Source organism: Somniosus microcephalus, unplaced genomic scaffold (assembly GCF_052327205.1).
Source record: "Somniosus microcephalus isolate GS21.2 unplaced genomic scaffold, FLI_Smic_1.0 unresolved_chr1, whole genome shotgun sequence".
NCBI lineage: Eukaryota > Metazoa > Chordata > Chondrichthyes > Squaliformes > Somniosidae > Somniosus > Somniosus microcephalus.
In genome coordinates, this window is record NW_028225179.1 from 40,320,284 (window position 1) to 40,392,372 (window position 72,089).

A 72,089-nucleotide genomic window follows, 5' to 3' on the forward strand; every position below is an offset into this window, starting at 1 on the left:
GGCCCTAAGCCTGCCACTCGATTTAAAATGTTGCCCGGCACCAGATTCACAAAGGGACACAGACAGGGCCCCAAAGCCATAAGTAGTTTCACTTTCATTTTGTAAGCTTTTAAAAGGTAGACAGACAGGGACACACACAGGGCCCTAAAGCCTGCCACTCGATTTAAAATGTTGCCCAGCACCAGATTCACAAAGGGACACAGACAGGGCCCCAAAGCCTGGCACTCGATTTAAACCGCCTGCCCGAAAACAGCCCCGGCAACGCCGGGCTCCCCAGCTAGTATGAAATAAATGGGGGATCAGACAACTCTTCCTCTGACACTGGGGAACAAATAAGCCAACAGTTATACCACGATATTGTTTACTGTGATGCAGCAAATACAATATTCCAGCTTAAAAGTTTCAGTTTCAATTCTGTGCAAAAGAAACTGTGACTCCAACGTGTTTCCAATAGCCTGCCTTTTAATCTGACGTCACAATCGCCACCATTGCACCTCAAGGTGATTCATAACTAATAAGCAGAGAAGTCAAGCACTGAAAGGGTATTTGTAGAAAGGGTTGTGAGACTGTGGGATGCACTGGTCCAGCAAGCAGCAGATTTAAAACAAGGTTTAAAAACCGGCAGCCTGTGGGAGGAAGGGGGCAGAGAGGCAAGAGAGACACAGGAAAGATCAACTTGGAAACTATTGACCCCGAATCTACTTTAAATCCCCCCACTGTATTTAAACACATTTAATGTCAGATTCACAAATTGATGCATGTGAGCAATATAGGACATTTATCGCTGTCTCTGGTCTAAAATAACTGCTTTATTATTTGATCCCACCCGCTGCGTTTAGGCTCTACCCTGAATATTTATCTCCGACCTAGAATCAGTTTGTAATCTGGAGACAAGGTTTCTGCAGCCGGCGGGCAAGGAGCAGAGGCTGTGGCTGATCTGTGTCATGTGGGAGCAGAACACAATGTTTCTGCTGTTTATTTTCATTACCCTGCAGAATATTCCATACTGTTCTCAACATCTTACATACCGTTAAATATCGGAAGTTTTCTTTTATTGTAATGATCGCTGCGATTCTTCTGGACTTGCTGATTTTGCAGCAAATTAAATATCACGAAACCGTCATCGCCAACAATAAACAGGGTCAGCGATTTGAGAACTTAGTATCTTGGAGCCGACTTTTTCGCGGCTGCGATGGCCGAGTGGTTAAGGCGTTGGACTTGAAATCCTTCAAATAATTTATTTTCTTCAATCTGCTCCCTCTTGGAGGATTTTGGAATTTTCAATGCCGGTTTTAAGGAAACTAAAGGATTGCCGAGACAACTGGATCACTTAATTCAAGAAGGTTTGCTGACCGAATTCCAAAAGTTATCTGCAGATTGTCTGGAAGCTCCAGATAAGGAGGCCTCGACAGTCTCTGAGGTACCTTCCCATACACTCGCTGCTGTCCGGTAGCATCAGTCTGTGTAACCGTGGGAGAGAGAGAATGGAAAGTCACTGGAAGGCTTGTTTCTGTCAGCAGCAATGGTACAAGAGCAGCCATTCTAAAGTGAAAAGCAGAACACATTCCAGGAGACAGTCCAGGAGACAGACAAACGGAGTGGAGATCTGGAAGACTGACCAGAAAAAAAACAAGGAGGACAACAACTCATAATTCATCTCTCCCTCTCCCGAAGCAGAAGAATTGAACATTCTGAGTTTTGAGTTGCACCACTGAGGTTGTACAAGTCTCTCTCTGTAAAACTTGTATTATTATGTCAATAAAACGATTTGTTTGAAAAGTTTGAAGCTTCATTTCCCAAGGAATTTTCTGAATCGGGCTGCAATGGTTCCGAAGGCCGGCTCTGCTTTCGCAGAGCATGACTGTCGGGAGGTCTCGCAGGTCTAAATGTATCGACTGGTTTCAAAGCACCAACTCAGATTGGGGCGTATGGGACATGTGGCCCAGGAAGAGTGGTGGTAGCAGAGCACACTTAGCAGTTTAAGTGGCTGAAAGTGAATGTTAGATTAAGGAAATACCGCAGGAAAATTATAATGAAATTGAAGGGGGAAAGTAAAGGAGAGCTATTGATTGTGGAAGGAAGAAAAGTCTGCGTTATGTTTCGGTTTGGAGCCGAAGTTGCTGCGGCCAGAATGCAGATTATTAATCACTATACGAGCACGGCACCACACATCAACAACTGGAGCTCTGCAAAGTATCGCATGGCACTGCTTAGGAAACATGGATTTTTGATGAAGAGTCCAAAATCAGCACCGCCAGAAATACAGAAGCGGTGAAATTCAACGGAGGCCTCGCAGCCACTGGAGCCTTCATCCAGAATGGGAACTGGTGCAGGCACAGTTACATTTAAAAGAATTGTAGCCTTTTCACACGAGAAGAAACTCACCCCTGGAGATTCTATAAAAATAGGCCCCGCTGGGAATCGAACCCAGGATCTCCTGTTTACTAGACAGACGCTTTGACCAGCTAAGCCACGGGACCGAATGCTGGCACAATTTCTCGCCCCCACTCACTGATGTCTATCAGCTTCCGGTCACTGTCTTCTGGACTCTCAGGCCGTTTCTTATTTCTCCAGCTCTCTTGTCCATTCCGCCATATGTCCCATTGCTCTCTGTATCTCCTGCTTAATTTATCTCAGTGTCAATCTGTGAGGTGATTCTGAATGATTACCCTATGTTTGTGTCTTACCTATATATATAAATCGGTACTTCTGTCTGTCATTCTGTCTGTCATTCTGTCTGTCATTCTGTCATCGCCTGTGCGTCTGTCGGGCTATGCGCTCGAAAGTTACAGGGCGTACCTACGCGCGCGTTACCTCCAAAGAAAGCTTACGCTTCAGAGACGGTTTTAAGCGTATTTACTTTTCAGTCGGACGAAAAGTGTTCGCGCCTTATGCAAAAAACCTTCAGCAAAAAACCTTCAAAATTAAACTCATTATCTGCTAGCATTGATTGACTGACATCAAGGTTCCACCAATCCTGTTCCGTCACGATTGACCAATCCTACAGTACGGTCCCCTGATGGTTGGCCAATCGGTGTGTGTGTGGGCGGGACTATTCGTTTTCATCTCGGGGATGTGGCAGCCATTCTTTCACTAAGCTTCCAGCTCAAATGACTTCAGCTTACAGCTATAACGACTTTCAAAGTTAGTATCTCTTTTAAAAGTAACATAAGATTTACCAAAAACGTTTTATAAGTACTTTCACTTTCATTTTCCAACCTTTTAAAAGGTAGACATACAGGGACACAGACAGGGCCCTAAGCCTGCCACTCGATTTAAAATGTTGCCCGGCACCAGATTCACAAAGGGACACAGACAGGGCCCCAAAGCCATAAGTAGTTTCACTTTCATTTTGCAAGCTTTTAAAAGGTAGACAGACAGGGACACACACAGGGCCCTAAAGCCTGCCACTCGATTTAAAATGTTGCCCAGCACCAGATTCAAAAAGGGACACAGACAGGGCCCCAAAGCCTGGCACTCGATTTAAACCGCCTGCCCCAAAACAGCCCCGGCAACGCCGGGCTCCCCAGCTAGTATGAAATAAATGGGGGATCAGACAACTCTTCCTCTGACACTGGGGAACAAATAAGCCAACAGTTATACCACGATATTGTTTACTGTGATGCAGCAAATACAATATTCCAGCTTAAAAGTTTCAGTTTCAATTCTGTGCAAAAGAAACTGTGACTCCAACGTGTTTCCAATAGCCTGCCTTTTAATCTGACGTCACAATCGCCACCATTGCACCTCAAGGTGATTCATAACTAATAAGCAGAGAAGTCAAGCACTGAAAGGGTATTTGTAGAAAGGGTTGTGAGACTGTGGAATGCACTGGTCCAGCAAGCAGCAGATTTAAAACAAGGTTTAAAAACCGGCAGCCTGTGGGAGGAAGGGGGCAGAGAGGCAAGAGAGACCCAGGAAAGATCAACTTGGAAACTATTGACCCCGAATCTACTTTAAATCCCCCCACTGTATTTAAACCCATTTAATGTCAGATTCACAAATTGATGCATGTGAGCAATATAGGACATTTATCGCTGTCTCTGGTCTAAAATAACTGCTTTATTATTTGATCCCACCCGCTGCGTTTAGGCTCTACCCTGAATATTTATCTCCGACCTAGAATCAGTTTGTAATCTGGAGACAAGGTTTCTGCAGCCGGCGGGCAGGGAGCAGAGGCTGTGGCTGATCTGTGTCATGTGGGAGCAGAACACAATGTTTCTGCTGTTTATTTTCATTACCCTGCAGAATATTCCATACTGTTCTCAACATCTTACATACCGTTAAATATCGGAAGTTTTCTTTTGTTGTAATGATCGCTGCGATTCTTCTGGACTTGCTGAATTTGCAGCAAATTAAATATCACGAAACCGTCATCGCCAACAATAAACAGGGTCAGCGATTTGAGAACTTAGTATTTTGGAGCCGATATTTTCGCGACTGCGATGGCCGAGTGGTTAAGGCGTTGGACTTGAAATCCAACGGGGTTTCCCCGCGCAGGTTCAAGCCCTGCTCGCAGCGGGCTATCTCATTATGATAATTAACTACTTCAAATAATTTATTTTCTTCAATCTGCTCCCTCTTGGAGGATTTTGGAATTTTCAATGCCGGTTTTAAGGAAACTAAAGGATTGCCGAGACAACTGGATCACTTACTTCAAGAAGGTTTGCTGACCGAATTCCAAAAGTTATCTGCAGATTGTCTGGAAGCTCCAGATAAGGAGGCCTCGACAGTCTCTGAGGTAACTTCCCATACACTCGCTGCTGTCCGGTAGCATCAGTCTGTGTAACCGTGGGAGAGAGAGAATGGAAAGTCACTGGAAGGCTTGTTTCTGTCAGCAGCAATGGTACAAGAGCAGCCATTCTAAAGTGAAAAGCAGAACACATTCCAGGAGACAGTCCAGGAGACAGACAAACGGAGTGGAGATCTGGAAGACTGACCAGAAAAAATACAAGGAGGACACCAACTCATAATTCATCTCTCCCTCTCCCGAAGCAGAAGAATTGAACATTCTGAGTTTTGAGTTGCACCACTGAGGTTGTACAAGTCTCTCTCTGTAAAACTTGTATTATTATGTCAATAAAACGATTTGTTTGAAAAGTTTGAAGCTTCATTTCCCAAGGAATTTTCTGAATCGGGCTGCATTGGTTCCGAAGGCCGGCTCTGCTTTCGCAGAGCTTGACTGTCGGGAGGTCTCGCAGGTCTAAATGTATCGACTGGTTTCAAAGCACCAACTCAGATTGGGGCGTATGGGACATGTGGCCCAGGAAGAGTGGTGGTAGCAGAGCACACTTAGCAGTTTAAGTGGCTGAAAGTGAATGTTAGATTAAGGAAATACCGCAGGAAAATTATAATGAAATTGAAGGGGGAAAGTAAAGGAGAGCTATTGATTGTGAAAGGAAGAAAAGTCTGCGTTATGTTTCGGTTTGGAGCCGAAGTTGCTGCGGCCAGAATGCAGATTATTAATCACTATACGAGCACGGCACCACACATCAACAACTGGAGCTCTGCAAAGTATCGCATGGCACTGCTTAGGAAACATGGATTTTTGATGAAGAGTCCAAAATCAGCACCGCCAGAAATACAGAAGCGGTGAAATTCAACGGAGGCCTCGCAGCCACTGGAGCCTTCATCCAGAATGGGAACTGGTGCAGGCACAGTTACATTTAAAAGAATTGTAGCCTTTTCACACGAGAAGAAACTCACCCCTGGAGATTCTATAAAAATAGGCCCCGCTGGGAATCGAACCCAGGATCTTCTGTTTACTAGACAGACATTTTGACCAGCTAAGCCACGGGACCAAACGCTGGCACAATTTCTCGCCCCCACTCACTGATGTCTATCAGCTTCCGGTCACTGTCTTCTGGACTCTCAGGCCGTTTCTTATTTCTCCAGCTCTCTTGTCCATTCCGCCATATGTCCCATTGCTCTCTGTATCTCCCGCTTAATTTATCTCAGTGTCAATCTGTGAGGTGATTCTGAATGATTACCCTATATTTGTGTCTTATCTATATATATAAATCGGTACTTCTGTCTGTCATTCTGTCTGTCATTCTGTCTGTCATTCTGTCATCGCCTGTGCGTCTGTCGGGCTATGCGCTCGAAAGTTACAGGGCGTACCTACGCACGCGTTACCTCCAAAGAAAGCTTACGCTTCAGAGACGGTTTTAAGCGTATTTACTTTTCAGTCGGACGAAAAGTGTTCGCCCCTTATGCAAAAAACCTTCAGCAAAAAACCTTCAAAATTAAACTCATTATCTGCTAGCATTGATTGACTGACATCAAGGTTCCACCAATCGTGTTCCGTCACGATTGCCCAATCCTACAGTACGGTCCCCTGATGGTTGGCCAATCGGTGTGTGTGTGGGTGGGACTATTCGTTTTCATCTCGGGGATGTGGCAGCCATTCTTTCACTAAGCTTCCAGCTCAAATGACTTCAGCTTCCAGCTATAACGACTTTCAAAGTTAGTATCTCTTTTAAAAGTAACATAAGATTTACCAAAAACGTTTTATAAGTACTTTCACTTTCATTTTCCAACCTTTTAAAAGGTAGACATACAGGGACACAGACAGGGCCCTAAGCCTGCCACTCGATTTAAAATGTTGCCCGGCACCAGATTCACAAAGGGACACAGACAGGGCCCCAAAGCCATAAGTAGTTTCACTTTCATTTTGCAAGCTTTTAAAAGGTAGACAGACAGGGACACACACAGGGCCCTAAAGCCTGCCACTCGATTTAAAATGTTGCCCAGCACCAGATTCACAAAGGGACACAGACAGGGCCCCAAAGCCTGGCACTCGATTTAAACCGCCTGCCCCAAAACAGCCCCGGCAACGCCGGGCTCCCCAGCTAGTATGAAATAAATGGGGGGATCAGACAACTCTTCCTCTGACACTGGGGAACAAATAAGCCAACAGTTATACCACGATATTGTTTACTGTGATGCAGCAAATACAATATTCCAGCTTAAAAGTTTCAGTTTCAATTCTGTGCAAAAGAAACTGTGACTCCAACGTGTTTCCAATAGCCTGCCTTTTAATCTGACGTCACAATCGCCACCATTGCACCTCAAGGTGATTCATAACTAATAAGCAGAGAAGTCAAGCACTGAAAGGGTATTTGTAGAAAGGGTTGTGAGACTGTGGAATGCACTGGTCCAGCAAGCAGCAGATTTAAAACAAGGTTTAAAAACCGGCAGCCTGTGGGAGGAAGGGGGCAGAGAGGCAAGAGAGACCCAGGAAAGATCAACTTGGAAACTATTGACCCCGAATCTACTTTAAATCCCCCCACTGTATTTAAACCCATTTAATGTCAGATTCACAAATTGATGCATGTGAGCAATATAGGACATTTATCGCTGTCTCTGGTCTAAAATAACTGCTTTATTATTTGATCCCACCCGCTGCGTTTAGGCTCTACCCTGAATATTTATCTCCGACCTAGAATCAGTTTGTAATCTGGAGACAAGGTTTCTGCAGCCGGCGGGCAGGGAGCAGAGGCTGTGGCTGATCTGTGTCATGTGGGAGCAGAACACAATGTTTCTGCTGTTTATTTTCAGTACCCTGCAGAATATTCCATACTGTTCTCAACATCTTACATACCGTTAAATATCGGAAGTTTTCTTTTGTTGTAATGATCGCTGCGATTCTTCTGGACTTGCTGAATTTGCAGCAAATTAAATATCACGAAACCGTCATCGTCAACAATAAACAGGGTCAGCGATTTGAGAACTTAGTATCTTGGAGCCGACATTTTCGCGGCTGCGATGGCCGAGTGGTTAAGGCGTTGGACTTGAAATCCAATGGGGTTTCCCCGCGCAGGTTCGAGCCCTGCTCGCAGCGGGCTATCTCATTATGATAATTAACTACTTCAAATAATTTATTTTCTTCAATCTGCTCCCTCTTGGAGGATTTTGGAATTTTCAATGCCGGTTTTAAGGATTACTAAAGGATTGCCGAGACAACTGGATCACTTACTTCAAGAAGGTTTGCTGACCGAATTCCAAAAGTTATCTGCAGATTGTCTGGAAGCTCCAGATAAGGAGGCCTCGACAGTCTCTGAGGTACCTTCCCATGCACTCGCTGCTGTCCGGTAGCATCAGTCTGTGTAACCGTGGGAGAGAGAGAATGGAAAGTCCATGGAAGGCTTGTTTCTGTCAGCAGCAATGGTACAAGAGCAGCCATTCTAAAGTGAAAAGCAGAACACATTCCAGGAGACAGTCCAGGAGACAGACAAACGGAGTGGAGATCTGGAAGACTGACCAGAAAAAAAACAAGGAGGACACCAACTCATAATTCATCTCTCCCTCTCCCGAAGCAGAAGAATTGAACATTCTGAGTTTTGAGTTGCACCACTGAGGTTGTACAAGTCTCTCTCTGTAAAACTTGTATTATTATGTCAATAAAACGATTTGTTTGAAAAGTTTGAAGCTTCATTTCCCAAGGAATTTTCTGAATCGGGCTGCATTGGTTCCGAAGGCCGGCTCTGCTTTCGCAGAGCTTGACTGTCGGGAGGTCCCGCAGTTCGAAATGTATCGACTGGTTTCAAAGCACCAACTCAGATTGGGGCGTATGGGACATGTGGCCCAGGAAGAGTGGTGGTAGCAGAGCACACTTAGCAGTTTAAGTGGCTGAAAGTGAATGTCAGATGAAGGAAATACCGCAGGAAAATTACAATGAAATTGAAGGGGGAAAGTAAAGGAGAGCTATTGATTGTGGAAGGAAGAAAAGTCTGCGTTATGTTTCGGTTTGGAGCCGAAGTTGCTGCGGCCAGAATGCAGATTATTAATCACTATACGAGCACGGCACCACACATCAACAACTGGAGCTCTGCAAAGTATCGCATGGCACTGCTTAGGAAACATGGATTTTTGGTGAAGAGTCCAAAATCAGCACCGCCAGAAATACAGAAGCGGTGAAATTCAACGCAGGCCTCGCAGCCACTGGAGCCTTCATCCAGAATGGGAACTGGTGCAGGCACAGTCACAGTTAAAAGAATTGTAGCCTTTTCACACGAGAAGAAACTCACCCCTGGAGATTCTATAAAAATTGGCCGCGCTGGGAATCGAACTCAGGATCTACCCATTTACTGCACAGACGCTTTGACCAGCTAAGCCGCGGGACCGAATGCTGGCGCAATTTCTCGCCCCCACTCACTGATGTCTATCAGCTTCCGGTCACTGTCTTCTGGACTCTCAGGCCGTTTCTTATTTCTCCAGCTCTCCTGTCCATTCCGCCATATGTCCCATTGCTCTCTGTATCTCCCGCTTAATTTATCTCAGTGTCAATCTGTGAGGTGATTCTGAATGATTACCCTATGTTTGTGTCTTATATGAAATAAATGGGGGGATCAGACAACTCTTCCTCTGACACTGGGGAACAAATAAGCCAACAGTTATAACACGATATTGTTTACTGTGATGCAGCAAATACAATATTCCATCTCAAAAGTTTCAGTTTCAATTCTGTGCAAAAGAAACTGTGACTCCAACGTGTTTCCAATAGCCTGCCTTTTAATCTGACGTCACAAACGCCACCATTGCACCTCAAGGTGATTCATAACTAATAAACAGAGAAGTCAAGCACTGAAAGGGTATTTGTAGAAAGGGCTGTGAGACTGTGGAATGCACTGGCCCAGCAAGCAGCAGATTTAAAACAAGGTTTAAAAACCGGCAGCCTGTGGGAGGAAGGGGGCAGAGAGGCAAGAGAGACACAGGAAAGATCAACTTGGAAACTATTGGCCCCGAATCTACTTTAAATCCCCCCACTGTATTTCAACCCATTTAATGTCAGATTCACAAATTGATGAATGTGAGCAATATAGGACATTTATCGCTGTCTCTGGCCTAAAATAACTGCTTTATTATTTGATCCCACCCGGTGTGTTTAGGCCCTGCCCTGAATATTTATCTCCGACCTAGAATCAGTTTGTAATCTGGAGGCAAGGTTTCTGCAGCCGGCGGGCAGGGAGCAGAGGCTGTGGCTGATCTGTGTCATGTGGGAGCAGAACACAATGTTTCTGCTGTTTATTTTCATTACCCTGCAGAATATTCCATCCTCTTCTCAACATCTTACGTACCGTTAAATATCGGAAGTTTTCTTTTATTGTAATGATCGCTGCGATTCTTCTGGACTTGCTGAATTTGCAGCAAATTAAATATCACGAAACCGTCATCGCCAACAATAAACAGGGTCAGCGATTTGAGAATTTAATATCTTGGAACCGACGTTGCAGCGGCTGCGATGGCCGAGTGGTTAAGGCGTTGGACTTGATAATCCAATGGAGTTTCCACGCGCAGGTTCGAGCCCTGCTCGCAGCGGGTTTTCTCATTATGATAATTAATTACTTCGAATAAATTATTTTCTTCAATCTGCTCCCTCTGGGAGGATTTTGGAATTTTCAATGCCGGTTTTAAGGAAACTAAAGGATTGCCGAGACAACTGGATCACTTACTTCAAGAAGGTTTGCTGACCGAATTCCAAAAGTTTTCTGCAGATTGTCTGGAAACTCCAGATGAGGAGGCCTCGACAGTCTCTGAGGTACCTTCACATACACTCGGTGCTGTCCGGTAGCATCAGTCTGTGTAACCATGGGAGAGAGAGAATGGAAAGTCACTGGAAGGCTTGTTTCTGTCAGCAGCAATGGTCCAAGAGCAGCCATTCTAAAGTGAAAAGCAGAACACATTCCAGGAGACAGGCCAGGAGACAGACAAACGGAGTGGAGATCTGGAAGACTGACCAGAAAAAAAACAAGGAGGACACCAACTCATAATTCATCTCTCCCTCTCCCGAAGCAGAAGAATTGAACATTCTGAGTTCTGAGTTGCACCACTGAGGTTGTACAAGTCTCTCTCTGTAAAACTTGTATTATTATGTCAATAAAACGATTTGTTTGAAAAGTTTGAAGCTTCATTTCCCGAGGAATTTTCTTGTATCATCGGGCTGCATTGGTTCCGAAGGCCGGCCCTGCTTTCGCAGAGCTTGACTGTCGAGAGGTCCCGCAGGTCTAAATGTATCGACTGGTATCAAAGCACCGACTCAGATTGGGGCGTATGGGACATGTGGCCCAGGAAGAGCGGTGGCAGCAGAGCACACTTAGCAGTTTAAGTGGCTGAAAGTGAATGTTAGATTTAGGAAATACCGCAGGAAAATTACAATCAAGTTGAAGGGGGTAATTAAAGCAGGGCTATTAATTGTGGAAGGAAGAAAAGTCTGCGTTATGTTTCGGTTTGGAGCCGATGTTGCTGCGGCCAGAATGCAGAGCATTAATCACTGTACGAGCACGGCACCACACATCAACAACTGGAGCTCTACAAAGTATCGCATGGCACTGCTTGGGAAACATGGATTTTTGGTGAAGAGTCCAATATCAGCTCCGCCAGAAATACTGAAGCGGTGAAATTCGACCCAGACCTCGCAGCGACTGGAGCCTTCATCCAGAATGGGAACTGGTGCAGACACAGTTACATTTAAAAGAATTGTAGCCTTTTCACACGAGAAGAAACTCACCCCTGGAGATTCATTAAAGAAAGGCCCCGCTGGGAATCGAACCCAGGATCTCCTCTTCAAGTAGACAGACGCTTTGACCAGCTAAGACACGGGGTAGACTGCTGACACAACTTCTCGCCACCACTCACTGATGTCTATCAGTTTCCGGTCACTGTCTTCTGGACTCTCAGGCCGTTTCTTATTTCTCCAGCTCTCTTGTCCATTTCGCCATGTGTCCCATTGCTGTCTGTATCTCCCGCTTAATTTATCTCAGTGCCAATCGGTGAGGTGATTCTGACTGTTTGTGTCTTATATGAAATAAATGGGGGGATCAGACAACTCTTCCTCTGACACTGGGGAACAAATAAGCCAACAGTTATAACACGATTTTGTTTATTGTGCTGCAGCAAATACAATATTCCATCTTAAAAGTTTCAGTTTCAATTCTGTGCAAAAGAAACTGTGACTCCAACGTGTTTCCAAGAGGCTGCCTTTTAATCTGACGTCACAAATGCCACCATTGCACGTCAAGGTGATTCATAACTAATAAACAGAGATGTCAAGCACTGAAAGGGTATTTGTAGAAAGGGTTGTGAGACTGTGGAATGCATTGGCCGAGCAAGCAGCATATTTAAAACAAGATTTAAAAACCGGCAGCCTGTGGGAGGAAGGGGGCAGAGAGGCAAGAGAGACACAGGAAAGTTCAACTTGGAAACTATTGGCCTCGAATCTACTGTAAATACCCCCACTGTATTTAAACCCATTTAATGTCAGATTCACACATTGATGCATGTGAGCAATATAGGACATTTATCGCTGCCTCTGGTCTAAAATAAATGCTTTATTATTTGATCCCTCCCGCTGTGTTTAGGCTCTACCCTGAATATTGATCTCCGACCTAGAATCAGTTTGTAATCTGGAGACAATGTTTCTGCAGCCGGCGGGCAGGGAGCAGAGGCTGTGGCTGATCTGTGTCATGTGGGAGCAGAAGTACGACGCCAACGTTAAAAAGGGGCTCACGAGGGACCTTTCGCAAATTTCAATCTACAATCCCTCAAGCGAGATTCATACCCATTCACTGAAGTGTCACTCTGTCTGGAATACAGACCGAATCAACTGATTATCAAATGTATATTCAAATAGGTTTGTCATGTATTGTCCATTGCATTTTGACTGATTCAGGTAAGCAGAGTATTGGAGACAGCAGTTTTGCATTCCCAATACCAATGCTCTGTCACGCGTGCCCGCAGTTCCATTTCCATTCCAAACCGTCTTTTTACTGTCAATGATTTGCCCGGAATGTGCTTGGAGAAGTGTTAGAATCGCAGTACAGCCCTTCTCAATGTCGCTTCCTCTAAATTTCCGCTGATGATTTTCACCAGTGTAAGATTCATCAGCTTGAGCTACTGTTTAATTTGCTCTCGGCATTAACTGTGCTGATCCTTTAACTTGTCCCACTGCACGTCATCTCCAAATTTGTCGATTGTACCTCGAGGGCACTTTTCATACGTAAATCTGCAACATCTGCCAGAGAACGATTCAGGTTCAGCTGTTCCAAAACAATGAGTCGGTCATATTACCTACACGCTGCAGATGTAAACCTCTGCGCTCCTCTGCTTCAATGATATCTTGTTACGCAGCGATGGGCAGTTTACGCTCTCTGAGGCTGCAATTGCTGCTTTCCACCAGCAGAGGGCGCTTGGAGAGAGCGGGGCCGGACAGGCGGCCTGAATGTTGCTGCTGTCGCGGCCACACTCACTCTGGGAGCTGGGGAACAGCAAACAAACTCATGGGTTTGTTACCGCATCTGAAATGCAGCTCCTAACTGTTGCTATTGACCGAGGCATCGTTGCAGGATCCTGTAATGATCTCTCACACTGTCGGTATCTCTGTAGAGTTTAATTGTGTACAGAACTCTTGTCCATTTCGCCATGTGTCTCATTGCTATCTGTATCTACCGCTTTGTTTATATCTGTGTCAATCTGTGAGGTGATTCTGAATGATTACCCTGTGTTTGTGTCTTACATGAAATAAATGAGGAGATCAGACCATCCTTCCTCTGACACTGGGGAGCTAATGAGCCAGCCTTTATAACAAGATATGTTTTATTGTGATGCAGCAAATACAATAATCCATCTTGAAAGATTCCGGTTCAATTCTGTGCAAAAGAAACTGTGACCCCAACGTGTTTCCAAATCGCCGCCTTTTAATTTGACGTCAGAAACGCCACCATTGCACCTCAAGGTGCTTCATAACTAATAAACAGAGAAGTCAAGCAGTGAAACAGTGTTTGTAAAAAGGCTTGTGGGACTGTGGAATGCTCTGGCCCAGAGAAGCAGAAATAAAACAAGGTTTAAAAACCGTCAGCGTGTGGGAGGAAGGGGAGAGTGAAATAACGAGCCACAGGTAAGATCACCTTAGAAACCATTGGCTCAGAATCTGCTTTAAATCCCCCTACTGTATTGAAACACATTTAATGTCATATTCACACATTGATGCATTGAGATTTAACGCTGTCTCTGATCTAAAATATCTGCTTTATGTATGTGAAATTCTCATTGCCGAGATTAAACAATCAGTGCAAGGCTAGTGGTTCTTTGGTCTAGGGGTGTGGTTGTCATTTGGGGAATTCACATCAATTAAAATGCAAGAGGTACCGGGTCCAAATTCTGGACGCGCCCCAACATTTTAATAGAACCACTTTCCTCGGCCTGGAGACATTCCACAAATCTTCAAATAATAACTGCCAGAAAAACAGCTTGTGCTCAGTACATCGCAATAAAACAGCAATTTTATTCTTTAAAGCAGGAATTCCGTCCCAGAAGTGCTGAAACTGTGAGGTCAATGTGTAAGTCCGTTTGTTTCCAGAAGCCTGCTCCATATTTTCCACATTGTCAATCTGGGAGCTCGGCAGGACATGCGGTAAAGGGGACTTTATGAAAGGTTGTTTCTACCATTTGGAAACAGAAATACTGAACTAACGAGCCACAGGTAAGATCACCTTAGAAACCATTGGCTCCGAATCTGCTTTAAATCCCCCTACTGTATTTTGTATCAGTCTTTACAGTAGAGGACACTAAAAATATCCCAACACTGGACAAACAGGGGGCAATGGGTGGGGGGGAGGAGCTAAACACGATTAAAATCACAAAGGAGATGGTACTCAGTAAAATAATGGGACTTAAGGCGGATAAATCCCCCGGACCTGATGGCCTACATCCTAGGGTCTTGAGAGAAGTGGCGGTAGGGATTGTGGATGTATCGGTGATTATTTTCCAGATCTCCCTGGACTCAGGAAAGGTCCCAGCAGATTAGAAAACTGCTAATGTAACACCCTTATTTAAGAAGGGAAGTAGACAAAAAGCTGGAAACTATAGACCAGTTAGCCTAACATCTGTGGTTGGCAAAATGTTGGAGTCCATTATTAAGGAAACAGTAACAGAGCATTTGCATAAACATAATTTAATAGGACATAGTCAGCATGGTTTTACGAAGCGGAAGTCATGTTTGAGCAATTTGCTCGAATTCTTTGAGGATGTAACATACAGGGTGGATAAAGGGGAACCAGTGGATGTAGTGTATTTGGACTTCCAAAAGGCACTTGACAAGGTTCCACACAAAAGATTACTGATCAAGATAAAAAAATCACGGGGTTGGGGGTAATATACTGGCATGGGTGGAAGATTTGCTATCTAACAGAAAACAAAGAGTTGGTATAAATGGTTCGTTCTCGGGCTCGCAATCAGTAACTAGTGGTGTTCCGCAGGGGTCAGTGCTGGGACCCAAACTCTTTACAATCTATATTAACGATTTGGAGGAAGGGACCGAGTGCAACATATCCAAGTTTGCCGACGATACAAAGATGGGAGGGAAAGCATTGAGTGAGGAGGGCATAAAAAACCTGCAAAAGGACGTAGACAGGCTAAGTGAGTTGGCAGAGATTTGGCAGATGCAACATAATGTTGGAAACTGTGAGGTTATGCACTTTGGCCGAAAAAATCAAAGAGCAAGTTATTATCTAAATGGAGAGAAACTGCAAAGTGCTACAGTACAAAGGGATCTGGGGGTCCTGGTGCATGAAACACAAAAAGTTAGTATGCAGGTGCAGCAGGTGATCAGGAAGGCCAATGAAATCTTGGCTTTTATTGCAAGGGGGATGGAGTATAAAAACAGGGAAGTCTTGCTGCAGTTACACAGGGTATTGGTGAGGCCAGACCTGGAATACTGCGTGCAGTTTTGGTTTCCATATTTAAGAAAAGATATACTTGCTCTCGAGGCGGTTCAGAGAAGGTTCACTCGGTTGATTCCAGAGATGAGGAGGTTGATGTATGAGGAAAGGTTGAGTAGGTTGGGACTCTACTCATTGGAGTTCAGAAGAATGAGAGGCGATCTTATCGAAACATATAAGATTGTGAGGGGACTTGATCGGGTGGATGCGGTGAGGATGTTTCCACTGATGGGTGCGACTAGAACTAGGGGGCATAATCTTAGAATAAGTTGCTGCCCTTTCAAAACTGAGATGAGGAGAAGCTTCTTCACTCAGAGGGTAGTAAATCTATGGAATTTGCTATCCCAGAGAGCTGTGGAAGCTGCAACATTAAATAAATTTAAAATGGAGATAGACATTTTCCTAGCAGATAAGGGAATTAGGGGTTACGGGGAGAGGGCAGGGAAGTGGACGTGAGTCTACATTCAGATCAGCCATGACCCTATTGAATGGCAGAGCAGGCCCGAGGGGCCGTATGGCCTACTCCTGCTCCTATTTCTTATGTATTGAAACACATTTAATGTCATATTCACACACTGATGCATTAGAGCAATGAGATTTAACGCTGTATCTGATCTAAAATATCTGCTTTATGTATGTGAAATTCTCATTGCCGAGATTAAACAATCAGTGCCAGGCCTGCTTTTAACATGGTAAGTGGTGAATTAAATAAAATTAAAACTTTTTTCCTCAGGTTTATTATTTTTAAATACTTAAATGAAAGGTAAGTTTATTTTAAGCCGCGTTAAAAACAGTAATTATTTTTTTCAAAATTTAAATTTTTTTTTAAATAGTTATTTTATGTAATTTATAGTTATTTTAAAATTGTGATGTTTTCTAAAAAAATGTTGAAGTTTTAGTTAGGTTTTCGGGCAGATCTCTATTCATTGATTTGACAGGTCTTCCTGCCAAATCTGATAATAAAGATTCCGTGCTACGATTGGCTCTCCATTGCCCACGTGATCCCAGGGGACTCTTCGAACTAATGGCGCCACTGGGACATGCAAGCACTGCGCGCCAGCAGCTGGAGCAGGCCCAGGATCAGAATCCCACGCGGGCCCACAGCACAACGGCAGGCGCGCTAGGTAACTGCAGGTCGGGGGCTTCCACGCACGGGAAGCCTCCGACCCGAATTTCTGGCCCATAGTAGGCCCAGAGATTCGGGTCCCAACGCGTGAGTATGCACGGGGTACTCACGCGTAGATCCGATGGAAGGGCCGATATCTTGCATGCACCGCGCATGCGCGGGAAACCGGCACTTCCGATCCTCTGAACGAAGTGGTTCAGAGGTGGAACGCGCGCGCAGGGGAGGCGGCGCGTGCGCTTTGAACATAGTTTTTTTTTACAGGTTTTCACGCAAGGGTAAGCCTGTAGGATTTACACATTTGAAAAGCAGGCGTAAGGCCTGCTTTTTAAACGTAAGTGGTCAATTAATTGAAATGAAATTTTTTTTTCCAGAGGTTTATTATTTTTAAACACTTTAAAGTAAGGTAAGTTTATTTTTAGCCCCGTTTTTTTATAAAATTATTTTTTTTTAAATGTAAATTATTTTTAAAATAGTTATTTAATGTAATTTAAAGTTTATTTAAAAAGTGTGATGATTTGTTAAAATTTATTTGAAGGTTAACTACTGTTTTGGGGACCGGAGTATTCATAAGTTTGACAGGTCTTTCTGTCAATCTTATGAATGGGCTTTTCCCTCCTCGGATTGGCTGCCCATGGCTCACGTTATCCAAGGGGACGCATCGCACTAACTATGCCGCTGGAACACGCAAGCACAGCGCGCCGGGAGCTGGACCGGGCCACAGAGAGGAAATCCACGGAGCCCTAAAGCTCAACTGCCGGCGCGCATGGTAAGTGTAGGTCGGGGGCTTGCACCCACGGGAAGCCCCCGGCCCGAATTTCTGGGACACATAAAGACAAACAATTACAGTACTTTTAGCAATCAATCACCTGTGATGGATGTAAGTATATTTGTGTATGTCCATGTTAGATACAAATGTATTTGTGAGTTGCTATTGTGTTAGATGTAAATGCCTTTGCACCTCTGTTCATTACAAATATATTTAGACATATCTGTATTATTTATTAATGTATTGGGTGGGGGAATCAGTGTAAGTTATAAATCTATTTCTCAGCGCTACAATTGTCCAGGCCGGCCCCTTTCTACGGTCTTATTGCCCCCACGTGGGAGACGGCAGACCACCTGTTACATTCGGATTCAACTTTTGCTTTTATTGATAATTAGAAAATGTGAGGTTTAGAAAGTAATAACTCTGCATCCATCAGCCCCTCTGATACCTCTTTACCGTCCCTTATTCTGTCTGATAGGTCCTGAGTGCACCCTAACCGCTCTAGAAGCCCCTGAGCATCTCTCACCCTGTCTGGTAATTCCGCAATGTCCTTTAGAATGTCTGGTACATCCGGAGCGTCCCTTGCCCTGTCTGGTACATCAAGAGCGTCCCTTGCCCTCTCTGGTACATCGGGAGCGTCCCTTAATCTGTATGATACATCCGGAGCGTCCTTTACCCTGGCTGGTACATCCGGAACGTCCCTTACCCTATCTGATACATCCGGAGCGTCCCTTACACTGTCTGTTACATCAGGAGCATGCCTTACACTGTCTGATCTATCCGGAGCGTCCTTACTCTGTGTGATACATTCGCAGAGTCCTTTACCCTGTTTGGTACATCCGGAGCGTCCCTTACACTGTCTGGTAAATCTGGAGAGTCCCTTAAACTGTCTGGCACATTTGGAGCGTCCCTTACCCTGTCTGTTACAGCCGTAGCGTCCCTTACCCTGCCTGTTACATCCGGAGCGTCCCTTCCTCTCTTTGTTCCCTACTGAGCGTGCATTATGCATTTTGATAACCAGTTTGCAAAAATTGCATATTTCACATTTCACGCTTCATCCGCAGCCATGTACTGCTTCCCATCGCTCACGCTCCTCAACTGTCTAGGGAAAAGCGCCAACTACCAGCTAAAAAAAAAAACAGTTCTTCAGTTAATCTCCCCAGTTCACTTCATTCCCCAAGGAGTTTACTTGTAAAATCGGGCTGCTTTGGTTCCAAAGGCCGAACCTGCATTCCTACAGCTTGTCTGTCGAGCGGTCCCTCAGGTCTAAAGGTATCGACTTGAGTTTGGGGCGAATGGGACATGTGCCCCAGGAATAGCGGTGGGTGCAAAGCACACTTAGCGGTACGAGTAGGTGAAAGTGAATGTTAGATTAAGGTAATACCACAGGAAAGTTACAACGAAATTGAAGGAGGAAAGTAAAGGAGGGCTATTGATTGTGGAAGGAAGAAAAACCTGTATTATGACTCGGATTCGAAGCGAAGTTGCTGCGGCCACAACGCAGAGTACGAACAACTATACGATCACGGTGCCACATATCAGCAACTGTTTGCGGTTTCCTGCCCCATTGCAAAATGAGCCTGAATTTGATGTTAACTCTGTGTATCGTCATCATACCAGTTCCAGTCCTAACCTCATCTTTCTGCAGATTTATTAAAATCTATTTGATGGAAACTCTCTAACATATAATAAAATCGCCCATTTAAACGCTGTGAGTTAAAACAGGCGTTTTAATGTTGAGGGAAATATTTACAGGAACAGAACAACTCCTGCAGCAATAGAAATCGAGTCAGTGCCCAGCTCTGCTGTTCGGGGCAATCCTCGCCACCTCGTGTTTCATTTTCACATCGATGGGAAAACTGAGAGCGAACTCCAATCTACACGGGCTTTACACTGGTTAAGAGACAGACAACAAAGAGTAGGGATAAACGGGTCTTTTTCAGGATGGCAGGCTGTAACTAGTGTGGTCACTCAATGATCGTGCTTGGGCCCCAGCTATTCACAATCTATATCAATGATTTAGATGAGGGGACTAAATGTAACATTTCCAAATTTGCTCAAGATACAATGCTAGGTGGCAGTGTCAGTTGTGAAGAGGATGTGAAGAGGCTTCAAGGGAATCTGGACAGGCTCAGTGACTGGGCGAGAACATGGCAGATGGAATATGATGTGGATAAATGTGAAGTTATCCACTTTGGTAGAAAAAACAGGAAGGCAGAGTATTTCCTGAATGGTGAAAAATTGGGGAATGCAGATGCTCAAAGGAACATGGGTGTCCTTGTATATGAGTCACTGAAAGTGAATGCGTAGGTGCAGCAAGCCATTCGGTTGGCAAATGGTATGCTGGCCTTCATTACAAGAGGATTTGTGTATAGGAGTAAAGAAGTCTTACTCCAAGTATATAGGGCATTGGTGAGGCCACACCTGGAGTACTGGGTACAATTTTGGTCTCCTTTCCGAAGGAAGGATATACTTGCCATAGAGGGGGTGCAACGAAGGTTCACGAGATTGATTACTGGGATAGCGGGACTGTCCTATGAGAAGAGATTGAGTAAACTAAACCTCTATTCTCTTGAATTCAGAAGAATGAGAGGGGATCTCATTGAAGCATACAGAATTATTTCAGAGCTTGATAAAGTGGATGCTGGGTGGATGATTCCCGAGGCTGGGGAGTCTAGAACCAGTGGCCACCGTCTCAGGATAAAGGATAGGCCATTCAGGACTGAGATGAGAAGACTCTTTTTCACACAGAGGGTGGTGAATATTTGGAATTCTCTACCCCAGAGGGCTGTGGAGGCTCAGTCATTGGGTATATTCAAAATAGAAGTCGATAGATTTCTGACGAGTAAGGGCATCAAGGGATATGGCGATAGGGCCGGTGAATGGAGTTGAGGCAGAACATCAGCCCTGATCTCATTGAATGGCTGAGCAGGCTCGAAGGGCCGAATGGCCTACTCCTGCTCCAATTTCTTATGTTCTTATGTTCTTACACCGTTTGAAATATTAACTGAAAAAGCAAATGACGAGGGAGCTGGCAGAAAGGGTTAACTTTATCCTTTGGAAATGAATTTAATTTCAAACTTTTATCTATCTTAGACCAGCGCAGTTTACTCATTCGCACCAAGTCTGTACATTTTATTTCTGTAAAACTTTATTCCTGCTGCCGCTCTTCATAAAGAACACAGGGCCTTGCGCCACGGGCTTTCAAAGACATTTCAACTCTTTCCATGTATCCTATATTTGTTTCAATCACACATTTCAACAGAACTCTTAAGATTAAGACGGAACACTTCCGATCTAACTGCACCATAACAGCGGGCCAATAGTTCACAGTTAAACCCCCATTGGCAGCTTGGTAGCGCTGCCCGTCGCTCACGCACTGCAAGAGTTTTCGGAAAAGTGCCAACCAGCATCAAAACAAAACCCAGTTCTTCAGTTAACAAGATATCACAAGATTCTCCAATGAAATTTCGTGAACAATTCGGCCGCTGTTCTTCTAAAGTCCAGTCATGCTTTTGCAGCGCTTATCTGTCAAGCGGTCAAACAGATCTAAATGTATCGACTGGTTGTACACTGGTGCAAATGGAGCATGTGCCCCAATGAACAGCGGTGGTAGCAGAGAGAACTTAACCACGTAAGCACATGAAGTGAATGTTAGATTAAGGTAATACGGCAGGCAAGTGACAATGAAATGGAAGGAGTGAAGTAAAGACTTGCTACTGATTGTGGAAGAAGAAAAAGCTGGGAGAAGAGGCGGGTTTGAATTATGGAGTATCAGGCTCAGGCATGTGAGAGTGCGGGGTTTTAAATGAGTAAATAGGTTTTCACCTCCAAAAAAACATCTTTTTTCATGTGGTAAGATTTGATTTATCAGTCTGTTCCATTAGCAGGTGCCGCAGAGGACAGAAGATATAAAGCGAGCTGTGATGTGATTTAAATTTGAACCGAGGTTACTGCGGCCACAATGCAGGGCACTAACCATGATATGATCACAGCACCACACGTCAGCTTCGCGTATTTTTTCTGACCACAGCATAGTTGCACACGGCACGGATATTTTTGCTGTTAAATATGAATAAAATGTGCCGTATGTTTGCAGCGGTTGAGGTTTCTGTCCTGTTACTGTCATAGGAGCAGAGAAATAGGAGGAGGCCATTTAGGACCTCGAGCCTGCTCCGCTATTCAATTAGATCGTGGCAGATCTGTATCTGAACTCCATCTACCTGCGATGATTCCATAATCCTTCACATCCTCGCCGAACATAAGTTTATCGATCTCATTTTGAAATTGTCAATTGACCCCAGCCTGACCAGTTGTTTTGGGAATAGAATTCCAGATTTCCACTGCCCTCTGTGTGAAGAAGAGATTCCTTACATCATCCCTGAACGGGGGAGCTCTAACTTTACTGCTTCACCCCATTGTGCTGGACCCTCCTACCAGAGGAAATAGATTCCCTCTCTCTTGCACCTATGTGTTTGCAGTTCTGACCGAAGTCCACACTCCAGAACATTAACTGTCCTTCTGATGCTGTCCCTCTAATTTGGATTTTGAACGCATGCCTCTTTCTCTGATAATTCTTTGCGCCCTGCCCCTGCAATTTGATTTGTTGTAGATCACTGGCAGCAGGCGGCAGAAGCGACAGGAGCTGGTGGGGGGTTGAAAATCTTCATGTGTCACAAAGTCAGAATGTGTGAAGCGGTGTTTCAGAATATGACTATATATAGAATAAAATCTAAATGTTTAAGACACAACTGGATTTCAGGAACCCGTCTCACTCCAGATCATAAGGCCTCCTGTTGCTACTTTTACATCACATGTATGTCTCAATAAATGGAATCCCCTCACAATAAACACTCTCACCTTTCACAGTTTAGCGGACGAGATTCTCGGAGCGATGTGTGTGACCCTCTCATTTATGCGTTTGTACAAAGTTCGGGAAAAGACGGAGTTGGAAATAATTTACAGGGAAATCATTTAAACTTATCTTCAAGGCTCGCGTCACCCACAGAGAAGCACAAACTCACGGATTCAGAGTTGTAATATACAGTAGGCTCCATGGCGCATTGGATAGCGCCTTGGACGTCTAGTTAATTATTGGAATAAAACATTCAAAAGTGGTGGGTTCAAGTCCCATCAGAGTCGTTGTTTAGTCAGGTTTTTGGTGACGACATTTTGCAGCAACACCACAACTCGTTCACTGATGTCCTTCAAGAGATTCGCGTGCAAAGTTAAAGTACATGGGATTGGGGGTAATGTACTGACTTGGATAGAGAACTGGTTGGCAGACAGTAAGCAAAGATTTGGAAAAACCGGGTCTTTTTCCGTGTGACAGGCAATGACTAGTTGGGTACTGCAGGGATCGGTGCTCGGACCCCAGCTATTCACAATATATATTAATGATCTAGATGAGTGAACTAGATGTAATATCTCCAAGTTTGCAGACGACACAAAGCAAGGTGGGCATGTGTGTTCTGAGGAGGATGCAGAGAAACTCCAGTATGATTTGGACAGGTTGGGTGATTGGGCAGATGCATGGCAGCTGCAGTATAATGTGGATAAATGCGAGGTTATCCACTCTGGTGGAAAAAACAGAAAGACAGGTTATAATCTGAACGGCAATAGATTGGGACAAGGGGAAGTGCAGCGATATCTGGGTGCTTTGTGCAACAGTCGCTGAAGGTAAGCATGCAGGTGCAACAGGCCGTTAAGAAGGCAAATGGTATGTTGGCCTTGAGAGCGAGAGGTTTCGAGTACAGGAGCAAGGATGTCTTGCTGCAATTGTACAGGGCCTTGATGAGACCACAACTTGAGTATTGTGTGCAGTTTTGGTCACTTTATCTGAGGAAGGATCTTCTAGCCATGGAGCGAATGCAGCGAAGATTCACCAGACTGATACCTGGGAAGGCAGGAATGACGTACGAAGAGAGAGTGGGTCGACGAGGCTTATATTCGCTAGAATTTAGAAGAATGAGAGGGGATCTCATTGAAGCTTGTTAAATTCTAGCAGGACTAGACAGACTAGATGCAGGAATGATGTTTCCGATGGCGGGGGTCCAGAAACAGGGGTCATAGTCTAAGGATAAAGGGTAAGCCATTTAGGACTGAGATGAGGAGGAATTTCTTCACCCAGAGAATGGTGAACCTGTAGAATTCTGTACCACAGAAGGCAGTTGAGGACAATTCATCAAATATTTTCAAAGAGTTAGATATATTTCTTAAGGCCAAAGGGATTAAGGGATATGCGGAGAAAGCATGGACAAGGTACTGAATTTGGATGATCTGCCACGATCTCATTAAATGGCGGAACAGGCTCGAGGGGCCGAATGGCCAACTCCTGCTCCTATCTTCTATGTTTCTATATTTCAAGAATTGGGAATCGCCAATGAGGCCGCTTGAATTGTGATTAATTAACATGTCAGCTTCAATCTGCGCAACTCCTGGCAACATTTTCTTTACTCCACGTGTGTTGTGTGGACAAACCCTGTGCATTCTGTCCTCTGGAGCTCAAACATTCTCTGGAGAAAAGACAATCCGACCTTCTGGAACGGTACAAAGACATCATTTGAGCCTGGGAATCTCTCCCATATCAATCACTGAAACCCCCCGAGCGTGAATCAAACCCCAAGTCCAACGAGCCGCTGGAAACGAAGCCGTAAGATTTCGCTATCACCCACTGCTGATCAACCATCGTTTCAGAGCGCTTCTGTCCATCCAATCCGCTTTCTTACACAATGTTCAACAATATCAAGCGGTTCACTAAATATTCCAAGTCAACAATATTAGTCTCAATTCACCAGATTCGGTTGGAAAGTGCGAATTTTACTTTTCTGAATTACTTTTCTTGCCGTCTCAGTCATTATTTCTTTCTTTACTCTTTTCTGCTGGTGTTGCAGGTTCGGGGCAATTCCATCCGGGGAAATATTTTTTTCCAATGAATGACACAAAGCGCAATTTGCTGTGAGGCCGAAATAGCTCAGTTGGGAGAGCGTTAGACTGAAAAAGATCTGAAGGTTCCTGATTCATTCTCTGGTTTTGGCAGTTTTATGGTATTTCCTGTCACTTTCTTTGGTCTGAATCTCGAACTGAATGATTTACTCTGAAATTCTTTATCCGGAACTGAAGGGTTGGGTTTGAATCAATAAAGAAAAAAAGACTTGCATTTCTATTTTGCATTTCATGACCACCGGACCAATCAAAGCACTTTACAGAAGTGGAGTCACTGTTGTAATGTCGGAAACGCGACAGCCATTGCGCACAGCAAGCTCCCACAAGCAGCAATGGGGCAATGACCAGATCATCTGTTTTTGTTATGATGGTTGAGTGACATCTAGAGTGGAACATATTTATATCCTCTGTATTTAGTTTTTATTTCTCGATCTACTTCTGCCATTTTCTCTGGTTTTTTCTCTCTCGGTACCGGGTGAACATTTGATTTGATGCATTTGTCGTAAACTGATGCCTTTTGCACATCTCGGGCGGTCCGACACGCTCTGTCTGTCTGTTAATGCTTGTGACCATTAACGGGAACAGGCCGCCAGTTAAACGTTTATCAGCAAACCGAAGAAACACAAATAAACAAACAGATGTGTTACTCCACCCCAGTGCAAAGGTGCAATGGATGTTATTGAAAATAAATTCCCCTGACATTCTGTATTTTTTTGTAAAGGCGTTATTAACACCGCCTCTAACCAACTGAGCTGACGGACAGAAAGACTCACCTCGAATGGGTGCGAGCCCCAGGCTGGGCGGTTTGTGTTTCACTTCTCACACTGGGTGACAGAGTTACTGTACCAACAATGAATACATCACATCCCCTAAACATTGTTCCGATATAAAATAAAAATTGCCAAATAAAAACTGAATGCGTAACTGGGAAGTAACAGAAAAAGAGCACAATTCTGAAAAACACTGAGTTTCCCAGCTTGCAAACTGTTCCGTTTTATCAATTTAGGAGCGGTTTCTGTAACTGCGCATGATTTTGAACACGCAGCTTTCATGAACTGGCTTCAGACTGCGATACCATTGCGCCACAGTGAACGGAGTAAAGTTGGGATCTTTTGGAGTGAGATCAGTGCGGACTGTGGCTCAGGCTTTCCGAGTGCGAGAGGTGGAAGCAGCAACAGCCAGGCCGTCTCAACAACAGCGCAGGATCCCCGCCCTCTAATTCAGCGATTCACCCTGTCCCTGAACACGTCATCTGACTTGCCGATAATAAACGGAGCAAAGGTTTCCATCGTGTTGTGATTATCACGTTCACCTCTACACGCGAAATGTCTCTGGTTCGATCCCGGGTGGAAACATTATTTGGAACTTGCTCCAGAAGAACCTCCAGGAGCGAAAAATGAAGCCATTGTTTTCGGTCACCATCACGAACTCTGTTCCCTAGCCATTGACTCCATCCCTCTCCCAAATAATTTTTTGAGGCTGAACATCACTGTTCGCAACCTTGGTGTCATAATTGACCTTGAAATGAGCTTCTGACCACATATCCGCGGTATAACGATGGCCACCTACTTCCACCTCTGTAACATCGCCTGTATACACCCCTTGTTTTGCTCATGCGCTGCTGAAACCCTCATCCATGTCTTTGTTACCTCTAGACTTGACTATACCAACGCACTCCTGGCTAGCCTCCAAGATTCCACGCTACATAAACTTGAGATCATCCAAAACTCGGCTGCCCGTGTCCAAACTCGCTCCAAGTCCCGTTCGCCCATCACTCCTGTGCTCGCTGACCTACATTGGCTCCCGGTTAAGCAGTGCCTCGATTTCATAATTCTCATCCTTGTTTTCAAATCTCTCCAAGGCCTCGCCCCTCCCTATCTCTGTAATCTCCTCCAGCCCCACAACACCCGAGATATCTGCGCTCCTCTAATTCTGCCCTCTTGAGGATCCCTGATTATAATCGCTCAATCTTTGCTGGCTGAGCCTCCTGTTGCCGCCCTAAGCTCTGGAATTCCTTGCCTAAACCTTTCCGCCTCGCTACCCCACCTTCCTCCTTTAAGACGGTTCTTGAAACATATCTCTTTGACCAACTGCCCTAATTTACCCTTGTGTGGATCGGTTTCAAATTTTTTGACTTAAAACACTCCTATGCAACGCCTTGGGACGTTTTCCTACGTTAAAGGCGCTATGTAAATACAAGTTGTTGTTTTTATTGTTGTTGAGCGCCACCGAGAGCCCGATGTACTCTCCAGATAACGAAACCCCTCGGTCCTACTCTGAAATTGAGCTCAGATTTTGTCGGATGTTTGACGCCAATTATGTGTGTGATACTGTCCATCAGGGCCATGGTAATTGAACATCCTGTATGGACGATCTCGCTCCATCAATGTTGAAGTTCGGCAGTTAAATGAATCTATAATTGTGGATATGGGGTTTGGGCGATTCTCTGTACGCCACTTGCGTCGTTATAATCCTGAACAACGTGTTCAGGTGAATCGTTGTTTGTGTTCAAAATGATGTAGGAAACATGTACAGATAACCCGTGAGTTTACACATCTTCTCCTTTGTGTCAATGGCTTACTCACTGCGTTGAAATCGAATCTAATTCCTGTATATTTTTCTTTGTCTGATAGTTGCTGCTTTAACAGTTAAAACTGACCGCACCTTCCCTCCTGTCAATAAGCAATACTGAAGGGCTCCTTTAAAAGTCTCATGCTTTATTGCACCACCATGTTGTTTAATTGAGGAGCATTGGCTGGGGTTATATGCTAGAATGCAGCAGGAGTTACTCTCATGTATTCACGAGCTGGTGAATTTACCAAAGGCTGCACCAGATTCCTGGTGTCCTAAGCACTGAACATTTTTACCCAACTCCTAATATATAGTCTGTAAAATGAGAACGGATGAAAATACATCACGTGCAGAACACAATATCTTTTTAAAGTTTTGCCTATGACTCGTTAACCATGTGAGTATTTCGCTGAGTCGGAAACAGAAAGTTAGCGGTTGATTAATGGCGATTAAAACAAACTTTTCACACAGTTTATTGAGTTTTGTGTAATTAATAAAATAAACAGTTTTCTGAAAGTTAATTCCTCGACGTGGAATGGAACCATCGTCGCATGGATAAGAGATTTATAGATGAACAGTTGCTGTTCTGGGCTGTTCCTCTCATTATTTAGAGAGCAGCGGTTTCTGAAGTGTAACTTTCGTCTCAAGTACAACAGGTCCCCGGTTCAATCATCACTTGTAGGCAGAGAGCAATAAAATATATGAACAGCCGCGCAGTATTCTCCTTTTCTCTATACAGTTCTGTACACACTCAAACTCTACAGAGACACCGACAGTGTGGGAGATCATTACAGGATCCTGCAGCGCTGCCTCGGTCAATAGCAACAGTTCGGAGCCGCATTTGAGGCCCGGCAACAAACCCATTGTGTTGGTTTACTGTTCCCCAGCTCCTGGAGTGAGTGAGGCCGCGACAGCAGCAACGTTCAGGCCGCCTGTCCGTCCGGTTCCCTCCAAGCGCCCGCTTCAGTGATAGCTTGTTTCGCAGCGATGGGCAGTTTACGCTCTCTGAGGCTGCAATCGCTGCAATTTGGAAACCGCTGCTCTCTAAATAATTGTAGGCACAACTCAGAAGAGAACTGTCATCTATAAATGCTCTTATTCGTGCGACATGGGTTCCATTAACTTTTCGAAAACTGCTAATTTATTAATTAAGCAAAACTCATTAAACTGTGCAAAACGTTTCTGGTAATCGCCAGTAATCAACCGATAACTTTCTGTTTCGGACTGATCGAAATACACACATGGTTAACGACTCATAGGCAAAACTTTAAAAAAAAGTGTTGTGTTATGCATGTGATAAATTTACATCCGTTCTCATTTTATAGACTGCACTTTTAGGAGTTGAGTAAAAATGTTCTATGTTTATGACGCCAGGAATCTGGTGCAGCCTTTGGTAAATTCATCAGCTCGCGAACACATCAGAGTAACTCCTGCTGCACTCTGTCATATAACCCCAGCCAATGCTCCTCAATTAAACAACAGTAACCAGTGCCGCAGCCCCGCGCACTATTAAGCAATCTGAAAAGTTAAGTAAATGAGCATGGATAACTCCAACCCACAGTGCACGTCTCTAGTGGTGCAATCGTTTAGCGTGCCATATTTCTATGAGAGTAGAGGTTCTGGAAATGCCGGCGTTGTGATTTCGAGCCTCACTTGCAGCAGCCAATGCTTTTGCGGTGTGATATTTCTACCGGAGCTGATGGTACAATTGGTGTTTGCGGAAGCTTTCTCCTTATTAGCTGTTTCACGTAGGCACTTAGTTTCCTCAGGCCCACCGTGTTGCAATAACGGATGCGAGTTTTAAAGGAGCCCTTCAGTGTTACTTATTGACAGGACGAAAGTGGGGCCAGTTTTAACTCTTAAAGTAGCAACTATCAGGCAAAGTATAATGTGCAGCAAATATATTTGATTTCAACGCAGTGACTAAGAATTTGGCACAATCGAGAAGATGTGTAAACTCACGGGTTATCTGTACGAACATACTAATTAGGAGCAGGAGAAGGCCACTCGGCCCCTCGAGCCAGCTCCGCCATTCAATAAAATCATGGCTGATCATCGACATATACTCCACTTTCCTGCGTGATCCCCATATCCATTGATTCCCCTAGTGTCCAAAAACCTATCTATCTCAGCCTTGAATATACTCAAAGACTCAGCATTCACAGCCCTCTGCGGCAGAGAATTCCAAACATTCACAACCCTCTGAGTGAAGAAATTCTTAAGGAAGGTGTAAGAGAGAGAGAATCTATTTGCTCTGTTGGGAGGGTCCAACACAACGGGGCCTAACGGTAAAATTAGAGCTACCACGTTCAGGGATGATATAAGGAAGCTGTTCTTCACACAAGGGTAGTGGGAATCTGGAACTCCCTTCCTGAAACAGCTGTTCAGGCTGGGGTTCAATTGACAATTTCCAAATGAGATCGATAGATTTGTGTTCGGCGAGGATGTGAAGGTTTATGGAATCATTGCAAGTAGATGGAGTTCAGATACAGATCTGCCATGATCTAATTGAATTGCGGAGCAGGCTCGAGGGCCTGAATGGCCTTATGATGTTTCTATGTTCTTATGACAGTAACAGGACAGAAACATCAACAGCTGCAAACATACGTCGCATTTTATTCATAGTTAACAGCAAAAATATCCGTGCCGTGCGCAACTATGCTGTAGCCAGAAAAAATACGCGAAGCTGACGTGTGGCGCTGTGATCATTGATCATATCATCGTTAGTGCTCTGCATTGTGGCCGCAGTAACCTCGGTTCAAACTTAAATCATGTCACAGCTCGCTTTTTATCTTCTGTCCTCTGCGGCACCTGCCAATGGAACTGACTGAAAAATCAATCTTTATGACATGAAAAATTATGTTTTTTTGGCGGTGAAAACCTTTTTACTCCTTTAAAACCCCGCGCTCTGACAAGCCTGAGCTTGATGCCCCATAATTCAAACCCACCTCTTCTCCCAGGTTTTAACTCTTCCACAATCAGTTGCCATTCTTTACTTCCCTCCTTCCATTTCATTGTCACTTGCCTGCGGTATTACCTTAATCTAGCATTCACTTTCATGTGCTTACGTGGTTAAATTCTCTCTGCTACCACCGCGGTTCATGGGGGCACATGTCCCATTCGCACCAATGTACAACCAGTCGATACATTTAGATCTGTGTGACAGATCGACAGATAATCACTGTGAAAGCAGGACTGAACTTCAGATGGACAGCGGCCGGATTGTTCACGAAATTTCCTTGGAGAATCTTGTTAACTTAAGGACTGGGATTTATTTTAATGCTGGTTCGTGCTTTTCCCAAAACTGTTGTAGTGCGTGAGTGACAGGGAGCGCTACCTAGCTGCCAATGAGGGTTTAAATGTGAACAAGTGGCCCGCTGGTACAGTGCAGTTGGATCGGAAGTGCTTCGTCTTAATCTTAACAGTTCCTTTGAAGTGTGCGATTGAAACAAATAGAGGTTAAATGGAAAGAGCACTAGTGGGTGAAACCAGCAATTACAGGAGGTTGGCCATAATTGAAATGTTTTTGAATGCCCATGGCGCGGGACCCTCTGTTCTTTATGAAGAGCGGGGGCAGGAATACAGTTTAACAGAAATAAATTGTACAGACGTGTTACAAATCAGAAAACAGCACTGGTCTAAGATCGATAACAGTTTGAAATTAAATTCATTTCCAAAGGATAAAGTTAACCCTTTCTGCCAGCTCCCACTTCATTTGCTTTTTCTGTTTATCGTTCAAGCGGTGTAAGAACATAAGAACATAAGAAATTGGAGCAGATTAGGCCATTCAGCCCTTCGAGGATTGCCCCGAACAGCAGATTTGGGCACTGAATCTATTTCTATTGTTGCAGGAGTTGTTCTGTTCCTCTAATAGTTCCCTCACCAGGAAAACGCCTGTTTTAACTCACAGGCATTAAATGGGCGGTTTTTTTATAGGTTGGAGAGTTTCCATCAAAAAGATTTTAATAAATCTGCAAAAAGACGAGGTTAGGACTGGAACTGATAAGATTTCGATCACAGAGTTAACATCAAATTCAGGCTCATTGTCCAATGAAGCAGGAAACCGTGAACAAGAAGGATGTGAATGAAGCAATGAGGGAAGCAAGGGAGGAAGGAGGAAGGAGCTCTCGATTCGATCTTCTTTCGATTAGAGCTGGGTGAAATATTAGGCTGAAAAATTGGGAGAATTTTACCAAACAGGGAGAGAAAATATTGTCTAACTTGGGGAATGTAACATTTTCAGGCCACGTATCTTCCAACTGGATTAACAGTCCTGAGACGTTAATGTCTCACCAACCTCGAACTAACATTATTATACAAAAGGAGTCATCCAAAAATCCCTTTTATTTCAGTATTTCTCTTTCAAACGGTAGAAACAACCTTTAATAAAGTCTCTTTACCACATGTCCTGCCTGTGTTCCCAGATTGACAATGTGGAAAATGTGGAGCAGGCTTCTGGATACAAACGGACTTATATATTTATTTTACAGATTCGGCACTTCTGGGACTGAACTCCTGCTTTAAAGAATAAAATTGCCGTTTTCTTGCGATGTACTGAACAAAGGCTGATTTTCTGCCAGTTATTATTTGAAGACTTGTGGAATGTCTCCAGGCCGAGGAAAGTGGTTCTATTAAAATTTTGGAGCGCGTCCGGGATTTGGACCTGGTGCCTCTTGCATTTTAATTGTTGTGAATTCCCAAAACAAGAATCACACCCTTAGAGCAAAGAGCCACTAACCCTGCAATGCGTGTTTAATCTCGGCCATGATAATTTCACATACATAAAGCAGATATTTTAGATCAGAGACAGCGTTAAATCTCATATATTGCTCAAATGCATCAATGTGTGAATATGACATTAAATGTGTTTCAGTACAGTGGGGGGATTTAAAGCAGATTCGGGGCCAGTGCATTCCAAGGTAATCTTACCTGTGGTTGTCTTGCCTCCCTCCCACATGCTGCCGGTTTTTAGACCTTGTTTTATATCTGCTGCTTTGCTGGGCCAGTGCATTCAACAGTCTCACAACCCTTTCTACAAATACCCTTTCACTGCTTGACTTCTCTGTTCATTAGTTATGAATCACCTTGAGCTGCAATGGTGGTGTTTTTGACGTCAAATTAAAAGGCAGCCTATTGGAAACACGTTGGTTTCACAGTTTCTTTTGCACAGGAATGAACCTGAATCTTTCAAGATGGAATATTGTGTTTGATGCACCAAAATAAACAATATCTTGTTATAAATGTTGGCTCATTAGTTCCCCGGTGTCAGAGGAAGAATTGTCTGATCCCCACATTTATTTCATACTAGCAGGGGAGCCCGGCGTTGCCAGGGCAATTTGGGGTGCGCGGTGTCCGTGACCCTGTGTGTCCCCCCTCTCTGTCCCTCTCCCCCTCTCCTTGTGCTGTCCTCTCCCTGCATCCCTCCCTCCGCTCCCCCTGCGCCCCTCACCTCCCCCTCCCCCCACACCTCCCTCTCCCTCCCTCACATCCCCCTCCCTCCCCTCTCCCTGTCTAGCGCCTGAGGCCCAGTGCCATTCTGATAGCGGCCGTCCGGGGCCTAGCGCTTGAGGCGCGGCCGGGCTGTCGGGCCGAGACGGACCAGAGCTGAGTTCTCTCATGGATTGCGTGGCTGATGGGCGGCCGCTGCAGCGGGATTGGGAGCCACAATGTGGGGGTTCCTGTGGGGATGGAGCTCCCCTGCGGGTGGCGCGGTTGACGGTCGGCCGCTGCCGATGAACCGCCCGTTACGTGGAAACTCACCTGCCGCTGCCGGAGTCAGAATGTGGGGGTTTATTTGGCTGGTAGTGTCCCTGTGGGGATGAAAAAAATGGCGGCAAAGTTTAAGGAGATTGGAGCATTAGGTCCCGCCTGTGACGCACCGATTTGTCAAGCATCAGGTGAGTGAGCTGCAGGATTGGTCAAGTAGCACGTCACGCAACGCTAATGAGAGGTAGGATTGGTCAAGCGCTAATGAGTGGATTTTTGAGTAATTTTTAATGTTTTTTGTAGACTGTCCAAACAAAATTTGTGTGACTAAAAAGTAAATACAACCACAAGAGTCCACTAGCAATAAGCTTTCTTTTGATATAACATTTGTGTAGGTACGCTCTATAACTTTTGATTGTATAGCTGGACAGACAGAGAGACAGAGAGACAGAGAGAAAGACAGAGAGACATACTCTTAGATATATATATACTAGCTGCAGTGCCCGGCGGTGCCGAGGCTTTTTTGAGGGCATGTTGTTGTTGGAAGAGAGAGAGAGAGAGCGACTGGGGGTGGGGAAGAGAGAGCGCGACTGGGGGGCGCAAGAGAGAGACTGACTGGGGGGGAAGAGAGAGAGCGACTGGGGGGAAGAGAGAGCGATGGGGGGAAGAGAGAGAGCGACTGGGGGGAAGAGTGAGCAACTGGGGGGAAGAGAGAGAGAGCGACTGGGGGGACGAGAGAGAGCGACTGGGGGGAAGAGAGAGAGCGACTGGGGGGAAGGGGAGGGGGAGGGGAGGGAGGGGAGGGGGTAGGGGAGGGGAGGGGGAAGGGAGGGGCCAGGGGGAGGGGGAGGGGAGGGGAGGGGGGAGGTGGGAGGGGCAGGGGAGGGGAGGGGGAGGGAGGGGGGAGGGGAGGTGTGTGTGGGGGGTAGGGGAGGGGGTGTGTGGGGAGGAAGGAGGGGGAGGGGAGAAAGGGAGGGGTGAGAAAGGGAGGGGGGGAGCTAGCAGACCCTTTCCCCTCTGCCGGCGATGGCTCCGCGGAGCTCCATTCCACCCCACGTACTGACATGGCTCAGCCCGATCCCCGCCCTCCCAAGCCCCGGCCTCCGGAGCCATGCGGTCCCGCGCACCGGCCTCCCGAGCCCTGCGATCCCGCTCTTCCGAGCCCCACGCTCGGCCTCTCCCGAGCCCCGCCCCCCCCAGCTCCGCGCTTGCGCTTTCCCGAGCCCCACCCACCCGAGTCCCGCGCTCACTCTCTCCCGAGCCCCGCCCCCCCGAGCCTCACGCGCGAGCTCTCCCAAGCCCTGCCATCCTGAGCTCCGCCCTCCTAAACCCCTCCCCATGCCCGAGCCGGCTTCAAGACCAGAGAGAGAGATGCCGCCGCACAACCTATCGCGTGAGGCCCGGCCGGACTCAAGTCACGCTCCGGGCAGAAGTTGATGCATGCGCTGACTCCCGCCCCGTCCGCCTTTACTAAGATGGTGGCAGTGGCAGTGGCGACGCTTGGCTCAGGCCCGCCCCCTCCAGCCTTCACAAAGATTGCGGCGATCGCGGGCCTTTTGTTGATCGCGACGGGTGGTGACTAGCTCAGGCGTGGCTGGGCAACAGAGGCCCAGGCTTCGCGGCCTGGAAAAATGGTGAAAGGTAGGAAAATTATAGAGGTTAGAGAAAAGATTTACAAATTAATTAACTTTTTAAAAAAATAATTTGTGTTTTTTAAGCAACTTTTTTTTTGCTGGAAATGTAGATGTGAAAAGAAACACGCAGAAAGTGGGAAAAATAAATGAACAGTTTGGAATCAAGATGGCGGCCACTCACCTCATCTCAGAACGATAAGGTCAGCCCACACATGCACCGATTGGCCGACCGTCATGTCACCGAAGCGTAGGATTGGTCAATCATCCTGCCACTCGGCTCTGGCAGGGCCCGTCCGCACGCGCAACGAACCTGCCCCCGCCATGCAGCGATTGTTTGACCGTCGGGTCGCTCGACCATACGATTGGTCGACCTGAATGTCACTCTATGCTAATGAGCGGATAATGAGCGGAATTTTGAACGTTTTTTGGATACCGCGGGCGCAATTTTTGTCTCGCCGAAAAGTAAATACACTTCTGACCGCTCTGGAATCATAAGCTTTCTTTTGATGTAATGCACGTGTAGGTAGGCTCTATAACTTTAGAGTGTATAGCCGGACAGACAGGCAGACAGAAGGACAGACAGATAGACAGACAGACAGATCGATCCTTTTATATATGTAGATAATAAGACACAAACTCAGGTAATCATTCAGAATCACCCCACAGATTGACACTGAGATAAATTAAGTGGGAGATACAGACAACAATGGGACACATGGCGGAATAGACAAGAGAGCTGGAGAAATACAAAATGGACTGAGACTCCAGAAGACAGTGACCGGTAGCTGATAGAGGTCAGTGAGTGGAGGTGAATTTTTTTTCGGGATTTGGCCCCGTGGCTTAGCTGATCAAAGCGTCTGTCTAGTAAACAGGAGATCCTGGGTTCGACTTGCAGCGGGGCCTTTGTTTTATTGAATCCCTAGGGGTAAGTTTCTTCTCGTGTGAAAAGGCTAAAATTCTTTTTAATGTAACTGCAGCTGCACTGGTTCCCATTCTGGTTGAACGCTCCAATACCTGCGGGGCCTGGGTCGAATTCCACCACTGTCCTAATTTCTGGCGGTGCTGATTTTGGCCTCTTCACCAAAAATCCACCTTTTCTATGCAGTGCCGTGCGTTACTTTGTTGTAGTCAGAGCAGAGCTTCAGTAGTTGATGTGTGGTGCCGTGATCGTATAGTGGTTAGTACTCTGCGTTGTGGCCGCAGCAATCTCGGTCAGAATCCCAGTCACGGCACAGATTTTTCATCCTTCCACAATCAATAGCCTTCCTTTACATTCCTCCTTCAATTTCATTGTAAATTTCCTGCAGTATTACCTTAATCTAACATTCACTTTCACCTACTTAAAACGCGAAGTGTGCTCTGCTACCACCGCTGTTCCTGGGGCACATGTCCCATTCACCCCAATCTGAGTTGGTGCTTTCAAACCAGTCGATATACTTAGACCTGCGGGACCTCTCGACAGACAAGCTCTGCGAAAGCAGGGCCGGCATTTGGAACCAAAGCAGCCTGATTGTACAAGAAAATTCCTCGGGAAATGAAGTGCACTGGGGAGGCTAACTGAAAAATTGGGTTTGTTCACCTGGTAGTTGCCGCTTTTCCCTAAACAGTTGAGGGGCGTGAGCGATGGGAAGCGCTACATAGCTGCGGATGAAGGGTGAAATATGCAATTTTGACAAACTGGCTACCAAAAATGAAAACGGACGCTCAGTAGTTATCAAGGAGAGTGAGGGACGCTCCGGATGTAAAAGACAGGGTAAGGGACGCTCCGGATGTACCAGACAGTTGAAGGGACGCTCCGGATTTACCAGACAGAGTAAGGGACGCTCCGGATGTACCAGACGGTTTAAGGGACGAGCCGGATTTACCAAACAGGGTAAGGGACGGTCCTGTTGTACCAGACAGGGTAAGTGACACTCCGGATATATCAAACAGGGTAAGGGACGCTCCGGATGCATCAGACAGGGTAAGGGACGCTTCGGATGTATCGGATAAGGTAAGAGACACTCCCGATGTAACAGACAGGGTAATGTACGCTCCCGATGTACCAGACATTGTAAGGGAAGCTCCGGTTGTATCAGATAGGGAAAGGGATGCACCGGATGTACCAGACAGGGTAAGGGATACTCCGGATGTACTAAACAGGGTAAGGGATGCTCAAGAGGTTCTGGAGCGCGTAAGGGATGCTCAGGGCCAATCAGACAGAGTAAGGGACGCTCAAGAGGTATCAGAGAGTCTGATGGATGCAGATTTATTACTTTCTACAGCTCACATTTTCTAATTATCAATAAAAGCAAAAGTTGAATCCTAATGTAACAGATGGTCTGCCGTGTCCCACGTGGGGGCAATGAGAAGGTAGAATGGGGCCGGAGTGAACATTTACAGTGCTCAGAAATACATTTATAACTGGCATAAATTCCCCCACTCAATACATTTATAAATAATACAGATACATCTAAACATATTTGTAGCGATCAGAGGTGCAAAAGCATTTACAACTAATACAATAGCAACTCACCAATACATTTGTATCTAATATGGACACACACAAATATACTTACAACCATCACTACTGATTGTTTGTTAAAAAAAATACTTTAATTGTTTGTCTTTAAAGCCACAATATTTACATGGTAGTTTGCACTGACCTTCCTCCAAAGCCGCTGGAGACTGATGGAGAATGATTTGGGTTCTAAACGATCATTTCTTAGGCGGATTCGAGCAACTTTTGAGCGCAAGTCCAATATTAGAAGTCGACATTAAAAATGGCCTCACGCGGAACCATTCGCAAATGTCAATCTACAATCCCCAAAGCGAGATTCATACCCCTAGACTAAAGAGTCACTCTGTCTGGAATACAGCCCCAGTCAACTGGTTATCAAACGGAAAATCAAATGGATTTGTCATGTATTGTCCATTGCATTTTGTCTGAAAAGTGGGCCCGCAGTTCCATTCTGGTTCCAAGCCCTCTTTTTGCTGTCGATTACTTGCCCGGAATGTGCTTGGAGAAGTGTTGGAATCGAGGCACAGCCCTTCCCACTGTCGCTTCCTCTAAATCTCCGCCCAGGATTTTCACCAGTGCAAGGTCCATCAGCTTGAGCTACTGTTTAATTTGTTCTCGGCATTAACTGTGCTGATCCTTTAACTTGTTCCACTACACGGCATCTCCAAATTTGTCGATTGCACCTCGAGGGCACTTTTCATAGGTAAACCTGCAACATCTGCCAGAGAAAGATTCAATTTCAGCGTTTCCAACAACGAGTCGACCGATATCAACCTCGACATCCTCACCTACACGCTGCAGATGCAAATCTCTGCGCTCCTCTGCTTCAGTGACATTTTGTTTCGCAGCGATGGGCAGTTTACACTCTCTGAGGCTGCAATCGCTGTTTTCCGCCGGCAGTAGGCGCTTGGAGAGAGCGGGGCCGGACAGGCAGCCTGAAGTTCGCTGCTGTCGCGGCCTCACTCACTCCGGGAGCTGCGTAACAGCAAACAAACTCATGGGTTTGTTGCCGGGTCTGAAATGCAGCTCCGAACTGTTGCTATTGACCGAGGCAGCGCTGCAGGATCCTGTAATGTTATCTCACACTGTCGGTATTTCTGTACAGTTTGAGTGTGTACAGAACTGTATAGAGAAAAGGAGAATACCGCACGGCTGTTAATGCATTTTATTGACCTCTACCTACAAGAGAGGATCGAATTAGGGACCTGTTGTACTTTAGACCGTGTTGCAATAACGGATGGGAGTTTTAAAGGAGCCCTTCAGTGTTACTTATTGACAGGAGGGAAGGTGGGGCCAGCGCAGGGAAACCCAATGCAACTTCGAGCCCAAGATCGGCGGCTGGTTGGTCTAGAGATCTGATTCTCGCTCAAGGGATTTCGCTACTTAAAAAGGCGAGAGGTCCAGGGATCTCTACCTACAAGAGATGATTGAATTCGGGGCCTGTTGTACTTTAGACGGAAGTGATAACCGCTACACTTCGGAAACTGCTGCTCTTTAAATAATTAGAGGAGCAGCTCAGAACAGCAATTGTCAGCTACAAATACTCTTACCCTGCGATAGGGTTCCATTGCATGTCAAGGAGTGAACTTTAAGAAAACTGTTTATTCTATTAAGTAAAACTCATTAGACTGTGTGAAAAGATTGTTGTAATCGTCATTAATCACCGGGTAATTCACATGGTTACCGAATCATGGGCAAATGTTTAAAACGTTTCTTCCGTTTTGCATGTGATGAATTTTCATCGGTTCTTATTTTGCAGACCGTATTGTAGGAGTTGGGTAAAAATGTTCAGTGTTTATGGCACCATGATCTGGTGCAGCTGTTGGTAAATTCACCAGCTCACTAACACATGAGAAAACACCTGCTTCAGTCTTTCATATAAACCCAGCCAATGCACCTCCATTAAACAACATTGCGCCCCCGCACGATTAGACAACCTGAAACGTGCAAGTAAATGAGCACGGATAACTGGCACACATGAAGCGCAGCTGTAGTGGCGCAATCGGTTAGCGTGTGGTACTTATATAGAAACATAGTAGATAGGAGCAGGAGTAGGCCATTCGGCCCTTCGAGCCTGCTGCGCCATTCAATGAGATCATGGCTGATCATCCAAATTGAGTACCCTGTCCTGCCTTCTCCCCATATCCCTTGATCCCTTTAGCCTCAAGAAATATATTCAACTCTTTCTTGAATATATTTAATGAACTGGCCTCCACCGCCCTCTGTGGCAGAGAATTCCATAGGTTCAGCACTCTCTGGGTGAAGAAATTCCTCCTCATTTCAGTCCTAAATGGCTTACCCCTTATCCTTAGACTATGACCCCTGATTCTGGACTCCCCGGCCATCAGAAACATCCTTTCTGCATCTAGTCTGTACAGACCTGACAGAATTTTATAGGTTTCGATGAGATCCCCTCTCAATCTTCTAAACTCCAGTGAGTATAAGCCCAATTGACACAATCTCTCCTCGTACGTCATTCCTGCCATCCCAGGTATCAGCCTGGTGAATCTTCGCTGCACTCCCTCCATGGCAAGAACGTCCTTCCTCAGGTAAGGTGACCAAAACTGCACACAATACTCAAGGTGCGGTTTCACCAAGGCCCTGTGCAATTGCAGCAAGACATCCTTGTTCTTCTACTCGAACCCTCTTGCTACGAAGGCCAACATACCATTTGCCTTCTAAACCGCCTGCTGCACCTGCATGCTTACCTTCAGCGACTGGTGCACAAGAACACCCAGGTCTCTTTGCACTTCCCCTTCTCCCAATCTATTGCCATTCAAATAATAATCTGCCTTCCTGCCTTTGCCACCAAAGTGAATAACCTCACATTTATCCACATTATAGTGCATTTGCCATGTTTCTGCCCAATCACCCAACCTGTCCAAATCGTACTGGAGTTTCATGACATCCTCCTCACAGCATACCCTCCCACCCAGCTTTGTGTCGTCTGCAAATTTGGAGATATTACATTCAATTCCCTCGTCCAGATCATTAATATATGTTGTGAACAGCTGGGGTCATAGGACCGATCCTTGAGGTACCCCACTAGTCACTGCCTGCCACTTGGAAAACGACCCGTTTATTCCAACTCTTTACTTTCTGTCCGCCAACCAGTTCTCTATCCAACTCAATACCTTGCCCCCAATCCCACGTGCATTAATTTTGCACGCTAACCTCTTATGCGGGACCTTATCGAAAGCCTTCTGAAAGCCCAAATACACCACTTCCACTGGTTCTCCCTTATCTATTTTACCAGTTATATCCTCAAAAAATTCCAGTAGATTAGTCAAGCATCTTTTGTAAATCCATGTTGACTTTGTCCGATCCTGTCACTGCTTTCCAAGTGCTCTGCTATTACATCTTTTATAATGGACTCTAGCATTTTCCCCACTACCGACCAACGTCAGGCTTACCGGTCTATAATTCCCCGCTTTTTCTCTGCCACCTTTTTTGAATAGTGGGGTAACATTAGCTACCCTCCAATCCTTGGGTACTGTTCCAGAGTCTATCGAGTTCTGGAAGATGACCAGCAATGCATGTATTATTTCTAGGGCCACTTCCTTAAGTGCCCTGGGATGTAGATTATCAGGCCCTGGGGATTTATCGGCCTTCAGACCCATCAATTTTCCTAACACCATTTCCCTACAAATACTGATTTCTTTCAGTTCCAGGAACCTATGTTCCACGGTATTTCTGGGAGGTTATTTGTGTCCTCCTTTGTGAAGACTGAACCAAAATATGTATTTAGTTGGTCTGCCATTTCTTTGCTCCCCATTATAAATGCCCCCGATTCTGACTGCAAGGTACCTACGCTTGACTTCACCAATCTTTTTCTCTTTACATATCTATAAAAGCTTTTACAGTTAGTTTTTATGTTCCCTGTAAGCTTACTCTCATATTCTATTTTCCTTTTCTTAATTAATCCATTTGTCCTCCTTTGTTGAATCCTAAACTGCTCCAAATCCTCAGGATTATTGCTTTTTCTGGCCAATTTGTATGTCGTCTCCTTGGATCTTATGCTATCCCTTATTTCCCTTGTTAGCCACGGTTGAGTCACCTTTTTTGTTTTATTTTTATGCCAAACTGGGATGAACAACTTCTGTAGTTCATCCATTCGGTCTTGGAATGTTTCCCATTGCATATCCACCGTCAACCCTTTGAGTGCCATTCCCCAATCAATCCTACCCAACTCGCTCCTCAGGCCATCGTAGTTTCCTTAATTAAATTGAGGACCCTAGTTTCTGAGTCAACTGCTTCATTCTCCATCTTAATGTGAAGAATTCGATCATATTATGATAGCTCCGACCCAAGGGGCCTCGTACAACAAGATTGCTAATTAATCCTTTGCCGTTATATAACACCCAGTCTAAGATGGTCTGATCTCTGGTTGGTTCCTCGACATATTGGTCCAGGAAACCATCCTGTAACCACTCCAGGAATTCCTCCTCCACAAAATTGTTACTAATTTGGTTAGCCCAATCTATATGTAGATTAATGTCACCCATGATGACTGCTGTGCCCTTATTGCACGATTCTTTAATTTCCCTTTTAATGCCATCCCCAACCTCCACCTTACTGTTTGGAGGTCTATATACCACTCCCACTAATGTATTTTCCCCCTTAGTATTTCTCAATTATACCCATACAGATTCCACCTCATCAGAGCTAATATCCTTCATTACAATTGTGTTAATCCCTTCTTTAACCAGTAATGCTACCCCTCATCCCTTTCCTTTTTGCCTATCTTCCCTGAATATCGAATACCCCTGGATGTTGAGTTCCCAGCCTTGACCGCCCTTGAGCCACGTTTCCGTAATCCCAACCAAATCATATTTGTTTACCTCTATTTGCGCAGCCAATTCGTCCACCTTATTACAAATGCTCCTCGCATTAAGACACAAAGCTTTCAGGTTGTTTTTTAACGCTCTTAGACCTATTTGACTTGTTATTTACTGTGGCCACATTTGATTTAAACCTGTCATTTCTCTGACTGCCACTTTTGCTCTTCTCCTTCCTATCTTTTGCTTTTATCCTTGTTTCCCTTTCCTCTATCTCCCTGCTCAGGTTCCCAACCCCCTTCCATTTTAGTTTAAACCCTCCCCCAAAGCACTAGCAAACACTCCCCCTAGGACAACGGTTCCAGCCCTGCCCAGGTGCAGACCGTCCGGTTTGAAATGGTCCCACCTCCCTCAGAACCGGTTCCAATGTCCCAGGAACTTGAATCCATCCCCCTGGCACCATTCCTCTAGCCACTTATTCATCTGGGGTATCCTTCTATTTCTACTCTGACTAGCACGTGGCACTGGTAGCAATCCTGAGATTACTACCTTTGAGGTCCTGTTTTTTAATTTACCTCCTAACTCCCTATATTGCACTTTTAGGACCTCATCCCGCTTTTTACCTATATCGTTGGTGCCTATATGCACCACGGCAACGGGCTGTTCACCCTCCCCTTCCAAGATGTTCTGCAGGCGCTCGGAGACATCCTTGACCCTTGCACCAGGGAGGCAACACACCATCCTGGAGTCTCGTTTGCGGCCACAGAAACGCCTATCTATTCCCCTTACAATTGAATCCCCTATTACTATAGCTCTACCACTCTTTTTCCTCCCATTCTGTGCAGCAAAGCCACCCCTGGTACCAGGAAGTTGGCTGCTGCTGCCTTCCCCTGATAAGCCATCCCCCCCAACAGTACTCAAAGTGGTATATCTGTTGGAGAGGGGGATGGCCACAGGGGACCCCTGCACTACCTGCCTGCACCTAGTACTCTGCCTCTTGGTCACCCGTTCCCTTTCTTCCTGTCCAACCTCTACCTGTGGTGTGTCCAACTCTGTAAACGTGCTATTCACGATGTCCCGAGCATCGTGAGCGCTTCAGTATGCATCCAATCGCAGCTCCAGTGCCGCAATGAGGTCTGTCAGTAGCTACAGCTTGGTGCACTTCCTGCACATGTAGTTGTCAGGGACAAAGGAAGTGTCCCTGAGTTCCCACATCTCGCAGGAGGAGCAGATCACGGGGCCGGGCTGTCCTGCCATGACTTACCCTTTAATTAATTGAGTTTAGATTTAATCATTCAACCCTACTAATTACACTACAGTTAAATAGTTTACCAACAGTCCCCGCTACACCAGAGAGACCTTAGAAACTATAAAACAGAGTTAAAGTTTAAAAAAGAGATAAATACTCACCAACCAATCACTTACCTGCATCCTGCTGACGTCATACTTGGATTACTTTTTACCTCTATCCCGGAACCTGGATTGGTACGCCTCTGGTGATCCCTCGCAGGTCCGCTGCCTCTCCAGTCTCGGGGCTCTGGGTCTCGCTGCTTCGGGCTGCTGTTTAAGTAGCTCTGCCGCCTCTGGTGCTCCCTCGCAGGTCCGCTGCGTCTCCGGTCTCAGGGCTCTGGGCGTCGCTGCCTCGAGCTGCTCTTTAATTAGCTCCGCCACCTCTGGTGATCCCTTGCAGGCCCGCTGCCTCTCCGGTCTCGGGGCTCTGGGCCTCGCTGCCTCGGGCTGCTGTTTAAGTAGCTCCGCCGCCTCTGGTGCTCCCTCGCAGGTCCGCTGCCTCTCCGGTCTCGGGGCTCTGGGCCTCGCTGCCTCGGGCTGCTATTTAAGTAGCTCCACCGCCTCTGGTGCTCCCTTGCAGGTCCGCTGCCTCTCCGGTCTCGGGGCTCTGGGCCTCGCTGCCTCGGGCTGCTCTTTAAGTAGCTCCGCCACCTCTGGTGCTCCCTCGCAGGTCCGCTGCCTCTCGGTATACCAGTATAGCTTCGGGGAAATGTTTAGGTTGTGAGCTCGAGCCTCATCTATAGCAGCCAATGTTTTTGCTCTTAGTTTCCTCAGGGCCACCGTGTTGCAATAACGGAAGGGAGTTTAAAAGGAGCCCTTCAGTGTTACTTATTGACAGGAAGGAAGGTGGACCAATTTCAACTGTTAAACCAGCAAATATCAGGCAAAGAATAATGTGCAGGAAATAGATTCGATTTCAAATCAGTGGCAAAGCCTTTGGAACAAACGAGAAGCTGTGTAAACTCACCGGTAATCTGTACATGTTTCCGACATCATGTTGAACACAAACAACGATTCACCTGACCATAATGTTGAGGATTCCAAGGACGGAAGTCACGTACAGACAATCGCCCAAAAACCATATCCACAGTTAGGTGGTCGCCGACCTTCTTGTTATGGGGAGAATTGTGAGCAGATTCAGGGAAACGGCTCATATAAAGAAGTGGATTTAGGAAAATATAAACATATTTCAAATGAATGAACAGGTCCTCTGCGAATTGGGTTCGCACCAGCGCAGGGAAACCCAATACAACTTCGAGCCCAAAATCGGCGGCTCGTTGGTCTAGAGATCTGATTCTCGCTCAAGGAATTTTGCTACATAAGAATGCGAGAGGTCCCGGGATCTCTACCTACAAGAGATGATTGAACCAGGGCCCTGTTTTACTTTAGACAGAAGTGATAACCGCTACACTTCGGAAACTGCTGCTCTTTAAATAATTAGAGAAGCAGCTCAGAACAGCAATTATCAGCTACAAATACTCTTACTCTGCGATACGGGTTCCATTGCATGTCAAGGAGTGAACTTTAAGAAAACTCTTTATTTTAATGAGTAAAACTCATTAGACTGTGTGAAAAGTTAGCTGTAATCGTCATTAATCACCGGATAACTCACATGGTTACCGAATCATGGGCAAAAGTTTAAAACGTTTCTTGCGTTTTGCATGTGATGAATTTTTATCGGTTCTCATTTTGCAGCCCGTATTTTAGGAGTTGGGTAAAAATGTTCAGTGTTTATGGCACAAGGATCTGGCGCAGCCTTTGGTAAATTCACCAGCTCGCTAACACATGAGAAAACACCTGCTTCACTCTTTCGTATAAACCCAGCCAATGCACCTCAATTAAACAACATTGCACCCCCGCACGATTAGACAACCTGAAATGTGCTAGTAAATGAGCACGGATAAGTAACTCTCATCAAGCGCAGCTCTAGTGGCGCATTCGGTTCGTGCATAGTACTTGTATAACAGCTATAGTTTCGGGGAAATGTCAAGGTTGTGTGCTCGAGCCTCACCTACAACAGCCAGCGTTTTTGCTCTTAGTTTCCTCAGGCCCACCGTGTTGCAATAATGGATGGGAATTTTAAAGGAGCCCTTCAGTGTTACTTATTGAGAGGAGGGAAGGTGGGGCCAGTTTTAACTGTTAAACCAGCAACTATCAGGCAAAGACTAATGTGCAGGAAATAGATTCGATTTCAAATCAGTGACTATGCCTTTGGCACAAACGAGAAGTTGTGTAAACTCACGGGTACTCTGCACATGTTTCCGACATCATGTTGAACACAGACAACGATTCACCTGAACATGATGTTGAGAATTACAAGAACGGAAGTCACGCACAGACAGTCGCCCAAACACCATATCCACAATTAGGTTGTCGCCGACCTTCTTGTTATGGGGAGAATTGAGAGCAGATTCAGGGAAACGGCTCATATGAAGAAGTGGATTTAGGAAAATATAAACTTATTTCAAATGAATGAACAGGTCCTCTGCGAACTGGGTTCGCAACAGCGCAGGGAAACCCAATGCAACTTCGAGCCCAAAATCGGCGGCTCGTTGGTCTAGAGATCTGATTCTCGCTCAAGCAATTTCGCTGCTTAAAAATGCGAGAGGTCCCGGGTTTAAAACCCGGATGAAACCCAGCCAACCTTAACAACTGGGTCATCACAGCTAAAATCGCACTCCTGTTAAAAAGACTTATAAAATTAATGATCCGTGACTTTGCGCTCCCTTGGTTTAATCATAGAGGCATAATGCCACAGGCGGAGGCACTTCTGCCCATCGAGCCACTGCCGGCTCTCTGTGGACTGATCAATTCAGTACCATTCCTTCGCACTATCGATGTATTCCTGCAAGTTTATTTCCCTAAAGAGCCTATCCAGTCTCCCCTTGAAAACATTGATTGTCTCCGATTCCACCACTTCCGACGGCATATGCGTAATTTTTTTTTCCTCACATCCCCCCTGTACCTCTTGCCTAAAGTCTTAAATCCCCTAGTCCTTGTGCCATCAACCAGTGGGAACAGCCGTTCCCCGTCTCGCCTATCGAAACCCGTCATAATCTTGTACACTTCTATCACATCACTCCTGCACTCCTTTACTCTAATGAAAATAAATCCAGCTTCTCCAACCTGTCTTTGTAGCTAAGATCCCTCATCCCCGGAACCATTCTGGTAAATCTCCTCTGCACCCTCTCAAGGGCCTTCACATCCTTCCTAAAGTGTGGTGACCAGATATGACGCAATACTACAGTTGTGGCCTAACCAGTGCTCTATAAAGACACCGCATACCTTCTCCAGTTATGTACTCAATACCTCTATTTATGAAGCCCAAGATCACAAATGCTTTGTTTCCACTCTCTCAATATGTCCTGCCACCTCCAGGGACCTATGGACATTAACTCCCAGGTCCCTCTGTCCCTGCACACTATTTTAAACTGTGCCTTTAAGTGTAAATTGCCTTTCCCTGTTCCTTCTGCCAAAATGCATCACCTCACACTTCTCCGTATTAGATCCCATCTGTAACTTGTCTGCCCATTCTGCTAGCCTTGTTATGTCCTTTTTATGTCCTGTAGTCGATTGGCATCATCATCACTGTTTGCCACACCCCCAGGTTTGATGTCATCGGCTAATGTACAAACTCTACTCTGTATTCCAATATACAGGTCATTTATATATATCAAAAAATGCAGTGGGCACAGCACTGAACCTTGGGGAAAACCACTAACTACCATCCTCCAATCTGAAATACAGCCATTTACCACAACTCGCTGTTTTCTGTCCTTATGCCAATTCCTTATCCAAGCTGCCACATACTCACCTATTCCATGAGCATCAATTTTTCTAACCAGCCTTTTATGTGGTACTTTGTAAAACCCCATCGGAGAATCCATGTCGCCAACATCCACTGCATCCACTTCATCAAAGCTCTCTGTTACTGCATCAACAATTCAATTAGATTCGTCAAGCAAGTTCGCCATTTTACACATCCGTGTTGGCTATACTTAATTAGCTGAAACTTCTCCAAAAGCCCGTTAATTTTCTCCTTGATTATTGTTTCTAAAACTTTAGCCACCACTGATGTTAAACTGACCGGCCTGTAGTTACTAGGAGCATCCTTCCATCCTTTCTTGAACAATTCTGTCACATTTGCCACTTTCAACTCCTCAGGGACCTCCCCCGCATCTAGGGAAGATTGGAAAATTATGGCAAGCCTTCCACTGTCTTCTCCCATAACTCTCTTAGCAACCTGGGATGGAAACCATCTGGACCAGGTGACTTGTCCACTCTAAGCAGACACAGCCTTTCCAGGACATCCTGTCGATCAATTTTCACCCCTTCCATTGCTTCTATATTTTCCACTTTGACCGATAATTTGTCGGCATCCAACTTTTTGGTAAACACCGATACAAAGTATTCATTATGTATTCTAGCCTTGCCCCGCGCTTCTAGTTATATATCACCTTCTTTGTCTCTAATAGGCCGCACCCCGCCTCTTACTACCCACTTAATGTTTACATGCCGGTAGTAGATTTTTGGGTTCACTTTTATGTTTCACGCCATTCTACTCTCATATTCTCTCTTTGCTATTCTTATTTTTATCTTCACATCCCCTCTCAACATATTATACTTGGTCTGATTCTGCCTTGAAGAATTCACCTGACATGCATCATACAACCTCGTTCTTGTTTAAACAGAAAAGAGGTTGTATGATGCATGTCAGGTAAACAACCTCTTTCAACAGATAAAGAATGATCCAGGAATGACAGCACATCCCTTTTAAACAGACACAGAATGATTCGGGACTGACAGCACATCCCTTTTAAATAGATACAGAATGATCCGTGACTGACAGCACACCCCTTTTAAACAGACACAGAATGACACGAGACTGGCAGCACATCCCTTTTAAACAGACAGAGAATGATCCGGGTCTGACAGCACATCCCTTTTAAACAGCCACAGAATGATCGGGGACTGACAGTACACCCCTTTTACACAGACGCAGAATGACACGAGACTGGCAGCACATCCCCTTTAAACAGAGACAGAATGATCCGGGCCTGACAGCACATCCCTTTTAAACAGACACAGAATGATCCGGGACTGGCAGCACATTCCTTTTAAACAGACACAGTATGATCCGGGACTGACAGCACATCCCTTTTAAACAGTTTATTCGTGGGCCCCAAGTTGAAGATTTAGTCCACTGTCATTTTTTTGTCTTTGCCATTTCACTCGAGCCGAATGAACTGAGTTTATGTGTCAGCCGTGGCTCAGCGGTAGCAAACTCAAGCCCCACTCCAGAGACTTGAGCTCATAATCCAGGCTGACACTCCAGTGCAGTACTGATGGTGTGCTGCACTGTCGACGGTACCGTCTTCTGAAAAGACATTACACCGAAGCCTCAGGTACCATTGCACTATTTTGAAAAGAACGAGGATTTCTCCCCAGTGCACTGCACATTATTTATCTCTCGACGAAAGACAATAAAAACAGATAACCTGGACATTGATGTTGATAAAATCTTTTGAAATTACATTTGTTCCTAAAAGTTAAACTTATGTTTTGGCTCTCTAATCATTTGTTTTCCCGCTAGTCTTTCAGTGGGTTTCAATCTCAGAGGAAGGAAGAGAGAGGAAAAAGTGTATCTGCGATTCGCAATCTCTGTCCTACGTTTATGCAATGAGTCCATGTTTATTTTTGTAGTCACATGAAGAGCGCAGAGGCACAGACTGAAAAGCCCCGTGTGGCCAGCAATGATGAGGATAGCGATTCGCACCCATGCGTCCAGAGCACAATGGATTAGTACGAATGACCATCGGTTTTAATGGTCGGTTTTAAGCTTGATTCAGAGCAGAGAAGAAAAAGTTTCGCCCAGTGAGTTAACAGACCGTGCATCACTCTGCTGCTCTCCCCCATAGTCCGACAAGGTATTCCATTCCACCTATATATTAGTAATTTGAGCCTTGCCATGAGCTAAGTGTAGCATGCTTGGGAGGAAAATGTGATTTAGCCGGAAGGATCTGTAGGGTTTTTATTTTATCTCTCTTCACTCTTTGGGGTAATCAGAGCTAAGATCAACCAAAGCTTTAAACTTTTCAAACAAATCGCTTTATTAACCTAATAATACAAGTTTTACACAGAGAGATTTGTACAACCTTTAACTCAGTGGTGTAACTCAAAACTCAGATTGGTCAATTATGCTGCTTCGGGAGAAGGAGAGATGAATTATGCATTGGTGTCCTCCTTGGTGTTTTTCTGGTCGGTCTTCCACATCTCCACTCCATTTGTCAGGAACGGTGAGAGCGGAGACTCAGTAAGTATTTAAACTCACTTTTGTGGGCTTTTTACAGAGGCCTTTGTCGGGAGCGGTGAGAGCGGAGTTTCAGTGGGGAAAAAGCTCACTTTCCCGGGCTTTTTCAAAGAGGCTTACCAATCTCACAGACCGGCGGCAGCGCTCCAGAGCCATGTCATGATTCTGAACGTGACGCGGGTAGGAGGAAGCAGCTGATTGGGTGAGTACTTATACTACTCTATAGCTGGACAGTTAAGGTTCATAAAGTTTAGAAGGTCTTACTTTTGTGATTATATTTGCTATGGTCTCTGTTGTGTAGCGGGGAGTGCTAGGAAACCAGGGCCCTTGAGTATATCATTTAATTGTAGTTTAATTGTTGGTATTGATTTAATTTAAATTAATTAAAAGATAAGTCATGGCAGCACAGCTCGGCCCTGTGGCATGCTCCTCCTGCACTATGTGGGAAATCAGCGACACTTCCTGTGTCCCTGATGACCATATGTGCGAGAAGTGTATCCAGCTGCAGCTACTGACAGACCACATTGCGGCGCTGGAGCTGTGAATGGATACATACTGGAGCATTCGTGATGCTGTGGGCATCATGGATATCACATTTAATCAGTTGGTCACACCGCAGGTAAAGGGTGCAAAGGCAGGAAGGGAGTGGGTGACCACCAGGCAGAGTAGTAGGCGCAGTCAGGTAGTGCAGTGATTCCCTGTGGCCATCCCCCTCTCAAAGAGATATACCGCTTGGGATATTGTAGGGGAGGATGGCTTATCGGGGGAAGGCAGCAGCAACCAACTTCCTGGCACCATGAGTGGTTCTGCTGCACGGGACGGGAGGAAAAAGAGCGAGATAGCTATAGTGATAGGGGATTCTATTGTAAGGGGAGTAGATAGGCGTTTCTGCGGCCGCAAACGAGACTCCAGGATGGTATGTTTCCTCCCTGGTGCAAGAGTGAAGGATGTCTCGGAGCAGCTGCAGGGCATTTTGGAGGGGAAGGGTGAACAGCCAGTTGTCGTGGTGCATATAGGTACCAACGATATAGGTACAAAACGGGACGAGATCCTAAAAGCTTAATATAGGGAGTTAGGAGGTAAATTAAAAGCTAGGACCTCAAAGGTAGTAATCTCTGGATTGGTACCAGTGCCACGTGCTAGTCAGAGTAGAAATAGAAGGATATTTCAGATGAACACGTGGCTAGAGGAATGGTGCAAGGGGGAGCGATTCAAATTCCTGGGACATTGGAACCGGTTCTGGGGGAGGTGGGACCAGTATAAACTAGACGATTTGCACCTGGGCAGGAGCAGGACCGATGTGCTAGGGGGAGTGTTTGCTAATGCAGTTGGGGAGGTTTTAAACTAAAATGGCAGGGGGTTGGGAACCTGTGCAGGGAGACAGAGGAAACAGAAGCAAGGATAGAAGCAAAAGACAGGAAGGAGAAAAGCAAAAGTGGAAGTCAGAGAGGTCAAGGGTGTAAATCAAACATGGCTGCAGTCAACAAAAATTCTAAAAGGCCTAAGATGGTTAAAAAAACAAGCCTTAAGCCTTTGTGTCTTAATGCGAGGAACATTCTTAATAAGGTGGAAGAATTAGCTGCGCAAATAGATGTAAACAGGTATGATATAATTGGGAGTATAGCGACAAGGCTCCAGGGTGACCAAGGCTGGGAATTCAACATCCAGGGGTATTCAATATTCAGGAAGGACAGGCAGAAAGCAAAAGGTGATGGGGTAGCATTGCTGATTAAAGAGGAGATTATCACAATAGTCCGGAAGGGTATTTGCTCTGATGATGTGGAATCTGTATGGGTAAAGCTGAAAAAGTTAGTGGGAGTTAGATACAGACCCCGAAACAGTAATGCTGAGGTTGGGGATGGCATTAAACGGGAAATTAGAGATGCGTGCAATAAGGTCACAGCAGTTATCATGGGTGACTTTCATCTACATATAGATTGGCCTAACTAAATTAGTAACAATACTGTGGAAGAGGAATTCCTAGTGTATGCGGGATGGTTTCCTGGACCAATATGTCGAGGAACCAACTAGAGATCGGGACATTCTAGACTGGGTATTATGTAATGAGAAACGATTAATTAGCAATCTTGTCGTGCGAGGCCCCTTGGGGAGGAGCGATCATAATATGATATATTTCTTCATTAAGATGGAGAGTGAAGTATTTGATTCAGAAACATGTGTAATGAATTTAAATAAAGGAAACAACGATTGTATGAGGCGTGAGTTGGCGAGGATGGATTGGGGATTGTTACTTAAAGGGTTGACGGTGAATAGGCAATGGCAAACATTTAAAGATCACATGGATGAACTGCAGAATTTGTTCATCCCTGTTTGGCATAAAAATAATACAAAAAAGGTGACTCAACATTGGCTAACAAGGGAAATTAGGGACAGCATAAGATCCAAGGAGAGACCACATACATTGGCCAGAAAAAGCAGCAACCCTGAGGATTGGGAGTAGTTTAGGATTCAGCAAAGGAGGACAAAGGGATTAATTGAGAAGGGGAAATAGAGTATGAGAGTAAGCTTTCGGGGAACATAAAAACTGACTGTAAAAGCTTCTATAGATATGAGAAGAGAAAACGATTGGTAAATTCAAGCGTAGGTCCCTTGCAATCAGAATCAGGGGAATTTATAATGCGGAACAAAGACATGGAAGACCAATTAAATACATACTTTGGTTCTGCCTGCACAAAAGAGGACACAAATAAACTCTCAGAGATGTCAGGTAACAAATGGTCTAATGAGAGAGAGGAACAGAATGATATCAGTATTTGTAGGGAAATGGTGTTAGGGAAATTGATGGGATTGAAGGCTGATAAATCCCCAGGGTGTGATAGTCTACATCCTAGGGTACTTAAGGAAGTGGCTCAAGAAACAATAGATGCAATGCTGGTCATCTTCCAAAATTCGATCGACCCTGGAACAGTTCCCGTGGATTGGAGGTTAGCTGATGTATACCCACTATTTAAAAAAGGTGGTAGAGAAAAACGGGGAATTATAGACTGGTAAGCCTTACATATGTACTGGGGAAAATGCTAGATTCCATTATAAAAATGTAATAGCAGAGCACTTGGAAAGCAGTGACAAGATCGGACAAAGTCAAAATCGATTTACAAAAGGTAAATCATGCTTGACTAATCTACTGGAATTTTTTCAGGATGTAACGGGTAGAATAGATAAGCGACAACCAGTGGATGTGGTGCATTTGGACTTCCAGAAGGCTTTCGGTATGGTCCCGCATAAGAGACTAACATGCAAAGTTAACGCACATGGGACTGGGGTTAAGGTACTGACTTGGATAGAAAACTGGTTGGCAGACGGGGAGTAAGTAATTGGACTAAACGGGTCTTTTTCCAAGTGGCAGGCAGTGACCAATGGAGTACCGCAGGGATCGGTGCTAGGATCCCAGTTATTCACAATATATATTAATGATCTAGACGAGGAAACTAGATGTAATATCTTCAAGTTGGCAGAAGGCACAAAGCTGGGTGGGCGTGTGTGCTATGAGGAGGATGCAGAGAAACTCCAGTATGATTTGGACAGGTTGGGCTATTGGGCTGATGCATGGCAGATGCAGTATAATGTGGATAAATGCGAGGTTATCCACTTTGGTGGCAAAAACAGGAAGGCAGATCATTATCTGAACAGCAATAGACTGGGAAAATGGGAAGTCCAGCGAGAACTGTGTGTCGTTGTGCACCAATTGCTGAAGGTCAGCATGCAGGTGCAGCAGGCGGTTAAGAAGGCAAATGGTATGCTGTCCTTCATAGTGAAAGGTTTCGAGTACAGGAGCAAGGATCTCTTGCTGCAGTTGTACACGCCTTGGTGAGACCACACCTTGAGTATTGTGTGCAGTTTTGGTCGCCTTATCTGAGGAAGCATGTTCTTGCCATGCAGGGAGTGCAGCGAAGATTCACTAGCCTGATACCTGGAATGGCAGTAATGATGTATGAAGAGAGATTGGGTCGATTAGGCTCATATTCGCTAGAGTTTAGAAGATTGAGAGGGGATCTCATTGAAACTCATACAATTCTAACAGGACAGACAGACTAGATGTAACGAGAAAGGATTAATTAGCAATCTTGTTGTACGAGGCCCCTTGGGTCGGAGCGATCATAAAATGATCGAATTCTTCATTAAGATGGAGAATGAAGTAGTCGACCTATAGACTAGTGTCCTAAATGTAAATAAAGGAAGCTATGATGGTCTGAGGTGCGAGTTGGGTAGGATTGATTGGGGAATGGCACTCAAAGGGTTGACGGTGGATAGGCAATGGCACACATTCAAAGACCACATGGATAAACTACAGAATTTGTTCATCCCAGTTTGGCATAAAAATAAAGCAAAAAAGGTGACACAACCGTGGCTAACAAGGGAAATTAGCGATAGCATAAGATCCAAGGAGAGGACATATAAATTGGCCAGAAAAAGCAGTAATCCTGAGGATTGGGAGCAGTTTAGGATTCAACAAAGGAGGACAAAGGGATTAATTAAGAAAGGGAAATTAGAATATGAGAGTAAGCTTTCATGGAACATAAAGACTGACTGTAAAAGCTTTTATAGATTTCTGAAGAGAAAAAGATTGGTGAAGTCAAGCGTAGGTCCCTTGCAGTCAGAATCAGGGGAATTTATAATGGGGAGTAAAGAAATGGCAGACCAATTAAATACATATTTTGGTCCTGTCTTCAAAAAGGAGGACACAAATAACTTCCTAGAGATGTCGGGGAACATAGAGTCTGATGAAAGGGAGGAACTGAAAGAAATCAGTATATGCCGGAAATGGTGTTAGGGAAATTGATGGGATTGAAGACCGATAAATCCCCAGGGCCTGATAACCTACATCCTAGGATACTTAAGGAAGTGGCCCTTGAAATAATAGATGCATTGCTGATCATCTTCCAACATTCGATGGAATCTGGAACAGTTCCCATGGATTGGAAGGTAGCTAATGTTGCCGTACTATTCAAAAATTTGGTAGAGAGAAAACGGGGAATTACAGACTGGTAAGCCTGACATTGGTAGTGGGGAAAATGCTAGAGTCCATTATAAAAGATGTAATAGCAAAGCACTTGGAAAGCAGTGACAGGGTTGGACAAAATCAACATGGACTTACAAAAGGTAAATCGTGCTTGACTAATCCACTGGAGTTTTTTGAGGATGTAACTGGTAAAATAGATAAGGTAGAACCAGTGGATGTGATGTATTTGGACTTCCAGAAGGCTGTCGATAAGGTCCCGCATAAGAGATTAGCGTGTAAAGTTAAGGCACATGGGATTGGGGGTAAGGTATTGACTTGGATAGAGAACTGGTTGGCAGACAGAAAGCAAAGAGTTGGAATAAACGGGTCTTTTTCCGAGTGGCAGGCAGTGACTAGTGGGGTACCGCAGGAATCGGTCCTTCGACCCAAGCTATTCAAAATATATGTTAATGATCTAGACAAGGGAAGTAGATGTGATATCTCCAAATTTACAGACGAAACAAAGCTGAGTGGGCATGTGTGCTGTGAGGAGGATGCCGAGAAACTCCAGGATGATTTGGACAGGTTGGGGGACTGGGCAAAAGGCATGGCAGATGCAATATAACGTGAATAAATGAGAAGTTATCCACTTTGGTGGCAAAAATAGGAAGGCAGATTACTCTCTGAATGGCAATAGATTGGGTGATGGGGAAGTGCAACGAGACTTGGGTGTTCTTGTGCACCAATCGCTGAAGGTTAGCATGCAGCTGCAGCAGGCGGTTAAGAAGGCAAATGGTATGTTGGCCTTCATAGCGAAAGGATTTGAGTACAGGAACAAGGATTTCTTGCTGCAGTTATACAGGGCCTTGGTGAAACCACATCTTGAGTATTGTGTGCAGTTTTAGTCGACTTATCTGAAGAAGGATGTTCTTGCCATGGAAGGAGTTCAGCGAAGATTCACCAGCCTGACACCTGGGATGGCAGGAATAATGTATGAGGAGAGATTTGGTCGATTGGGCTTGTACTCTCTGGAGTTTAGAAGAATGAGAGGGGATCTCATTGAAACTTATAAAATTCTGACAGAACAGACAGACTAGATGCAGGAATGCTGTTCCCGATGGCAGGGAGTCCAGAACCAGGGCTCATAATTTAAGCATAAGGGGAAAGCCATTTAGGACTGAGATGAGGAGGAATTTCTTCACCCAGAGAGTGGTGAACCTGTGGAATTCTGTACCACAAAAGACAGTGGAGGCCAATTTATTAAATATATTCAAGAAGGAGTTAGATATATTTCTTAAGGCTAAACGGGTCAAGGGATATGGGGAGAATGCAGGGAGAGGCTACTGAATTCGGATGATCAGCCATGATATCATTGAATGGCAGAGCAGGCTCGAGGGGCCGAATGGCCTACTCCTGCTCCTATTTCCTAAGTTTCTATGTTTCTATGTCTGTCTCCTGGAATGTATTTTGCTTTTCACTTTAGAATTGCAGCTCTCATAAAATTGCTGCTGACAGTAAATAATAATTCTAATAGGCCGAAGACCGTTAAAAAAACAAGCCTGGAGGCTTTGTGTCTTAATGCGAGGAGCATTTGTAATAAGGTGGATGAATTAGCTGTGCAAATAGAGGTAATCGAATATGATTTGATTGGGATTACGGAAACATGGCTCCAGGGTGGCCAAGGCTGGTAACTCAACATGCAGGGGTATTCAATATTCAGGAAAGATAGGCAAAAAGGAAAGGGAGGTGGGGTAGCTTTGCTGGTTAAAGAAGGGATTAACACAATTGTAAGGAAAGATATTGGCTCTGATTATGTGGAATCTGTATGGATAGAACTGAGAAAAACCAAGGGGCAGAAAACGTTAGTGGGAGTGGTATATAGACCTACAAACAGTAATGTGCAGGTTGGGGATGGCATTAAAAGGGAAATTAGAGAAGAGGACAATAAAGGCACAGTAGTCATCATGGGTGACTTTAATCCACATATAGATTGGGCTAACCAAATTAGTAACAATACTGTGGAGGAGGAATTCCTGGAGCGTTTACGGGATGGTATCCTGGACCAATACGTCGAGGAACCAACCAGAGAGCAGGCAATCTTAGATTAGGTATTATGTAACGAGAAAGGATTAATTAGCAATCTTGTTGTACGAGGCCCCTTGGGTCGGAGCGATCATAAAATGATCGAATTATTCATTAAGATGGAGAATGAAGTAGTCGACCCAGAGACTAGGGTCCTAAATGTAAATAAAGGAATCTATGATGGTCCGAGGTGCGAGTTGGGTAGGATTGCTTGGGGAAAGTCACTCAAAGGGTTGACGGTGGGTCGGCAATGGCACACATTCAAAGACCGCATGGATAAACTACCGAATCTGTTCATCCCAGTTTGGCATAAAAATAAAACAAAAAAGGTGATGCAACCGTGGCTAACAAGGGAAATTAGGGATAGCATAAGATACAAGGAGAGGACATATAAATTGGCCAGAAAAAGCAGTAAACCTGAGGGTTGGCAGCAGTTTAGGATTCAACAAATAAGGACAAAGAGATTAATTCAGAAAGGGAAATTAGAATATGAGAGTAAGCTTTCAGGGAACATAAAAACTGACTGTAAAAGCTCTTATAGATATCTGAAGAGAAAAAGATTGGTGAAGTCAAGTGTAGGTCCCTTGCAGTCAGAATCAGGGGAATTTATAATGGGGAACAAAGAAATGGCAGACCAATTAAATACATATTTTGGTCCTGTCTTCACAAAGGAGGACATAAATAACCTCCTAGAGATGTCGGGGAACATAGAGTCTGATGAAAGTGAGGAACTGAAAGAACCCAGTATATGTCGGGAAATGATGTTAGGGAAATTGATGGGATTGAAGGCCGATAAATCCCCAGGGCCTGATAACCTACATCCTGGGATACTTAAGGAAGTGGCCCTAGAAATAATAGATGCATTGCTGATCATCTTCCAACATTTGATGGAATCTGGAACAGTTCCCATGGATTGGAAGGTAGCTAATGTTACCCCACTATTCAAAAAAGTTGGTGGAGAGAAAACGGGGAATTACAGACTGGTAAGCCTGAGGTTGGTAGTGGGGAAAATGCTAGAGTCCATTATAAAAGATGTAATAGCAGAGCACTTGGAAAGCAGTGACAGGATCGGACAAAATCAACGTGGATTTAAAAAATGTAATTCGTGCTTGACTAATCCACTGGAGTTTTTTGAGGTTGTAACTGCTAAAATAGATAAGGGAGAACGAGTGGATGTGGTGTATTTCGACTTCCAGAAGGCTGTCGATAAGGTCCCGCATAAGGGATTGGCGTGTAAAGTTAAGGCACAAGGGATTGGCGGCAAGGTATTGACTTGGATAGAGAACTGGTTGGCAGACAGAAAGCAAAGAGTTGGAATAAACGGGTCTTTTTCTGAGTGGCAGGCAGTGACTAATGGGGTACCGCAGGGATCGGTCCTTCGACCCAAGCTATTCAAAATATATATTAATGATCTAGACAAGGGAACTAGATGTAATATCTCCAAATTTGCAGACGAAACAAAGCTGGGTGGGCTTGTGTGCTGTGAGGAGGATGCTGAGATACTCCAGGATCATTTGGACAGGTTGGGTGATTGGGCAAAAAGCATGGCAGATGCAATATAACGTGGATAAATGCGAGGGTATCCACTTTGGTGGCAAAAACAGGAAGGCAGATTATTATCTGAATGGTAATAGATTGGTAGAAGGGGAAGGGCATCGAGACCAGGGTGTCCTTGTGCACCAGTCGCTGAAGGTAAGCATGCAGGTGCAGCAGGCGGTTAAGAAGGCAAATGGTATTTTGGCCTTCGTAGCGAAAGGGTCTGAGTACAGGAAGAAGGATGTCCTGCTACAGTTGTACAGGGGCTTGGTGAGACCACATCTTGAGTATTGTTTGCTGTTTTGGTCGCCTTATCTGCGGAAGGATGTTCTTGCCATGGAAGGAGTTCAGCGAACATTCACCAGGCTGATACCTGGGATGGCAGGAATGATGGATGAGGAGAGATTCGTTCGATTGGGCTTATACTCGCTGGAGTTTAGAAGAATGAGAGGGGATCTCATTGAAACTTATAAAATTCGGAAGGAATGGACAGACTAGATGCAGGAAGGATGTTCCTGATGGTCGGGGAGTCCAGAACTAGGGGTCAGAGTCTAAGGATAAGGGGTAAGCCATTTAGGACAGAAATGTGGAGGAATTTCTTCACCCAGAGAGTGGTGAACCTGTGGAATTCTCTACCACAGAAGGCAGTAGAGGACAATTCATTAAATATATTCAAGAAGGAGTAGCAATTATTTTTTAAGGCTAAAGGGATCAAGGGGTATGGGGAGAAAGCAGGGACAGGGTACTGAATTTAGATGATCAGCCATGATCGCATTGAATGGCGGAGTAGGCTCGAGGGGCCGAGTGGCCTACTTCTGCTCCTATCTTCTATGTTTCTATGTTTAACTCTGGAACAATCTGCTGGTTCGGGCAGTGGACGCCGATTCACTGAATTTCTTCAAGCGAGAGTTGGACCTGTTTCTGGCTGGGGCAGATTCACCTCTTGCAACAGCTCGGTACTGTGAGGGATACAGGGCCAGGGTGATTTCCTGGGCTCATTCCACTCACCTAGATGTGTCAGAGAGGATTTTCCCCGAATAGAAACCGAGATGGAATGGACACACGCTGTTTGAAAGGCGGGCTGATGGGGTTTTGGTGGCAGTTAAATTCTACACTGGCTGAACGGCTATGTTGCCAACGGCTCGTTGTTTTGGTGGTGTGATTCTCGCTAAAGGGTTTCACTGATTGATATGTGAGGTCACATGTACAAATCCCGGACAAGCACAATATGTTCCCATTTGTAGTGAATAACCATCAGTTTCTTGCGCAGCACAAATCATCTTGCCTCGCGCTTGCTGCAACATTTATGAAACAATAATGACGCACGCCTTCAATGCATCATTATTGTGATTCGAGTTCCGAGCAATGTCAGGCTCCATAATCATATTTGATCATAAGCTGCCATTCAGCGATTCTGGTTTGTCTAAATTGAGACTCAAAATGAAAAAGTCCTCGTTTGCTCCGCGTTTCGATAGCCTCCCACGTCCCTATAATGTCCGATTCTCCCAGTTATTCACACAGAAATTGCTGCCCTGCCAATCCAGGTCAGTAAGCACAGGAGTGATGGCTGGATGGGACCTGTTGCGAGTAAGGACATGGGCAGGCAGGATTACCTCAGTTTTCTGAAGGATAGAACGTAGAAGGCCGGCCAGGCGTGCTTTGGAATAGTCAAGCCTGTTGTTTTCTGTTCTGGTCACCGCACGCAGGAAGAATATATTGTCCTTGGAGTGGTGCAGTGCAGATTTACCAGATTAATACCGTGGCTTACAGGGTTAAATTATGAGGATTAATTGTATAAATTTGGCTTCTGTTCTCTTGAATGTAGTAGGTTGATGGGTGAGCTGATCATGGTGTTTTAAGTGTTAAAAGGTTTAATAGTGTAGATAGAGTTAAACTCCTTCCTCTGACTGGGGAATCAAGTACAAGGGGGAAACATTTTTAAACTACAACCGCTGCATTCAAAAGTCAAATCCGAAAGCATCTTTTCACATAAAGGTTTGTCGGATTCTGGAACCCTCTCCCCAATAATTCTGTGGGGGTCAATTGTTGCTTCCAAGACTGAGATCGGCAAGTTGTTGTTAGGTAAGGGGATCAAGCTATATGGAGCAACGGCAGACAAATGTAGGTGAGGTGTAGATCAGCCATGAACTAATGTAATGTCGGAGCAGGTAGAAGGTTGAAAGCACTACACCCGCTCTAAGTTCGGGAATTCTGTTCTCTTCCTTCTCAGTTAAGTTTACCCTACATTAGGTGTCTGCAGACTGGATCAAGAAATCGTCCTTTCACTCCTTCTATTCTGGAAGGTCGCTTCCCCCGAAGCAACTCCACCCTTCATTCTCCTTTTCCAGTTCTGGCACAGCTAGAAGCAGAGGAGGTCGAAGTTGGACCAGGTTCAACCATACACAGCAGTACTGCGCAGCAGCCAGCAGAGGGAGCAGGTGGTCCAATGCTGCACAGCGGCCAGAGGAGGGAGCAGCAGAACCAGGTGGTGCAATACTGCACAGCGGCCAGAGGAGGGAGCAGAAGTACCGGGTGGTGCAATACTGCACAGCGGCCAGAACAGGCTGCAGCAGTGCCAGGTGGTGCAATACTACACAGCGGCCAGAGGAGGGAGCAACAGTACCAGACACACCTGGATACTGTAGAACAAACATACACACGTGGAGGGATTTTACCCCTAACCGCTCGGGGTTAAAATCGAAATTTTCAGCCTAGTATGGAGGCAGCTGCGGCAATGCAGAGATCTACAAGAAAGTAACTCGTGTGGAATACCAGATTACATTGTGGGAGGAATAACAAGAAGAAACAGACTCAAAAGTAAAAGTGAGCTCTTTAGGGCTGATATCAGGAGAATGATCAACACTTAGAATGGACTCCAGGCAGGGCGGCGGTGGTTAAACCCTAGGAATGATTTAGGAAAAAACTGGATTAAACAATGAGGTGAAGACTATGGATGCTCTGGAGGGCTGTATTAGAATGGGCTGAATGGCCTTCCTCAGAGGTAAGGAGCTTGTGATCATTGCGGGTAGGTGTGAAAACTGTGTCCTTCCAGTCCCAATCATTATTTATCTTAATGACTGCCTGTATACTGAATAAAACTGGGACATCAATCATTCTGGCCAATTTTTATTCCTCAATCAACATAACTAAAAATAACAGATGATCTGGTCATTATCTGATTGCTGTTTGTGGCAGCTTGCTGTGCGCAAATTGTTACCATGTTTCCGACATTACAACAGTGATGTACAACAGTACTTCATTGGCTGTGAAGTGCTTTTCGACGTCCGTCTGTGGTAAAAGGCGCACAATAAATGCAAATCTTTCGTTCATTTATCTAATTCAATGCGATGAAAATCCAGAACTGGTTCAATATCGCATTCAACTTCCAGAAAAAACTCGTTTTCCAAATAGTCGGCCGCAGAGATTACCTTTGATCCGGCATATTTGCACTGCACCCTCTTACCAAAGCGCTTGAGATCCACGTGGATTGATTTGGAAACTTCTCTTTTATCTTTCCAAAGGTAATTCAAGGTCAAAAGTCGAGAGTCAAATGAGAGCTCGTTCTGGGATTTGAACCCGGGACCTCTCGCATGTTCTAAACTAACTAACACCGAAGCGAGAATCATACCCCTAGACCAACGAGCCATTGGTATAAAAAGCACCACTTAGAGCGTTTCCATAAGTAAGCCATGTGTTGGCTGTTCTCGATAAGCAGAGCACTTGAGCCTGGGACAGCTCTGACATTGCCTTCTCCACCAGTCTTCTGAAGTGCCGCACTGCTCCACTCAGACAGTTAATGAATTGTTAGGACGGTAATGTATAGAGGCAGCAGGTGCCCATCCCGAGAGCAGCAGCAGCGTTTCTGCATTAGTTTGGTGCGAGGCCTCAGATTTGCACAATATCTCAGCAAAGGCAGTGAGAAGACATGGAGGCAGTGAGTGATGCGACAACCACTCAGGAAGTAACCATTCGTTTCTGTGACTGAGGCAAGTTTTGTTTGGGCAGGGGGTTTACTGTCAGTTCATAGCCCCACCCATCTCCTCCCATGCCCATCGTGATTTCTGCCACATATGCACATTCAGGACCAGGCCCGGGCAGATTCACCCCTGTCTCACCCGGGGGCGCTGAGGCTCCAACCGCCCCTGATTATCATTTCACCCATCTGTAAATGAAAACGTAAATAAAACTGCTTTACAAAGCTCAGGTGAGGACGGAGACGCTGTGACCTTTTGACGAAATCTCAGCCCCATCAGACAGATGTTTTTGTCTATAAAGATCAAAGCAGTTCCTATTTAGTCCCAGAAAATTTCGGTTCAGACCCGTAAGCATATTCAGACCTAGAAGGTGACAGAGGGAGCACCATCACAGGCACAGACTTTATAGACGGAGCCAGTCAGCTCCTACCCTAACACAGGGAGCACCACCACAAGTACAGGCTTTCCTACACAGACCCAGGTAGCTCCTACCCTGACACAGGGAGCACCATCACAAGCACAGACTTTCATACACAGACCCAGTCAGCTCCTGCCCTGACACAGGTAGCACCATCACAGACACAGACTTAACTACACAGACCCAGGGAGCTCCTATACTGACACAGGGAGCGTCACCACAGGCAGCGACTGTCCTACACAGACCCAGGGAGCTCCTACCCAGAACCAGGGAGCACCATCACAGGCACAGACTGTCCTACACAGACACAGGGTACTCCTACCCTGACACAGGGAGCACCGTCACAGGCACAGACTATCCTACAGAAAACAAGATAGCTCCAACCCTGATCCCTGGAACACTTGTGCTGACCCAAGAGCTTCTGCTCCGACCCATTCGCTCCAACATAGACCCAGCCAATTCCTACAATGACTCAGCCAGCACCTATGCATGAGCCACTACACTGACATGGAAACTTCCTACATGGGCATGGACAGTTCCAAGAAAGGCACAGAATGTGCCTACATGGACCCAGGCATTCCTACGCAGAACCAGACAGCACATACACAGACCCAGACATTCCTATTCAGAACTAGACAGCTCCTACGCAGACCCAGGCCGCTCCTACACATACATTCCTACACAGACCCAGACAGCTCCTGCTCAGACCCAGACCTACCTACACAGACACAGACAGCTCCTACAAAGACCCAGACACTCATACACAAATCCAGACAGATCCTGCACAGACCCAGATATTCCTACACAGACCCAGACATCTGCATCATAGAATCCAAAGCAAAATGCTGCTGATGCTGGAAATCTGAAATAAAAACAATAAATGCTGGATATACTGAGCAGATCTGGCAGCATCTGTAGAGAGAGAAACAATTAATGTTGCAGGTTGATTGCCTTTCCTTTGCTTCTTCATAAACCCTGGTTGCTCCTACACAAACCTAGAAAGAACCTGCACTGACTCAGATATAAAATACAGAGCCAAACAATTCCTACCCTGACACAGACTGCCCTTACACAGATCCAGATATAACGTACAGACCCTGACAGCTCCGACCCTGACACAGACAGCGCTTACAGAGATCCAGATATAATATGCAGAACTAGATAGCAGCTACTCTGGCAAGACAGCTCGTACACAGATTCAGAAATAACGTACAGTCCCAGACAGTCCCTACGCTGACACAGACTGCCCTTACACAGATCCAGATGGTTGGCCTAGAAATTAGGTTCGGGGGCTTGCCGCGCGTGCAAGCCCACGATGTGCACTCACCCGGCGCGCCGACATCTGAAGCCTGGGCCAGCTTGCAATTCCTGTCACTGGCCCGGTTCAGATGTTCGTGCGCTGTGCTTGCCTGATCCAGCGGCGTAGTTTAAGCGTTGTGCCAGCTGGGATCAGGTGAGCAATATGCAGCCAATCAGGGGAGGGGAAACTTCATTCATGAGTTTGATAGTAAAATCTGTCAAACTCATGAAAAGTACGGGCGCCCAAAAGACTAGTTTAACTTTAAATAAAATTTAAAAAAGTATCCCAATAATTAAATAAACTATAAATAACTTTTAAAAAACCATTTTAAACAATTAATCAAATTTTTGAAAAAAATAATTTTTTAAGAAATCGGGTCTAAAAATAAACTTACCTTACTGTAAAGTCCTTAAAAACAATAAAGCTGTGGAAAAAAGTTATAATTTTAAATAATAGACCACTTACCTTAAAGAATCAAGTCCTTACGCCTCCTTTTTATATGTCTAAAATGTTCAGGCCCTTGCACACGGGCAAACCTGTCAAAAAGAAGGAAGTTCAACGTGTGCGCGCAGGACCTCTGAACCCCTTGAAGGAAATGCCGGTTTCTCGCGCATGCGCTGTGCATGCTGAAATCCGGCACTTCCAACGGGCCAACGCGTGAGGATCCCGTCCGTACTCACGCGTTGGGACCGGAATTACTGGCCCAACTGTATGGTGGCATCGTCAGAAGAGATGCGATGGAACTTAGAAAAAGGAATAGAGTCCTTACAGGACGCAAGGTGGGAGGACGTGGCGTCAAGTTAGCTTTGGGAGCAGCTGGGCTTCTTTGGTTGAAGTGAGTAGATTCAAAGGAGAAATAGTTCAATGTAAGTTCAATACAAGTTCAGCCAGGCGGTGGAGGTTGGTAGTGGATGGTGACTGTGATGTCCTCCGTTCAAGGAAGAAGCGGAGGGCCATCCAGCCGTCCTGGTGGGGAATGGGGGTGTCGCGGGATTGGACGCCCACAGTGAAAGGGAGACGGTGAGGACCAGGAAACCGGAAAGTAACTGATGTTACTTGTCCCACAGCAGCTTTCAAATCACTGGCATTATCAATGGATTTGTATTTTGACGTGAAAGGAATTTGTTGAATTGTGTACAACTGCGGGTCGCTGTTTATATCACCATGATGGCCGAGTGGTTCAGGGATCTGAGTGAAGATTGAATGTACGTCATTACGTGTGAATTCTGAGCCCCCCAATGTTGGATGTTATCGATTGTGACAACTCATCGAAGTATTGTAATCATTGGAAAGGAAATTTCAATATTTATATTTCACATTTCCAGGCAGCGTTGCTACATTTACAGCAGGTGCTCCGCCGATTGACAGAAAATAGGAAAAGGAGTGGGCCATTCAACTCTTCGAGCCTATTCCACCATTCAGTGAGATCATGGCTGACCTGGATCTTAACTTCACCCACCTGCTTTGAACGTCTAATCCATTCGTACCCTTGTCTAAAAGAAAACTATCGATCTCAGGTTTAAATTATTAATTTAATTGGCAAAAGATCGCGAGGTGAGATGAGATTGTTTTATTACTGAGGGGATGAGATTGTTTTATTACTGAGGGGATGAGATTTTTTTATTACTCAGAGGGTAGTTATGGTCCGGAATGCATTGTCTGAACTGTTGGTGGAAGCAGATCCGATTGCTGATGCAATAGTCAGGAGGGAATTGGATAAATACTTGATGACGAACAATGTGCAGGGCTGTGGGGAAAGTGCGTCATTCTATGGGTCTATGATGCGACAATCCTCTACCTCAGTGAGCTTGTGTTTTCACCGGTAAACCTCAGGTTACGTCTCCAATTTGCGCCCGTGCCGGCAGCGACTTTCTCACCTTTAATGTGATGTTTCTCTTTTTCTCGCTCTATGATTCGCTCTATTTCTCTCTGTTGCTGTATTTATTTCCTGTGTCAGTCTCTCTGTATGTCTCACTCAGTCTCAGTCACTTTCTGTAAGCTTTTCTAATTGGGTCTCTGTTTATCCGTCCAACTATTACCTTCTCTCCGTCACTCTCGCCATCGCCCCCCCACATCATTTTACTCTGCACCTCACGTGTTAACCCTTTAAGCGCTGATTCAGTTTACAACTTGCTGATCCTGAGTGTTTCACGTGCATTTTTAGATTATTCCTTCATAGGTGTTCGGTGTTGAACGGGAGGGTTACATGGTCTATGGGCTAAAAGCCGAGGGAGTTCTTGTTTAGTTACGCACGATCAGTTCAATGCATCACTTGCCCAGCTGCTGTGCTTTTTCAGTTCAGCTTTTCACCGTCTGTAGCTTTAAGAAAATGTCTTTATCCTCTCACATTTTTAGATTATGCTGACGTGTAGTTTGCTCGGCGCTGAAAACTAAATTTAGAGTCTGCAAGGGATTTGTCGAATTTTCAAGCACTGCGCGGCACGGATTCTATCACCAGGATGGCCGAGTGTTTAAGGCGTTACATTAAATTCTAATAGAAGTGTGTTCACGTGTGCTCGAACCCCACTTCTGGTAGATGCTCAGGCAACGGGGGTTGAAAGTAAAACCTCCAGCCAATTTTGGTATGAAATGGATTAAAAGTCATTTGATCTCTGCAAGGGATGGAGCCATATTTATAATTCACCCTTCAAGACAGCGTTTCTTCATTTACAATTGGTGTTCTGAACATAGGAACAGGAGGCGGCCATTCAGCCCCTTGAGCCTTTTCGCCATTCATTGAATTCCTGTCTGAGCTGTGTCTTAACTCCATCCATCTGCTTTGGCAACACATCATTTCAACGCATGTCTAGCAAAGACGGACCGATCTCAGGTTAACATTATTAGTTGAGCTGGCATATACTGCTATTTTGTGGGAGAGAGTTCCACACTGCTGCCAACCTTCACGTGAACAAATGCTTCCTAACTTCTTTCCCGAATGGCCTGCCTCTGATTTTACAATTTGTCCCCTTGTCCTAGACTCGGCCACCAATGGCGAAAAAAAGGTTTCTCTCTATCTACCTGATCAATTCGTTTCAAAATCTTAAAAACCTCAATCAAATGCCACAACCTTCTAAATTCCAGGAAGTAGAAGCCCAGTTTATGTAATCTCTCCTCATATTTTAACCCTTGGAGCGCTGGTAACGTTTTGGTGAATGTGCACTGCAACCCCTCCATTGTCAATCTATACTTTCTAACGGCCGGTGCCCAGAACTGTACATAGAACCAAGTATCTGTTAGCTGTAGAATAACTTCCTCTCCTTTATATTCTAGCCTCTCGTTATAAAGCCTTATATGCTGTGCGATTTCTTGATTATTTCTGTACCTTACTGCTACCTTTTAGTGGTCTGTGTGCATGAACCCGAAATAACTTCGGAACTCCACTGTTCCGATCTGTGCACCATGTAATCAATACTCCGATCTACATTTTTGGTCTAAAATGAATGACGACATAATTACCTGCGTTGAAATCCATCAGGCACGGTTTCGCCCATTCACTTAAGCTATCAATATATCTTTGTAATTATATGCTGCTGGCTACACGACTTACCGTAGCACCAACCTTTGCATCATTGGCAAACTTGGATATATGGCTCTATATTGTGTTTTCTAAGTCATTAATGATGATAGAAGGAACAATTTATTTAATATCAACATTTATGAATGGGCCTTGCTGGGACAACCTGGCAGGGTCTGTGGGGAGAGGAAAATGGAGTTAAGGTTTCAGCCCGATGACCATCTGTTACTACAAATAAACATCACGCAATTGTTAGTAGTTTTTAAATAGTGAAAAAGAAAACTCGCTCTCCTATAGCAGCTTTCACGACCATGGGACGTCCGGATTGCTCACGAATGCTCAGTCTGCGTCCCGACAGGACCACTAGGATCCAGACCTCATTACACCCTTGATCCTAACATGGCCAAAGGCGAGGTGAGAGTGATTGCTCTTAGCATCAAAATAGCATTAGGCCGAATGTTGCATCAAGGAGCCCGAGTAAAATTGAAGTCAATGGAATCTTTTGGGGGGCGTGGGGTAGGGGGAAACTCCTCTGCTGGACACATGCCTAACATAAAGGAAGATGCTTGTGGTTGTTGGAGGCCAATCATATCAGCACCGGGACATCACTGCAGGAGTTAATCTTCACCTGCTTCATCAAAGACCTTCCCTCTATCATAAGATCAGAAGTGGGGATGTTGAGCGATGATTGCACAGTGTTCAATTCCATTCTCATCCCATCAGATAATGAAGCAATCCTGGCCTGCATGCAGCAAGAACTGGACAACATTCAGGCTTGGGCTGATACGTAGAAAGTAACAATCGCGCTACACAAGTGCCAAAGCTTCTTCCACAGCACCTCCCAAAACCGATGCCTGTACCTCCTAGAAGGACAAGAGCAGTTAGTGCATGGGAACACCAACACCTGCAAGTTCCCCTCCAAGGCATGCACCATCCTGACTTGGAAATATATTGTCGTTCCTTCATTGTCGCTGGGTCAAAATCCGGGAACTCCTTCCCTAACAGCACTCTGGGTATCTTCACCTCACGGACTGCAGTGGTTCAAAAAGGCACTCATCACCACCTTCTCAAGGGCAGTTGGGGATGTTCAATAAATGCTAGTATTGCCAGCGACACCCACATCACATGAATGGCGAATGTTTTTTTAAAAATTGCTTTACAGAAAATGAAGTACTTTTTGAAGCGTGGTCACTGCTTGTAATGTATGAAAACACGGGTGCCAATTTCTACACAGCAAGATCCCACTGGTGACGTTGGCTCTCGGATCCAGATATGCCCAGGACACCTGGGAGAACTCACTACCTGTTAGAATCATAGAACCCTAGAAATTTGCGGCACAGAAGGAGGGCCATCGGCTCTGGATGAAAGACCTATCCAGCCTAATCCCACTTTCCAGCTATTGGTCCGTAGCCTTGCAGTTTACGGCACATCAAGTGCATATCCAAGTACTTTTCAAATATGATGAGGGTTTCTGCCTCTACCACCATTTCAGGTAGTGCGTTCCAGACCTCCACCACCCTTTGGGTGATAAAAGTTTTCCTGAACACCCCTCTTATCCTTCTACCAATTACTTTAAATCTATGGCTCCTTGTTATTGACCTCTCTGCTAACTGAAATAGGTGCTTCCTATCCACTCTAGCTCGGCCCCTCATAATTTTATACACCTCAATTAAGTCTCCCCTCCGCCTCCCCGTTCCAAAGAAAACAACTCCAGTCTGTCCAATCTTTCCTCAACGCCAACATTCTCCAGTCCTGGCAACACCCAGAGGACAACAGAGGACTCAAACTGAATGTAATTGGAAAGAGCACCAGAGGGCAGATGAGGAAACATTTTTTTACATTGCGAGTTATTATAATCTGTAATGTTCTGCCTGAAATGGTGCTGGAAGCAGATTCAATAGTAACTTTCAAAAGGGAATTGGATAAATACTTGAATTGGAAAATTTTGCAGGGGTATGGGGAAAGAGCTGGGAATAATTGGATTGCTCTTTCAAGAGCACGACGGGGCAAATGGCCTCCTTCTGTGATGTATGATTCTCTAATTATCTGAAAGGTTTTATTGAAGGATTCATGTAAATGAGGCTGTTATTTGCCTGCTCCACTATCTCAGTTTATTTCTGTGTGCAAGTGCCTGTTCTGTTTCAACCTCATTGAAATGATTCGGGGTTCGGTACTAATGAAGCTCAAGTTAAACTCTGATATACGGCGTAGTAGCCAAGTGGTAAGGCGTCGGTCTCGTAAACCGAAGAGCATGGGTTCGACCCCCCTCTACGCCTCGGGGCATTTAATTTGACATTTTTAATGTTTCTCCTTTTTATCTCTATCAAATACATTCATAACTTTGAGCATTTCTTTCAACTCTCCTCTTGACATTCTTTGCTCTAAAGAGAAAAATCCCCGCTTCTCCAGTCTCTTTGCATAAATGAGGTCCCGCATCCCTGGTACCATTCCAATAAATCGATTCTGCACTCCCTCCAAGGCCTTGCCTTCTTTCGTAAAGTGTGGTGCCCAGAATTGAACGCAATACTCCAGCTGCGGCCTCATCGGTGCTTTATAAATGTTTAGCATAATTTCCTTGCTTTTATACTCTATTCAGCTATTAATAAAAGACAGGATCTGAAATCCGTTTACACAGCTTTCTCAACTTATCCTGCCACCTTCAATGATTTGTGTGCGCACACCCCATGTGTTCCAGTTCGTGCACCCTCTTTCAAATTGTACCATTTAGAGCTGGTTAATTAATTGCAGGGGAGAGCATTCTGAGTGGTTTCGGGGCCAGTGGTCTGCAGAGGGAGACGATTAAACGAAATAATCGGCCCCATTAAAGTTCTACCATTTAGTTGACATTGCCTCTCCTCATTCTTCGGACCAATATATATCACTTTGCACTTCTTTACGTTAACTTTATCTGCCATGTGTCTGCCCATTTCACCAGTCTCTTTCTCTTCATACTCCCCCTTTGTAGCTCTTACTATCTGCTTTGTGACCCTTTGCTGTTCTTTGTAACTTTCCCATTCACCAGGATCGCTGCAATGTTTTGCATTTGTGTTTGCTTCTCCTTTTATTTTAATGCGGTCTCTTACCTCTAGCCGCCCATGCCTATTTTTTGGCCAGTAAAGTTCTTGCCCCTCAGATGTTTAAACTGATTCAATTTCATCTTAAATTATTTCAGAACACCTCCCACTTCTGTCGTTTTACTTGTGAACAGATTTGCCCAGTTTATTGTGGACAGGCTCTGTCTTGTTGAAGACGGCCTTGCCAAAACGTAGAATCTTTGTAGCTGCTTTGCATTTCTCCCTCTCAAACATTGCGGTGAACTCGAACATGTTATGGTCACTATTAAATACAGTTTCACGTATGCTAAATCTGATGAATAAATCTGGCTTGTTACTCATTACTAAATCTAATATGGCATGCCCCCTTGTTGGTTCTAGGACATATCGTTGTAGACACTATCCCGGACACACTTAAAAAACCTTTCTGACAAGTGCTAGTCTGCTTATCCCAATCTCTGTGAAAGTTAATATCCCCCATTAATACAACACTGCCTTTACGATGCGCTTGTCTAATTGCTGCATTTATACAATCTAGCACTTCAGACCAGCGACCAGGGAGCCTATACACAAATCCCACTGTCTTAATCGCTCAGTCTTAAATCGTTTCCTATTTCTTAATTCTAACCATAAATTCTCCACTGTCTGTTTACCTCTCGTTATATCGTCCTTAACATTGAATTGATTTCATCCTGAATCACTAAGGCTACTCCTCCCCCTGCACCATTTCCCTATCTTTCCTGTAGTCCTCCAGCAGCACCTCCGCCCCTTTGTATTCCCGCCATCTTGAGATTAAGGCTAATATTCCATGAACCTAGCATTTTTTTGTACATGTCCGGTAGTTTGAAGTAATTACGCTACGTGGACTATTAAATCTCTCTGCTCCTCCACAGTTCCTAACTATTTGCCATTTTGAAATTACTCTAATCCACCTTTCTTAGTTCGAAAGTGGATGATCTCACAGTTCCCAACATTGAACCCCGTCAGCCACAGTTTTGCCCATTCACTTAAAGTATAAATGTTCCCTTGCAAATTTCTGCTTCCATCTACAGTACTTACTGTGCCGCCTAACCTGGTGCCGTCAGCAAACTTGGACATACGATGGAAGTCATCGAACTGTGAAAGAGGGCTCAGAATGGGAATCGAACTTTGGGCTGACGTGAAAGGGCGTTGGTATTCGGAATGTACAAAATACAGTCCCCAATGCTCCTCTTATCTGCAGCAGACCGAACGTAATTCGTAATATATGTTCGATCCTTATTGGTTGCTGTAACCTGATGCTGTAGCTCGGTGAATCATTGTTTCAATATGGAAAGGATTTTGCCTCTGTGGGACAATCAGTTAACACGGTCGGCCGTGAGCTCAAAAATTAATGGTTCTGCGAACGATCGGGTAATCTTTACATTATTGGCTCACAGTTTCAGATTTCAACGTGCGTTTTGACTGAAAGGAAATGTGCTGCAAACATTGCCAGCTGGGCAGAGCTGACATTCCCACCATTAACCCTGCGATCGGAAGCAGGCACATCAAAAATATATAAAAGCCTGAGATTGGCTTCACGGAAATCAGATTTCATCTTAGCAGACAAGTCTCCGAAAGGCCAATGGGAGGCTGCACTGGTTGCAGGAGAGCTGGTTAGCTGTGACATGCATATTTCCGCAGTGAGCCAGACCAGACTCTATCCAGGTTTCCACAATGAAAGTCACACCGTTTATTTTGGAAAAGCAAAATGATACTTACATCCTGACTGGTTTCAGTTGATATTTGAGAGATCATTATAAGATCCTGCAGGGCTGCCTCGGTTAATAACAACTGTCCGAAGCTGCATTTCAGACATGCCATCAAATCCATCGTTTTGTTGCCGTTTTCCAGAACCCCGAATGAGTGAGGCCGCAAAAAGCAGCTCTCTT

General features: G+C 45.1%; 5 non-coding genes across 5 annotated transcripts; 3 read left to right on the plus strand and 2 right to left on the minus strand.

Moving 5' to 3' along the window:
* Positions 1 to 2,406: 2,406 nt before the first annotated feature.
* Positions 2,407 to 2,480, minus strand: trnat-agu (transfer RNA threonine (anticodon AGU)). Its single transcript has one exon. It is a non-coding gene; the product is annotated as a tRNA-Thr (tRNA).
* Positions 2,481 to 4,439: 1,959 nt separating this feature from the next.
* On the plus strand, positions 4,440 to 4,521 carry trnas-uga (transfer RNA serine (anticodon UGA)). Its single transcript has one exon. It is a non-coding gene; the product is annotated as a tRNA-Ser (tRNA).
* Positions 4,522 to 5,727: 1,206 nt separating this feature from the next.
* Positions 5,728 to 5,801, minus strand: trnat-agu (transfer RNA threonine (anticodon AGU)). The gene has a single exon. It is a non-coding gene; the product is annotated as a tRNA-Thr (tRNA).
* A 1,960-nt stretch (positions 5,802 to 7,761) lies between these two features.
* trnas-uga (transfer RNA serine (anticodon UGA)) lies at positions 7,762 to 7,843 on the plus strand. Its single transcript has one exon. It is a non-coding gene; the product is annotated as a tRNA-Ser (tRNA).
* Positions 7,844 to 69,330: 61,487 nt separating this feature from the next.
* On the plus strand, positions 69,331 to 69,402 carry trnat-cgu (transfer RNA threonine (anticodon CGU)). Its single transcript has one exon. It is a non-coding gene; the product is annotated as a tRNA-Thr (tRNA).
* Positions 69,403 to 72,089: the final 2,687 nt, after the last annotated feature.